Here is a 72089-nt window from a genome sequence, read left to right as displayed (position 1 = left end):
GTGAGGGAGGCAATTTCTACCCTAATAAACAAAACAAGTTTTTTTAAATAAGTAATAAATGGAAGAAACAAAATGTAAGAATTTGGCCCTTCTTGTTCTTCAGCATGAGGTTCCCATGAGGTTCCAGCATGAGGCATCTCACCCCTTCAGGTGAGGTTCCCCTGTGGCCTATTCCACTGGATCTATTCCAAACAGGAGGTAGAGCTCCAATAATGGGAGGCAGGCCCCTCCCAGGCAGGTGGGTCCCAGCAGGCTCCACACTCAGACTGTGACATATTAAGGGCCCATCCCACAGCTTCCTTCTGATCTGCTTACTGCTCCACCATTCCGGGTGAGTCTTGCCACTGGCTGATATCACGGGGCCTATTCTGAATGAGAGTCAGAGTTCCAAAGAGAGACCGAGCCCCTCCCTACCAGGGGATCCCAGAGCCTCCACACAGACCTGCTTCATATTCAAGGCCCACAGTACACCAAGCCACAGAGCTGCTCAACAAATTCCATGTTGCTCATAGTTATTTCTTCCTATCAGTCTATGAGGATGGGCAGAGAAGATGGAGAGCAATCTCCAGCGTAATCCACCAGCATCTTCAGGGAACGGGTGATATGATAAAGGTAGACTCACCCCCAGCAAAGCAAGAACAATAGAAAACCAATTCAGAAAACATGTAGAAGCCCACCAAGCTCAATGAACAAAAGCAATATCACCAGAGACGTAAATAATACCAATAAATCTTCAGAAGATGTCTGTAGTGACACTCTAATGAAAGTGTTCAATGAATCCAAAGAAATGATAATGAAGGTAGTCAGCAAAGCACAAAAAAGTATGAGAGTCAAAAGAAAAAAACAAGACCTTACTATGGTCAGAAATGACAGAAATAAAGAACATGGTAGGTTATATAAAAATGTTAGAGAAGAATAGAAGAATCTGAGAAAAAGATTGAGGAGCTTAAAGAAGAGAAGCAAACAGTTGGAAATACCAGAAGGTGGAAAAGTTTCTGTAAGGAAATGAACAGCATATAAGAGAAGTATGGAATGAATTCAAGAGGAATAATATAAGAATCATTGGAGTAGCTGAAAACAGAAATGCATATATAATCAAGAAACAACTGTAGCACTGTACTGCTCTGTTGTCCCATTGTTCATTAATTTGCTCGGGTGGGCACCAGTAACGTCTCCATTGTGAGACTTGCTGTTACTGGTTTTGGCATATTGAATACGCCACGGGTAGCTTGCCAGGCTTTGACATGTGAGCAGGATACTCTCAGTAGCTTGCCGGGCTCTCTGAGAGGGATGGAGGAATCGAACCCAGGTCGACCACGTGCAAGGCAAATGCCCTACCCACTGTGCTATCACTCCAGCCCATCATGAACAACAGTTAAATAAATTATTAATAAAAATTTTCAGAGTCAAGCATTACAGGCACTGAGATCTAAGACTCAAAGGCCTCATATAAACTCAATTAGAAAAACTCCAAGAAACATCATACTCAAAATGACAAAATACAAAGATAGAGAAAGATATTGAAAGCAACAAGATCTAAAATAAAGCTTACATACAGAAGAAAGTCCACAAGTTGTACAGCAGATCTATCAAATGAGTTTCTATGAATCTGAAGAATATAGAAAGATATAGAACAAAACTGAACAAAATTAATATCTCAACAAGTATATTTTACCCAGCTAGATTATTACTCAGATTCAAAGAAACTCTACAGAGCATCATGGACAGACAACAACATAGGTAATTCATAACCTTGAGGCCAGTTTTGCAAGAAATGTTAAAAGAGTTTCTTTCTTTATTTTTATTGAATAACTGTGGGATACAGTTACAAAACTTTCATGATTGAGTTTGTCATAAAATGATTAAACACCCATTGCACAACCAGTGTACATTTTCTACCACCAATGTCCCCAGTATCTCTCCCACCACCCCTCCCTGACTTCAACCGAGCCTCGATGGCAGACAATTTTCTTCTTACTCTCTTACAAGAGCTCCTTTAAAGGACAAGAGAAACTCCCCATCACGTGGCATTGAGTGTGGCACTCAATGATAGTGCATATGATTGTCCTCTATGAAATTAAGTAGGTTAAAAATAGCAATTCATCATCACAAGTTAATTTTTATTGATTTATTTTCTGATAATTCGATTTGCCATTACTTTAAGCTTTATTAGACCAAATAATATGAAACAAATTTGTTATATGCCTGTCATGGAGGAAGGTTGTGGGTTTGAGGGAACCTGGGGACATTGGTAGAGGGAAGGGGACATTGATGGTGGGATTAGTGTTGGAACATTGTATGCTAAAAACAAAATTATATCTCTGAAGTCAGGGTATCTTGTAGGAGCTACTTTTTGCAGAGTGGGTTGATAGATGTTTGTTGAGATCCTAGAGATTAGATAAGCCCTTAGTCATGAGAAGCAACAAGCCATTACAAAAACCCAGAGAGTATCTTTCTAGACAGACGAGCTGCAGGTAGTTTCATATTTTCGAAACAGATGGTGCTTTGAGTGAGCAGGTTGAAAGGAAGCGAGTTCACTAGGACATAGGGTGTTGGGGAGGAGAATTTAGAATTTATCTAGAAGCTGTACTTGCTGAGAAACACATTCTCTATCATTATGTTTTAGTTTGATTTTGTGTTTTTGCTTGGAAGTGTCTTGGGGAGGGTTTGCAGAGATTTTTACAAAGATATTAGAGCTGGGGCTGGAGCAATAGCACAGCGGGTAGGGCGTTTGCCTTGCACGCGACCGACCCGGGTTCGATTCCCAGCATCCCATATGGTCCCCTGAGCACCGCCAGGGGTGATTCCTGAGTGTAGAGCCAGGAGGAACCCCTGTGCATCGCCTGGTGTGACCCAAAAAAGGCAAAAAAAAAAGAGCTCCCTTGCATATGGCATGTGCATGACTTATGTTTGTAAGGGCCATGGCTTACATCTAATACAGAGTAGAATCTGGGAGAGTCCACATGTGCTAGTTGTAGGTAATATCTAAAAGGTTGACTCTTTTCTATTATGCACAATCCCCCACCCAACAAAACACATACACACACTCTGAAATAAATGATATACATAATGATGAGTATTCATTTTAAGTTTGATTTGCTTTTTACATAAGCTAGTAGAATTATTAATTTCACATAATTCCCAGCATACTTCACAAATGGAAGGTAGCCAAGACACTCTTTATTTTGCCACAATAACTATCTCTTTTGAGATAGATATTGCAGTGACATTAAAAACGTTTTGACATCTTGATATACCCTTAGTGTCCGTAGAGGAAAGTGACTTCTTTTAATTCTCCAAGTCTATGCATTTGAATAAGGGCAATGGTTTCACTAGTTGAATTCAAACTAGTGTTTGAATCTGAGTGACTTTAAGCATAAGTCACAATTTTTAGGAGACTAGTATTTGAGTTAGGGTCTTTTAAGAACTCCTAAAACTGTCCCAAGAAATCTTTTCCATCAATTCAGTTTGTTTAATTCTAATGTTTTAGATCTTGCCCCTTCTCCCTTCTTTTTTGCAGTTTTCATAATCTTAAACCAATAGTGTGACTTTCTAGAAATTCCTAAGATTCAAAAAATAACTAAAATTTCAGCTAACACGATTTTTGTCCTACTTGAAGGACAAAAATTCTCTTCTCTGAAGTATTTTGAGGAATTTCTCACTCATGTGACATCAAAGCACTCTTCTGCATAACAACACTAAAAACATTACACTAAAATAATGCCTAATGCATGCAGTGTTTTCTGAGTGTCACAATTCTCTGTTCTGAGCACTTTATCTAATGACTCATTTAATCTTGGCAACAACCCTGTATAGAGGGGACTATTGCCCATGTCCACTTTATAAATTAAACAGAGGTGGTAACTATGTTCTATTCACATACTTATAAATGTGCAGATAATTAGGGAACTCTGTTTATTTTTTTATAAAGATCACTTTTTATTTTTTAAATTTTATTTTCAAAGAGTTATTCACAGTAATTGAATACATTCAATATTTCAACACCAATCCCATCACCATTACACCTTCCCACCACCATTTTCTTAGAGTTTTTCCACCACCACCCAAGCCTACCCCAAAGGCAGATGCTAAATAATTTATTTTGTATTGCTTGTTATGAATAATTGACAAAAAATGATCCAAAAAGTATTCCTTTAGAGGAAAGTGTGAAAATTGTTGTATTTCATCTTTTTTGAAGTAAACAGATTTTATTTAGAGGTTTCTGAGGGAAGGAGGAAGGGATAAGTGGGAGAGAGAATAGTAGGAATAATGTGCTCAAGAGAAAACTCGGGCTTCTCCAAGGGTGGAGTGAGCTCTACACACATCCTAGCACTGGACACAAAAGCATGAAAGTACACATCTCAAGGGGGGAGATGCAGGTGACACATGTGCTCGGGCACTGCATGTGCTCGGCCACATGGGCACAAGCAGCACATGGGCTCAGGCAGCATATGCGCCTGTTATATTTCATCTTAAAGCCATTAGGCTCCAATATTAGTATTAGAGATCAAAAACATATTGTTAGAGTTTAAGTCTTGTGTGCTTATATATATATATATACACATATATATGCTTATGTATATACACACATGTGTACACATGTGTGTATATGTATATATGTGATTATATATATATATATAAAATCAAGAATACCACCTTACATCCCCAGCAAATGCAGTGTGGTACTCTGGGTATGTCAGTCGCTTAATTGTATAAGGTGTCGAAAAGCTACAAAAGTGTTCACATGCTCCTGGAATTCTAAAATTTTTTCATAGGGTGCCAGAACTGGGGTCAAAATATTTTTTAGCTGGATGATGATTTTGGGATCTGGAGGTATCTCTGCAGTGTACCAGAGATCTCTCTTCCAGATTTACTTGTGCATTAATTAGGAAACTGAATATGTAACATCACCTCAACAGAACTTCAACCAGGGAGTTAATCCAGACGATATGGTTGCTTAGTTATTAAGTATATTTCTGCATACTATACCAACATCTTCCATTGTGGGGCAGAGGGTGCCTTAGAAGGAAAATGTATTCTTGTTAGTGCTATGAAACTACAGAAAGGTTTTCAACTTTTAATTAATAAAAAGGGAAAGAGAATTTCAGATAAATTTCTCCGATGTCATTTATATTGTAATGTTTCATAATGCTTTAAGAACAATACCAGAAAAGAGACCTCTAAGTGAGTTTTATAGAATTAATGATTTGTTTTCTCAACTCCAAAGACAAATGCTCACTGTCTTCATTTTAAGATGAACTGTGACCAACTCAGGGATCAAAAAAGTTTTCACTGAAACAAAGAAAGATCAGAAGCAAAAGGCCTAACTAGGAAGTGTTTCATTTCTAATGTAAATTTTCTAGTTAACACATTCTGTGTCTTCCTTTCCCTTTTAGCTATATCTGCCTTTTTGTTAGGACCATGATCAGAATTCATTTCCCAGAGTCCACCAAAATCATTTCATCACTCTAATCTCAATATCTTAAAGACTTTTGGCCCTTGCAAATTTAATTCAGAAACATTCCAGGTTGTTTTTATTTTTCTAGTTGAGATACTATAACTTTTTTCTCTCTTTAAAAAAAAAGTCGTCCAAAACAACAGTTGCTCACAAATAAAATGAAAGCAACTGCCCATCTGTCATCACTGGTCTTTTAAAACTGTTACTTGTATTTCTAATTCTCTTCAACTTTTGACATATAATTCAAAACACCTTTTCACAGACAGGTTATGTGGATATTTCAAATATATCGAAAAACTCTATAAAGAGATTTGATTAAATTGGAAGCACAGATGACTGATATTTTTAAAATAATTGCTGCCTTAGTGATTCAACATGTGAGCCCTGCCATTTATTACACTTTTAAGTGAACTAATCTAAATTAAAATCTCCTAAGATCAATAGCTCATTTTTTTGAAACCTCAGAGCATTCTTAAAGCATTACCAGATCAGATAAGTCATATTTTCAGAACTTGAAAGTCTGAAGCAGCCCAAAACGAATGTAGATTTGAGGTAATATTTAACAGCATTCCCCTCTTTTTTTCTCTGACAAATATAATAAAAATGATCAGCCATCCCAAGGGTAAATGTCCCTAAGCATATTTAGTTCCTTTAAATACCTCCTCACTTGAAAGATACTTTCTCTGATGTGTGAAACTTTTAATCAACCTGATCTTTTATTACCTGAACAATTTGAGGCATTCATGTTTGCATTGCTCCCATATGATGGTCAAATATCAGTGAATTTGTAGAAAGAAAATCTAAACATACAGTTAAAGTTGAAATGTACTCAAGGACATGGTACTTGCTAATCAAAGGCTTCTGAGCCACTGAGAGGTCAAGCATTTATGAAGAATAAGAATTGGTAGAAACTGACCACTGGAAATACACTATGAGAATTTTTATGCCAAAGACAACTAAAAATGCCTCTTTTGGTTATCTTTATCAGTAAAACAACCTGCATATTTTAGGAAAGTAGAGGTGGGTTTTACTTATAGATCAAAGCAAACTTAGATGGGGTGTTGATAAACTGTGAGCTTAGCAGTTGGCCAGTTGGGGGTATTTTTTAGACAATAAATTAGAGATCCTCTCTGTTCACATAGTATTTCACAGTTTTGCTGTTGTTGCTAACACCCTCAGTTCATCCACGTTCTGTTAGGGAAACATTGGAGACAAATTTTGGGCTAGAATTCTTTAGGAGTCAGTGCATGCTATCTCTTTTCCATCTTCATAATTTAGATTGTGTTTGAAAATGAGAAAGAAAAGGAGATTTGTGGCCAACACCATATCTCTGGGTATTGAGATATTCTGCTCCACTTACCATGTTCACTTAAGTCAAAGAGAAATTAAGGAAAATGGGAGGACAAGACATTAAAAATCATTCTATTCTTTGGTGGGGTGGAGGCTACACTCAGCAATACTCAAGGCATACCCCTGACTCTGTATTCAGGGGACAATCTAGGGTGCTAGGGATCAAATTTGGGTTGACTGTGTACAAGGTAAGCACCATACCTGCTGTAACATCTCTCAGGTCCTAAGAATTATTCAACGTCTTATACTATTCAGCAGTTTTATCTTCCTCTCTGCTGTACCCTCTTTTACACATCATCTGCTTACAAGTGTGGTTCATTAAGCCTAAATTAAATTCCATTCTGCATGGCAACTAAAATGTGGCACTCACTTCCCATCCCCAAACCCCAACTTAAGATGCTCTCAGGATGCATAGACTCTTCTATTTTAGGGTCTATAGATTTTAATTGAGATCATAATGTAGGCAAATGAAATGACGAGACTACTTTTTTCAGCTGCAAAGTTTAGACTCTGGTCTAATTTAATGGTAGGTAACATGACCTGAGAGTTTTAGAAAAGTTAGTCATATCCAAAATATTATTCATATATGATCTTGTTTAATAATCACAAAAATCCAATAAATTAAAAATGATTAGATTGACATTTTTATAAAGGGTAACTATGGGGGATCTCAGTGGTTTTCTCTCTGTGGAACTCTCCTTTTTTGAATGGAACTCCTTGAGATAATTTCTCCACAAATCTTTTTTTTTTTTAATTTTTTATTGAATCACCATGTGGAAAGTTTCAAAGTTCTCAGGTTTATGTCTCAGTTATACAATGCTCAAACACCCATCCCTTCACCTGTGCCCATATTCCACCACCAAAGACCCCAGTATACCTCCCACCGCCCGCCCCCCACCCCCATCCCTGCCGGCTTAGTTGATAAATTTCACTTCATTTTCACTTTATCTTGATTACATTCCATATTTCAACACAACATTCACTATTGTTGGAGTTTTCTCCCAAGAAAGACAGCCCTACTGCCCATGCAGCATTTGATAATTAGTTTTCCATTGCTGAAACTGGAGAGATATGAAGTCCCACTGTTTCAAGTACACAGAGTTTTTCCCCCCTCCTTCCCGCGCCATCAAGTTCATGCCTGCTTAATGAATAGTCCTCATATTATGGCTGACACCACGCTGCCCTACGAGAAAAAAGGATATTTCCAGTCCTCTGCTGGTGTGGGGCTATGGCTTAGTTCAGTCTAGAGACATGGTTACAAGTAGTTTCTGGAACCGGAAGTGTCTAATTAGGCTCCGGATTCTGGCTGATCAGCAATGTCTCGGCCACTCAAAAGTGTGGCCACCCGGGTCGAGTCTCGGTGGAGCATGCACTGGTATCGGCCTGAGACTTCCCAAGCGTCCCACTGTTCCAAGTATATAGTTTTTTTTCCCCCTCCATTCCCGCACCTCTAACTTCGTGCCCGCTTAATAGACTTCATAATATGGTGGACACCACACCGCGGCGTTTCTCCCAGAAAAGGGAAAAGACCCGAGAAAGAAGGATATTTCCTCACCTCGGCTGGTGTGGGGTTTTGGCTTAGTTCACAGTCTAAAGAAATAGCTGCTACTTTGATTACCTTCAATATTTCAACAAAAAACTCGGTACTATTATTTGGAGTTTCCCCCCACAGTAAGATCTGCTAAAAAGGAACCTTTTCACGTTGCTGACAATCAAGAGATATTAGCCAAACAGCAGCCGCGCGGTTTGGGATTTTCATATGAAGTCCAGGGAAAATTCTTTTGGTAATTGCATCACTGCAATCTTTTACTTCCCTTTCGTGGTGCTCATATGATGGAGAAGCCTAGAGAGAAGAACCGTGCCCCGCTGGAGGCCCATGGGCCAGTAGCTTCGATCACACAGTTTGGAGGCATTTTTGGGGCGCTGCTCGTGTCCAAAGGAGTTCAGTTGCCTCCGGGGTCGAGCTCGCGTGGCGGCAGAAAAGCTCTCCACAAATCTTAATTAAGCTTGCATGGTTTTGTACATTGTCATAGTTTTTGACATTCTGCTTTAAGTAGTAACATTAGAATTTGCACTCCATAGACAAGCAAACTGAAGGACTGGTCATCATTGCAGTATCAGAATGGAACATATTGTGTGGCATAGCCTAGTCATGTAAACACACCTGTCAAATGAATAAAAGGGAAGTTTATTCATCTCCTGGCTCATGTTACAGGGCATACCTCTGGATGGCCCTGGTCCATCTCATCTACTTTCACTCTTTGCTCTTTGCTACATGAAAATTAATCCCCTTCTACTGCACCTAAGTTTTAATACATGACAGCTAGACAGAATATATTAACATTAAACTTTCCAATTTACTCAGATGACACAAAGTTTAAAGGTCTGTTCCCTTGACCAGATGCTTTCATGTTTTAAAAATGCGAGTCACTTAATTTTATGCAACTCTTTAACAGACATCAGAATGAGACTAATGATGACATTTACATAAATAAGCTATCAATATTAAAATAACACCATGAATACTTTAAATGTAACATTAATTAAAAACATGAATTAATTTTATTGTTAGTCACTAAGACCCTCAGGACAGCATTATACTTCTTGAAATATTTATATAAATTTTATAATTTTTTTTGTGTGCAGAGTGATATGAATGATTTGCAACATAAATAAACCTTGAATTTTTAAACTTTAAGCTTAAAGAAGTACTGTCTTTCATTTTGTCATTACTAGCATATATTTTGAAATATAATTTACCTGCTATAAATTGTAATTTTTAGTAAATTACAGTTGTGTAATATTATTATTTTCTAATTTTGGAATGCAACACGTCATCCTTGATGTACTTTATACACGCAATAACTGCTATTTTTAAGCTCTTAATTCCTTTTCTGAGATAGTGGTATAGAAAAGACATGGGTAACATTAAAAACCATGAAGAAATTAAATTAAAAACCTGCACTGAGTATACAACCGATATTATCAGTATATAGTTGATACAACTATAACTTGCTGTGGAAACCTCCTTCCTCTCACTTTTTTTGTTTGCACTTAAAAAGTGAGTGCCTGAGATATCTGGGGCACTCAGAGGGGGATGGGCCAGCCCAAGGTCCACACAACCAGATCCCTGGCAGCTGCTCGTTTTACACTGCAAAATTGCCATCATGCCTTTGGCCAGAATCCATTGTCTTGGGACTTAGCCTCATCCAGAAATTAACCTGCTGAAAATTCAGGTATGTGGGTATTTGTGACTGAACTCCCCAGGCTTTCTCAGAGTTGGGATGGGCCACCTCACCCTACCTCCCAGTACTTCTGGAAGCCCTGGCATTCATGTCCATACCCCAAAGCTGCTGCCCAGTTAAAAATTAAAAAATATATATTATTGAATCACCATGAGATAGTTACAAAGCTTTCATGATTGAGTTTTAGTTATGCAATGATCAAACACACATCCCTCCACAAGTATAGCTTTCCCACCACCAATGTCCCAGTATCCCTCCCGCCAACCCCAATCCACCCCATCCCCTGTCTCTATGGCAGGCAGTTTCCTTCTTACTCTTTCTCTACTTTGGGGTATTATGGTTTACCAGTTAAAAATTTAACTCCAGCTGTACCACCCAGTTATAAATTCTAAGTTTCCTGGAGCTTGTAGCTACCTTTGTGGCCCCATGACACCACCAAACTCTACAAAACGGATAACTCAGTAGTTACACACCATATTGGTTGGGATGTAATGTAGATGACAATCAATCTCGATTAATCAGACAGTAACACAGAAGCTTAACTTGTAATAACATTTTAGTAATCCCTCAGACAAGGACTTAATGTCTCCATGGTAAGATACAACAATTTACACTAATTTTCTTCTAAGGAAATATTTGTTTGATCATTCTGTAGCAATTTATTTCTAACAATCAATATAAAATAAATTATTGTGGGCTTGCTATGGGGGCAGGTTTGAGGGGGTGACTAGAAAAATTGGAGACAATGGTGGAGGGAAGGTGATAGTGATGGTGGAATTGTGTTGGAATATTGAATGCCTGTAACAAATTATCATTAACAGCTTCACAAACCACAGTATTCACATAAAGTATAGGGGGTAAAATGTACATAAGTAGGCCTTATCTATTTCATTTAAACTCCAAATTATATTAGCACAGAATTTCTTTTAAAGTTTTATTAAAGACAGGCAAGTCATGATTATTACCATAATGAGATCCAAATATAAAATAAAATTTAATGCAATATACTTTAGATCCCATATTTGAGAATATGCTTATGTAATGAGGATAAACACTTTATTATATTGTATTAAAGAGTTTTATTTTCCTATTTACATAGGTTAAATCTAATAGGTTACATCTAATAGCCTAGTTCTCCCTCTTGGAGAACCTGACAAGCTACTGAGAGTCTATTGCCCACTTGGGAGAGCCTGGCAAGCCCACCATGGTGTATTCATATCCAAAATACAGTAACAGTTATATACATACCTCTTGGAGAGTCCAGCAAGCTACCGAGAGTATCCCGTCCGCATGGCAGAGCCTGGAAAGCTACCTATAGTGTATTCGATATGCCAAAAACAGTAACAATGGGTCTCATTTCCCTGACCCTGAAAGAGCCTCCAATCATTGGGAAAGATAAGTAAGGAGAGGCTGCTAAAATCTCAGGACTGAGTGGAATAGAGACATTATGGGTGCCCACTCGAATAAATCGATGAACAATGGGATGACAGTGATACAGTTATACATAGGTTAAAATCATATAGCAATCACAAAACAGCTTTTACTGATTTATTTCTGGATCATTCTATTTTCCATTTTTTAAAGTTTTGTTTGGACAAGTAATGTAAATTTATTATGTTCCTAAGGGAGCAGGTTGGGAATGGGAGGGAAAATAGTGACATTGGTGGAGGGAAGATCTCACTGGTGATGTTGGAACACTAAATGCCTGAAATGACTGTATAGTAAACAACTTTGTAAATCATGCTATTTTTTTTAATAAAAGTTAATTTTTTTAAAACCTGAGTATCTGGATACTTTTAACTTGCTAGGATCTTGTTAGGCAACGTAGAGAGCAGAGGGAAAGCTGAAGTTGTGACTAAGACAAAGGACCAAACAATCTCAGTGGGGCAAATTTCCCCATGTTAGTGTCTTCTAATGAAAAGAGGCTAGGTTATGCTATAAAAACAAATAATCCATGAATTTTATGTGTCTTGACCCTTTACATACTAGAAATTAGCGATATTGAATTCCAAGAGAGCAGAGAAGTTTCCAGCACCACCCCAATCACACTGCAAATCAATGAATGGCAATGAAGATTGTCATTGTTTAATGAAATGACGTAAGGGAAGACTGAGATACCAAAATTTTAGCATGAAATTCCTTCTGGGGGATGAATTCTTGTTTGGGTAAAATACCCTGATAAGCATGTTAGTATGAGAGCTGAGAGCTAACCAACCCCCAGAAAATCATCTCTGAATTACTACGAATGTGATAATTTAAAAAAAGAAGTTTCCATTATTCCAAGAAGTGGAAAGAAAAAAGAGCAAAGGAAGATTGAAGAGATAGAAGTGGGCAAGATGGGAAGACTGAGGCAAGGTTCTTGAAAATCCTGTGATAACCCTTAATTGATTAGTATAATGACTAACGTGTTTTTGCAAAGCAATGATGCCTATGTTTCCACTTTAAACTTCTCACATGGAGACAATTTAGCTACCTCTTTCATCTGTGCTCTTAAATTTCAGTAAATTGATTATGCTCATCAATGCACCATGTCCATAGATCTGTTCTCTGGGTAGATGGACTTAGTTTTATGGGATAATGCCTTGCTAAATGAAAAAGACTTAACATAGAAGGAACTCAACAGTAGGTAGTCACCTATTGACTCCTGGTACCTTTTTGTTCCCAAGAAAATGCCAAAATATAGGGAATATTTCAGATTTCCATAAGCCACAGTTTGTGGTTAAGGTCAAATATCTAAATGATATTTGAGATATCTCAAAGGAGACATCCCACCTTGAGTTGATTATAATAGCATAAAGTTTTTTTTGCTATATTTATTGTGATTCTTGAATACAGTCCTCAAATTTGTAATTGTAAATATGTCTTAGGAGTTTTTGGTTCTTTTCGATTTTTCCATTTTCTTATAATTTTAACCATCATAGATACCAACCTAACTTTGCATAACTCTGATGTGGCCCATAGGTAAACTACAAGTTTATACCACTAAATTTCATTTCTGGTTCTGTATAACAAATACATTTTAGGAACATCATTTCAGCTGAAGAAGTGAGGGGATTCTCTAGGTTTTTGTGAGTGGATAAGTGTCTGAAAAATTGGTGCCACCAAAGGGGTGGCATTGTGGAGTGGAAGGGACTTTTATTGGCAATAGCTCTAGATGCGTGGACAATCACTGGGACCAGGAAACTTGAATATGCAAAGCTTCCTGCTCCATATATTGCCAGTGGGTTACTCCCTCTTCTAATTTCAGTTGTAATTATAAGAAAGATAAAATGGAAAAAGAAATATTTGTGCAATGATTGGGAAAAGTCAATTAGTTTTGCACCAGTGAGAAATAATGCAGAACTCTTCTTGGCTTATTATAAACATGCTCTCCACATATATTTTTAAATATGTACTTACTGTCTATGTGTACTTTTAATAAATAGAATAAATATATCCTACAAGTTTTAGTAGAAAAAATGGACAGGAAGTTTTTTTATTTTAAGAATAAAAAATTAAGGGCTGGAGCAATAGCACAGTGGGTAGGGCGTTTGCTTTGTACGCGGCCGACCCAGGTTCGATTCCCAGCATCCCATATGGTCCCCTGAGCACCACCAGGGGTAATTCCTGAGTGCAGAGCCAGGAGTAACCCCTGTGCATCGCCAGGTGTGACCCAAAAAGCAAAAAAAAAAAAAAAGAATAAAAAATGAAAATGAAGCCTAGGTGTGCAATAATTAAGCAATTATATGTCAAAATTGTCTTCTTTACTTCCATAAGGCATCAGCCTGCCTGCTCTCTTCCTTTCTCTCTCTAGCTGTCTTCAAGAAAGCATAGATATAGCTAAGACATGCAAGCTTAATAGCCCAGCCAACTCCAAATGTTTTCTAAGGCAAAACATTTCTAATTTTGGGGAGTCTATTACAGTTTTTTACCCACATGTTAGTTGATTTGACATATAGATTTGAAAGTACTCTGTAATTTTACAAAGTGATTTTTAACAGGCAGAAATGCTTGACAGCGGGATAGCTTCATAATAAAGTACTAACATGGACATGCTTTGTACTTATTAAGATATAACTATTGCCTTTAAATATGAAATGCACATTAACTATTGCACTTAATCTTTGTAATGGTACTAAGAGAAAATTAGTTATCCCATATCATATGTGAGAACAGCTTTTGTTACGTGTCAGTGAGGTGGATTCAAGTCTATATACCTATAAAGGGGTTTGTTCTTGACCTCTGCTTGCTGCTCTGCCATTCCAGCTGAGGTCTGCCTGGCGCTGGCATCACTGAACCTGCTCTGACATGGGAAGCAGAGCCCCTCCTTTCTGGCTAGGTCTCAGCAGCCTCCACACCTGACCTGTGCCATATTAATGGTTCCCACCACAGCACCTGGAGCACGCGGCCATGTGAGACAGGTCTACTCAACAAATTACACATTGTCGCAGTTATGCTTCCTGTCATCTGGTGACGATGGGCAGAGAAGAAAGCAGTCTTCGGCCTAATCCCTTAGCATCTTCCTCTAACTAAGACCTAGCAAAGCAAGGTCACTAGAAAACTGATGGGGAAACCATGTAGAGTCCCACCACAATGACTGAAACCCGACTGTGAACAGCTTTGTAACTTTGTTTCTCACAGTGATTCTAAAAATATATATTTCCTAGAACTATAGTAAACATTTCTAATTAAAAAATAAGATATAAACAATACCAACAAGCTCACTAAATCTTCCGGCAATATCTTTGGCGACATCATGATGAGGATGTTCAATGTAGTCAAAGAAATGATGGCATAGGTAGTTGGTGAAGCACAGGATAGTGTAAGAGTCAAAATAAAAAAAAATTATAATCAGAAATAAACAGTGTGGTAGCCGATATAAAAATCTCAGTCAAGGTTCTGAGTAGCAGAGCAACAGCAGCTGAGTGAAGGATTAAGGAGCTTCAAGATGAGGACAAAATGGCTACGAAATAGCAGAAGGTAGAAAAGAGTCTGAAAAAAAAATGAACAGGATACTCTGAGAATGGGGGGTGCGATAGCAAAAGTCCTACCTGCCAAGAGTTTATACCCTTGGAGGTGTAGAAAAGAAACAAGAGTGAAGAGGGTAATATGGGTAGACATAAGGGCTCTGAAAAGAATGAAGTGTGCAGTTGGACAGAACAAAACGATGAAGCTGACGGCACACTGCTTTCCTTGGAGAGATCGGAGAGCACTTTGAGAAGTTGGTGTCTGAACTGAGACCCTCAGGAGGAAAAGCTGGTTTCAAAAGTCTCGTATCCATCTACAAGTCTCCCATGTCACACAAAGAAGGAAAAAAGACAATCAAAAAAAGAACATAGTATTGGCGAAGACCATTTTCCAGTAATGAAGTTTACTCTTTTGGAAAGGATTTTTCAGTGCAATCTATCTATTGTCAATTATATACCATGCAGCTCTCTAGAAGAGGCATGACTGGATTTTTTACAACAAACACTCTGGATTTTTGTTGTTGTTTGTTTTATGTTAATTACATTAAGAGAATATTGTTACATCCTCAGTAGTTTGTTTTAGATAAAGAACTCCAAAGTGTAGGGGCCGGAGCAATAGCAAAGCAGGTAGGGCAGTTACCTTGCACACGGTCAACCCAGGTTCAATCCAGGACATCCCATACGGTCCCCCAAGCACCGCCAGGAGTAATTACTGAGTGCAGAGCCAGGAGTAACCCCTGAGCATTGGTGGGTGTGACCCAAAAAGCAACAAATAAATAAATAAACAAATATTTTTTTAAAAAAACCTCTTAAGTGTATTTATTATAATGTATCACATTTATTTTTGAAACCAGGAGAAAGATGCTTATGAAGGTTCTTAGGGAAAATGATGGGCATGTCACACTCCCATTAGTCTTTTCACATCTCTTAATATCTTAGTTCAATTATAATTTTTGGTAACCTTCCCAGTTCCTCTCATTTTCATCTCTCATCTTCTGAATAATAACTTGCTATGTGTTTGTAAACATTTATCTGAAGAATAATAACTGAAACCCTTTGTAAAAAATGCTTTGTAATGTAGAGTGACAAGGATAATTTTGGCCTAAGGGTATTGGAAGAGATATTATTTCTTGTGCACTATCATTACTTCCACAATTAGACTAAGCCAGAAAAGATTCACCTCCTTATGACATGTCCTTGAAAGACAGAAAAATATTTGGATTCATATGACAAATCTTTCATTTTAAGTTGTCTAACTTTTTAGAACAAAGTTATAATTTTCTGTGCCAGTAATTTCTAGTTCCGGAGCATGATATTTACATTTTATATCCACTAGACACTCTGATATAGTGTGTAATGTGTGAGTTTTTAAATTGACAGAGTCAGACTTAATAGTTCCAGGGGCTAAGATAGGAGTTTCTAATTTCTTGAGTTGACATTGAAGTTAACTGGACCAGTGACATTCAGTTTTCTCATACTCCTTGTTCAGGTTTTGTTAATGATTTGACATAAATATTAGACAATGCTGTGATATATTTGCTAGTTATTTAAAAAATTATTAAGACACTGTAATTTACAAAGTTGTTTATAATTGAGTTGTTTCAGGTATAGTTCCAACACACATGCTTGCTAGCTTGTAATAACTATAGTATGTCACTCAAACCAAAAGGATGACTTTTTGAAGTCAATTATCTGAGATTAAAAATTCTCAGGGAGTGGAACTTATGTCTAATTACTAGAGTTTAGCTTGAGCTTAGAGTTCAGACGTTAACAGAACAAATTTCATCAAGGCTAGGAATGAAGATGAAGAGGGAATAATGTGTCTATTGATGGGTTGAACAATGAGCTGAATTGTCTCCTATGTTTTTTTAGTTTTCTTCTTTACCTTTTCTCCTAGTGAAAAGCAGCTTCTGTGATCTTTATCATGTTTAGCTTAATAGTAGGCAAGATATTGGAATTGTATTTGTTGACTTTTGGAGGAGTTAAGTTAACTACAGCCAAACCATTAAACCTGCTTGGTCCTACAAGTAGCCAACAAGCTGGGAATTTCTCAGAAATTACCAACAACAAACAAAATAGCTTATTATTGATGTTTAGGATTCATCATATCTCAATCTTGTTAAAATCAATCAAATGGCATTAAGGAAATGCACTTGAAAGGATTTTTAGGGGAGTGAAATATCATCATGTTGCATATTTTGGCATGATACTATGATGGTAGACATGTATCTTTATACAAATCCATTCCATGTACAACACTAAGGTGAACCTTAATGTAAATTATGAATTGTGAGCATAATAATGCATCAGTTTTAGTCAATGTATCATTCTAACGTAGGATTTTGAGAATAGCAAAATTGTGCATATATGAGGTAGGTAACTTATAGGCAAGCTCTGTATCTTTACCTGTATTTCTCTGTGGGTTAAAGGCCTTATTGTTCATTGTTCAACTTTAAAAATTTAAACATATTTTGCTGTGGATATATCACTTGTATCACTTGTATTACTTGTCATCCCGTTATTCATCAATTTGCTCGAGCTGGTGCCAGTAACATCTTCATTCGTCCCTGTCGAGTGCTAGGGTAGCCCAATGGCATCTGCTCACTCCAGGAACACGAAGAGCCTCAAATTGTTCATTCAGGGTTTTGGCGAAGAAGTCTGACCATCTCGTAGGTCTGTGGCCAGGCGTTCTTTTGACATCCAGTGGAATCCAGTCGGTAACAGCTCTAGTCCAGCGGTCATCTCTAAATTGCATTACATGTCTGGCCCATCTGATTTTCGATGCCTTGGCAAATGAGACAGCGTCCCTGATTCTTGATGGATTGTCAACGGAGGTCGGGACTCCGGATTCCTTCTCTCACTTGAGTGAAACGTGATACTCCAAGCATAGCTCTTTCGATTCCTCTTTGGGATACCCAAGTAGCATTCTTATCCTGTTTTCGTAGGGCCCAGGTCTCTGGATATATGATACTTTACAAATTTAAACCTATGTTAGCATTTTCATTATGCAGAATTTACACAAACTAAAGCTTATTAAATATGTCCATAAATTATTTCTCAATTTTTAATGTGAGTAACAATATGAAATACCTGGGAAGTGCTTTGTTACCTCTGAAGGAATAAGAGGGTGACTTTTTACTCACAAGAATCTTCTCAAAGTGGTTAAGCACTGTACTAATATCATTGTGGCTATGATATTAGGACAGAATAAAGCAAATTTATTCATTGGTATTATATAAAAAATAAAACAGCCCAAAGTAAAGAATTTGAACTCAGAGATCCAAAATTTACCAACTGAGCATGTTTAGCATGAGAACATGGTTTTTTTTGGCTGAATTATCTACTGCTCGCCCCCCCTCCCCCCAACTTGATTTCAACACTGTGACTTACAAAGTTGCTTACCATACAGTTGTTTTGGGCATTCAATGTTTTGACACCAATTTTACCACTAGTGAACCTTCTCCCCACAGTTATACCCAGTTTCCCAGCCACCCCCTAAGTCTGCTTCCTTGGCAAGCACAAAATAATTTATTTTATACTGCTTGTTACAACACAGCGGGTAGGGCGTTTGCCTTGCATGCGGCCAACCCAGGTTTGATTCCTCAGTCCCTCTCAGAGAGCCCAGCAAGCTACCAAGAGTAACCCGCTCTCATGGCAGAGCCTGGAAAGCACCCTGTTGCATATTGGATATGCCAAAAACAGTAACAATAAGTCTCACAATGGACTTACTGGTGCTCGCTCGAGCAAAATGATAAACAATGGGATGATAGTGCTACAGTGCTTGTTACAACAAAATGGTTAATGGAATTTTGATATGTCTAATAGGTCAGATTCACAGAACACTAATAGACACATGAGAAAATGTTAACCATCATTGATTATCACTGTCACTGTCATCCTGTTGCTCATCAATTTGCTTGAGCGGGCACCAGTAACGTCTCCATTGTGAGACTTGTTTGTTACTGTTTTTGGTATGTTGAATATGCCAAGGGTAGCTTGCCAGGCTCTGATGTGCAGGTGAGATACTCTTAGTAGCTTGCAAGAGAGGCAGAGGAATTGAACCTGGGTCGGCTGTGTGCAAGGCAAATGCCCTACCGTTGTGCTATTGCTCTAGCTCCATTGATTATCAGGGAAATGAAAATCAAAATCACAATGAGATATCATCTCATATTAGTGCAAATGAACAAAGATTAGGAACAAGTGTTGGCAGATATGGGGAGAAAAAGGAACTCTGCTACACTGTTGGTGGGATTGAAAATTGGATAAGATTCACTGGAAAAAGAATGACAATTTCTCAAAATATTGAAAATAAATATATCACATAATCAAGCAAGTCCGCTCCTAAATACCTACCTAAAGAACACAAAAACACCATTTCTAAAAGGCAGGTGCACACCTTTGTTCATTGCAGCTCTGTTTGCAATAGCCAAGATCTGGAAACAACTCAAGTGCCCAACAACAGATGAGCTGATTAAGCTACTAGAAAAAAAGAAATCTTGTGTTTCTTTTTTGAATTAGTAGCTGGTGACTATATGGATCAGAGTGGAATGTTTAAAGGCCTATAATCTTCTCAATCAATAGTAGAGAGGTTTTATTAGAGCAGACAATGAGTTCATTGTTTTTAAATCTAGGAATAAACAATATATGGTGATTCACCTACTGTATATCAAAAGGTTAAGAAGAATATAGTATAAATTGCATTAAGAAGAACCATTTCTTATTCACTAATATCAGTGTCTATAATAAAGATTATCAGAAGTGACAGAAAATTAATAGTGAGTGGGACATTGCATCCATCACAAAATTGATTTCTACTTCTATTTCCTTCTATAGATCATGGCAGAGGGACACCTGAGTTTATCATTTACTAGCTTTCTTAGGAACTACTTGTTATGCCAAATCCTATAAACTTTATCAAAACCTGTTCATCCTGTTTTGTCATAGGATTTTGTTGCATACTTAAAATAATTAAAATATGAGAACACTGCTATGGTCTATAAAATACTATTTTTTTGTAGCAGCTTAATATGGACACTATGATGCTTGGAACAAAACTTTTCTGTGAGTAAGTATTCTGATGAAAATTCAGAAGAAAATCTTACTTTGAGATTCTGAAGGATAAAGGGGAACATTATCTGAGGCACGTGAGTCTTTTAAACATTTGTTGCTGAATCTAATGTCCTAAATAATGTATGTTTCTTTTAATTTTTTAATTTTTTATTATTTCACCGTGGGTATCTATTTTGTTTGTTTGTTTGTTTGTTTTTGTGATGAAATGAACATTTGTGTTCTCTTTCCATGTTAGCTGATATGGAAGGAAATAAAAGTTGTCATTATTTGCTTTCTGACCAGTAGCTGGGTGATTGAGTGAAGAGTTTAAAGCTACATGAGGTAACCTCAAGTCTCCCTTTCTTGTAGGATGCAAATTCAAACCCTGAGCTAGGGATGGTGGTGGTAGGATTTGCTACCATTGAATCAGCAGCACATTAAAATGTGGACTCAGTGGAAGCAAATATAAATACAAAAGTAGAGAGGAATTGGTTGCAGTACTGTGTGACTGTGCTGCCATGCAGAAAACCCAGCTGCCTCCCCTTGATGCTTGATGTGAAAAGCAATGGCTCAGACTTACAGGGGAAAGCTTTGAGGCAGCTTTGGTCCTGTCTCGTGCACAGCCTCCTGAGAGCCAGGCTTGTCAGCCTTGAGTCAAATAAATCCAGGCTTCAAGATTCAGAGGAAAAGATGAACTATGTCTCCGTGCTCTTGGCATTCATCCGGGGACTTGCTGTGAAAATCCTTCTTCTAAGATGAGTTATGGGTCCCTGAGGCCTTTGACTAAAGTAAAGTAAACTCTATGTAAAAACTAAATGGTGGCATTACAGATGATGACAAGAAGACACTGAATTTTTAAGTTCATGAATTCAGTGCTTAATTTTTAGTGGAATTGTGCAGTAATAGACCAACTGTGAAACTATTAAATAGTTCTTTGTCTAAGTTTCTTTCTTTAATGTCTTTAGATAATGCCTTTGGACCTTGAAATCCTCCCTGACTTGTCAGCGTGAATATAATAGAAGAGAGACATATATAGGTGTGAGAATATGAAACTAATAAAAAAAAAAACTACTTTAGAGTTTGTCAGTTAACTCAATATCCAACGCAGAGGATTCTTTAAGGGTCAATTAGTAGCAGGAACTTGGAAAAGGAAGTTGTGAGAATGGAGCCTAATCTGTAAAATATGCATTTCCTAATAATTAGACACTTAGCTCCAATATCTCCCTCCTCCATGCCCCAAAATACTGGTTTATTCTTTATTATATATTTGCATCTATTAGATTTATTGAAATACTTCATTTGTTGTGTTTGTATCAATATTTTATCAAGTCCTTTTTCAAGGAATTGCATTTGCATTGAAACATTTCTACAGCCAAGTTTTTTTTAAAGTGGCAAAAAAGGAAAGAGCAATACAGTCCCAATTTATCAAGAAAATAAAAATTCATATGGCTTTCAGTCTGTTTTTTAAAAAGTATAAAATATCTGGAAATGGTTTGTGTTTTACACTCATTTACTTTAGATTAAAATAAAAATTTTATAGCACTTTGAAATACAATCCAATTAAATTTCCACTGTCTTTGTTTTCATGTTTCTAGATAGAACTTTGCAAAAAAAATCACAGTCAAGGAATAACCATAAAACCACCTTGCTAAGGAAATGCTAACCTAACTTAGAAATAATAATTTTATAGTCTAGAATCCTTACTAGGTGATAATACTGATTGAGTATGCATTTCTTCTTTATTAGGGACACATTCTGAATGGCTCTCTACTGTTAGGTATGTAATTTTAGGGAAGTATAAACTTATTAGTTGAAAAAGTTGAAACCAGAGAGTTTCAGGGGTCTGCTGAAGTCAGACATCTAATCAGGTTCAAGTTTCTGGACGTTCTTTCTCAAAATATTTTATCTTTGATGGATTCTTATTTTTGTAGATAATACTTGACCTTCTGTTAAGTTTGGGTCTAGTGTCTCAGGAATAGTCAAGCATTTTATTTAAATATAACCAAAGGTATAGCAACTCACATTTATATAAAACTGGTAATATACCAGAAAGACCCTGTGAGTATCTTCATCTTACATATAAAAAAATAGAAAGCCACAGAAATCAGGTAACTTGTTCAAGGTCAGATATAAAGAAAAGGTCAAATCAGAAACCAAAGTGACCTATCTGTTTTAAAACCAAGGCATTAAACCACTTTACTATTGCTTCATACAAATAAGAAACAGCCAAACTAGATGAATAGCTGCGTTTCATATTTTAAAATAAGCAGTATCATAATCCTTAAAACAGCAAACAACAGCAATATTAAGTATGTCTGAATTTGGAAGATGTAAATCATGAGAACTTGGTCTTTTTAATCCATCTGGATTGATCATGATGGTTTGAATAAACATATACATTTTTTGCAAGCGAAATGCCAGACCATGTATAAACTGCTCATGTAAATTATTTTTGCATCAGTATTAGCTACTGTTTGTAAAATCTTATTAAGAATTTTTTTGCTGATACCAGCTAGCACTAGGGAGCTGAACGAGTTCTTCAGTTGTGTCGATGATGTTCCTGTGGTTGACAGAGTATTCCCAGAGGTAACTTTCATAAACTGAATCTTGCCCCTTCAGTTGCTACAAGTTTGTGATGAAGAGTCGGCAGAGAGGACAACCTGTAATTCAGGATGGTTTGGACATTGGTTGCCTGGGAAACTGGGATGAACAGCATAAAGCCCACCAGAACTGTCTGTCAACAAGGAGGGGATTTTCTCTTTTGATTTGTGTTGCTTTCCAAAAGCATATTTTGTGACTTTTGTGGAGCCTGACTAAGGCCATCATCCCTGCTGGCCATTGCCTGCCAAAGTGGGTCAAAGGTCTGTAAGGGAGGATGGGAAATTTTTCTAAATACTGTGAAAAATACTGGGAGCAAGGGAGGATGCATGGGAGCAGTTAAAAAGAGTTCATAAGAGGACAAGATGAATATTTTACATAAGACAACCGGCAGATAATTTTATCACTACCAATCAAAATCAAAATTGATGGAGGCAAAACTGTTTTCAATATCAAAATTATTTGGTGTATTCCATTCTTTGCTGCTCTTCTACTTATACCTGAAGTTTTTGTTTTTAATCAAGAAATTATCTTCAAGGGTTGACTTAGAAATTCACAAACCTTTGAAAAAGTAGTACCGAATTTCCCAATATTTAAAAAACAAACACACTTCATTTTAAATCCAAAAACATATCATAAATGAACTTATAAACATTTTGTGGATATGCATATGTGTGCATATACTTAAGACAAATGAGGTGAATTTGCTGATTGTGGATCATATTGAACTTCTAAGTGAAAGGGAAGCCTCAGTTTTGCCTTGCCAGCTGCTTATGAGCAGTCCCATTTTTGGCTGCCCCATTTACATTTTTAACATTCCTGTGGTCCCACGGGTCTTTTAATGAATAAGAAGATAACAGTTCCCGAAGATCATTGATTCTGCCCCAGTCCTTATGCTCATCAAGACTACGTAACAATAAACAGTAACTTACGGTCAAACAGATAACCCAAATGACCTAAACAACCAGACAATTCTGTAAGGTCCCTGCATTCTTTTTGACATTTTTGTCACCTAATAAGAAATACAAAGACTCAGTTCCCCCCTAAAAAATGGGTCATACTTACTCCTATTCTTAGTTCCTCCTCTGTTGGGGAATTTCTTTTCCTTTTTCCTTTTCCTTTCCAATAAGTCTTTCTGTTTCCAAGGGAATTTCTTTTCCTTTCTCTTCTACTTTCCAATAAACTTTTCTATTTCCAACTCTAAGACTGAGCACCCTTATTATTCAATATTTTCATTTTTTGAAAATATGGAAGAATTTGGGATCCATGGACCAATACAGATAACTATTGTCATCATCTTTATAAATAAAATTATAAAGGATAAGATATCATCGAACCTATTTTGTTGTTGTTGTTGTTTTTTGGGTCATACTCAGTGATGCTCAGGGGTTACTCCTGGCTCTGCATCTCAGAAATTACTCCTGGTGGTGCTCAGGGGACTATATGGGATGCTGGGAATCGAACCCGGGTTGGCTGCATGCAAGGCAAATGCCCTACCCGCTGTGCTATTGCTCCAGCCCAGAACCTATTTTTTTTTTGACCGGGCTATGGGCTCATTGTTGCTGCTAGCTGCTAAAAGAGTCGACTGTTTCAGGAGTCACACTCAGCTGTGCTCAGGACTTTATCCTGGTTCTGTGCTCAGCTACCACTCCTGGTGGGGCTTGGGGAAACCTGTGTGAAGAACCTATTTCTTTATTGTCTTTTTTTTGTTTGAATTTCTCTTTCCTCTGTCCCAGTCTTCACCTTCATCTTGTGTCAGACTACACTTTTCACAGTTCCTCAATCCATCCTTATCTCACAGGCAATTTACATAAAAAATAATTAGCATGATTATTCATGCTTATTTCCTCTGCCCCTCTCGGAGAGCCCAGCAAGAGCCCGGCAAGCTACCGAGAGTATATCGCCTGCACGGCAGAGCCTAGCAAGCTACCCATGGTGTATTCGATATGCCAAAAACAGTAACAATTCTCACAATGGAGATGTTACTGCTGCCTTCTAGAGCAAATCGATGAACAACGGGATGATAGTGATACAGTAATACAGTGATTCATGCTTATCAATAAACAGTTTGCTTATGTAGATGAGCTAGCACAAAACTCATATGAAACCTCACATTTCCAAACTGTTTCTTTCCTGTTGGTATCTAAAGCTACATTCTTCCCCCCACCCCACCCAATTGGACTGTTGACTGTCTTTTCTCCTTTGTACTTGTCATTAATGAATTTAGTGGAACTTGAAGCAGTTTCCCTTATTTCTGGTATTCTTTAACTTGCATTCTATTTCTCTTTGACATGCTGAAAATACACAGGAAATGACCCATACTTTATAATGTGGTAACACGTTGACTCGATGAATTAATAATTTATTTTCTTGTTTTTTACTTTTGCCTCAATAGAATAACCAATAATTTTGCAAATTTAAGATAAAGGATAAACGAGAGAAAGAAAAGTTTTGGTTTATTCTACTAAAACTAAACCCAGAACTTTTCCTGAGAGGAAAATGACCTCTCTACACCTTTTCTACGCCTTTGCTACACCTTCCCGAGCAGAGGTAACAGTAAGTGAGGCAATGTGGTCATATGAAAGAACCATCACTTTTATATTATGGATGAGGGTGTGTGAACCCTTAAACAAAAGGTAGAGCTTTCCCTAGATTGATAGCAGATCTAGCATCCTCAATCCTGGACAAAGATGACTTCTCTTGCCTCCCTCAAGCTGCCCTTGACACTGTTATGATATGCCGTTCTTCTAGGAGACGATATTTATTTGGTTAGTGCCCATCCTGTGAGGTTCCTGCTCAGTAATCTGGGCAAAAATCTTAAGAGCCTTGGCCACTGGGCTAATCTAGGACTAAGTTATTTTGCTGGTTCTCAGTAGGAAGTTAGTACTGATGGAAAAATGAAGGACTGAGGACCAGTGGCTGGGGTTCATGTCGTTATCCATTCCAGCATGCTTCTGAAAAGTTACTTTTTGACCTATACCAAATGCATATATTGTTTAACTAGCAGTTGCAGAGGAAGGTACTCTGTAATGAAACCAAAGTCAAATCCTAGCAGTCTTGGAATTAAAGGACTCGGGAGGAAATCAGAAGACTGTTCCTAAGAGTTGTGAAGGGTTTCCTTAGATGAGATATTTATCTTCAGCATATAAGACCCTGACCAGGGGTAGCATAGATCCTTTGGTTCTGGTATGACTGAGGCTGTTTTTATTTAGAAGCTGAACCTGTTCTTCCTTCTCCTGCCTGTCAAAGGGGTTTCAAAGCTGCTGCACCAGGAACTGTTTCAGATTACAGACTTCAGAGTAACTAATGACCCATGTCCTCCCGTCAGTGGAGATATCCCAAAATGGTCCAGGGAGAGAAAAACTAAACCTTGACAGCTGCCTAGAGATCAGTTTAGAACTCAATCTCAGGCGAAATGTTTCTAGGTTGAGAGACACCCCCACAATCCCATGCCTTCCCAATGACAACAAAGAACAAGAAAAAAAAAAAGGTCTGGGCATATAGAAGGGGCACTGTTTTACATTTCACTCAGGTGTGCCCTGAAGATTAAATCTTTCCATCAGCAATTAGAACAAAACTCTTCAGCTCCTCCACCCGCTTAGAAAACATGATGAAATCAGATAGCACGGGAAATATGTATACACACACACACACACACACACACACACACACACACACACACACACATACACACATGCTTCAAAGGATTGGTTTTACCTGCCAGTCTTTCAGGAAAGAGTTTCTGTAGGTGAGCGAATGAAGCCAGGTGATTCTTTGGAGAAACCATCACTTTAGCAGAATGAGCAAGAACATTAATGTAAGTGGCTTGTTATTTTAAAGGCTTGGAAATCTTTTTATTTTTCCTTTTGAAAGTGGATGAACAATCATAGAGCTGCTTCGCTTCCTAAACTGGACAGTGAGTGAAACAGCAGCAGCGACAACAACTGTAGCAGTCAGAGCAGCAGACGTTAATTTGGGTCACTATGGAGTTTCTTGAAAGAACTTACCTTGTGAATAACAAAACCACCAAGATGTATGCCTTCACACTAGACAGGTAATAGACATCTACTCTTGCTTCACATCTTTCTGACTCTCAAATATGCATTCGATTCCTAGATCCTACTGCTTCAAAATTGGAGACTTTTGCCATGCAACCTGGGGAGATTGTATAAAATTTTATAAATTTTTGACTGATTTGTAGAATTCTTATCTGGAAAAGTGCAATATTGATAAAATTGATTTGATTCCTTAAATATTCTAAATGAATTCTGGACATATTTATATTAATGTGTTTTTTTAATCAGTAGTTTCTCAGAAAATAGTCAAGTGTAATCTAGAATATTTACCTCAATTGTTTCAACTCTAGATATAGATATTAATTTATCTAATAAATTGTACTTAGAATAATCTAATCAAAACTATTCTAAGAACAATTTAAAGTATATTATATTTATTTATAATTTTGACTAAATGCAATTATACTTAAAAAGTGTAATTTTTATTTTACTTTTGATTCAACTATACCTGAATATACTTTTCAATAATGTGACAAAATCATGGTTATAGTAATATTAAAGTTACTACCTTTTTTTTAAATCACAAGCCATGTTTGTCAGGTATATGCATCTTTAATAAACAGAAGTTTTTAATTTTCTATAACTGTAGTTACTTTTAATATCTCCCACAGTGAAATTTCCCCCTTATTTAGCAAATAATCTCTGAACACAGCTGGAAATATAACGCAGAAGGAAGCATTCCTAATTCCAGATCTCAGGCCTCCTGAAATTTTGAGTTTCATGTAGCATACATATAAAAAAATAAGCAATTACAAAATGGCATCTAAGCATTCTAGAAGTCTCAGGGAGAATATATCAAGAGAGCCTAGATCTTAGCTGGTCTTTCTATGTCACAGAAAGATTTTCAGAATTGTTAAACTGACATCTATAAAAGATCTACAAAAGAAAAAGGAATTAGAGTTAGGGTAGGGCAATCTTAAATAGAATATAGGGAATATTTTTCAGACTGAGATGGTTGACAGATGAATAGTTCAGAGACATATGAGAACAAGAGTTTGAAGTGTATAGGGAATTCAGTCCTGCAGAAGAATAAAGAGAACACAATACAAACTGATGAATGAAGTAAAATCTGAGGTGAATTCATGTTAGAAGTAGATTTTTAAGATCCTTATACTTTAATAATGTATGTGATGTTTTGGATTTTTTATAGAATCAAATCAGTATTCTAATGAAAAATGACATTTTTACATGTAGTTTGAGCAACTACAAAAGGAATTTTTCTTAGGATATCTATAATTTTGTTAAAAATATATGATACAGAATTTAACATGATGGGTTATAAGTCAAAAGTAAAGCATCTATATCATCTTGTAGGAATAATTTTTCTTTGAAATATTAGATCTGGTTTATTGAGGTTATAAAAATAAAAACCTTGTGTTTGGTCAGGCAGAAATTTTGAATAGAAAATTGTTAATACCACGCACGTTATTCATAGAGCCTGTGTACATTATTAAAATAACATTTCCCTATTTCCCTCCTCACTAAACTATACCATAGGCACTCTATTATGCAAAAAATGCCAAACATTTATAGCTAGAGTCATATCTACCTCACAAATGAGTATAGTTTTTAGTCTGTGGTTATAATAGAACTGTCAAGCACATTTTAATTTTATTTTCAAATTAAAAAATTAACTTAGAAGAGATGTTTTGAAGAAAATTTCGAGCCCTCACTTTGTCAGGAAGAAAACCAGATCCCAAAGAAAATAAATGCCATTTTTCGTTTGCTTTTGGCCACATCTGGCTGTGTTCAGGGTTTACTTTTGGCTCTGTGCTCAGGGATGACGCTGGTACCTAAGACCATTTACAATGACAGGGATCAAACTTGCAAAATAAAAATAAATAGATAAATAAAAAAGTTGCTTTTCTTTTTTTTAAGAAAATGTTTCTAAATTATTTCTAAATTATATTTCTAATTTTCTAATTTTATTTATACTTCATAAAATTTATATATTTTTATATTAGCACAGAGGGTAGGGCATTTGCCTTGCATGCGCTGACCCAGTTTGATTCCTCCACCCCTCTCGGAGAGCCCAGAAAGCTGCCAAGAGTATCCCGCCTGCACAGCAGAGCCTGACAAACTATTCATGGAGTATTTGATATGCCAAAAACAGTAACAACAAGTCTCACAATGGCGACGTTACTGGTGCCCACTTGAGCAAATCGATGAACAATGGGAGGACAGTGCTATTATAATCTATAAAAATGTAATATTTATTTATAAATTTGTAAAACTATAAATTTATAAAAATTTTATACTTCAAAGTTTATAAAATTATAATTAATAAAATTTAATTTATAAAATTAATTTTCTAATTTTCTAAATATACAATATTTCTAAATTAGAAAATATTTCACTCCATTAGGCAGGGATGTGACTAAGAAGGAATATACGCATGTACAATGTTGGTAATGTAAGCTGATACAGACTCCAGAAAAACTGTCTGAAGCCTTTTCAAAGAAATTTAAAACAAACAATCAAGTGATCCAGTAATTCCACTCCTAAGAATCTATCTATAGAACAAAACACTCCCACTAATCAGAAAATATATACACACTTCTCTGTTTATTACAGCTCTATTTATAACAACGATAACTCAAGAATTCGAGTGCCCAATGAGAAATGAGCGAACTTGTGCTAGACAAAAACAATAGAATACTACTCAGCTATGACAAAAGATAAAATTTTTCCTTTGCTGCAGCAAGGATGGGACTTAAGGGAATCAGGCTAATCAAAATAAGTCATAAAGAGAAGGATAAAAATTGGATATGGTCTTACTCATTTGTGGTCAATGGACCGTGTCCAATGAAGACAAACTCTAAGACTCTGACCAGAGAACTGAAGTTACAGAGAGGATGGGAAATAGGTTGAAGGAGTTCAGTGACTGTGGTGGAGGAACACTGGCACTTTGGTGGTGGGAGTGTGTGGGGTGGGGGAGGAAGGGTGGGTAACGTTGTGCCTCCAAACATATAAACATCAACACTTTTGTAAAGCAAGGTTACCCAATAAAAGCAAATTTAAATATCTTTGGTTTTAAAAGCAATACTGTGGAGAAAATGAAAGGACAAGTCATGGAAAAGGAGAAAAATACTGGCAAACTATACATCTCATAAGAGATGTATATATATATATATATATCAGGCAGTTATAACTTAATAACAGAAGTACAAATTTTCTCATTTATAAATGGTGAGGGATTTGTACAAACAGTTCTCTTAGAAAATATACAAATATGCACATGAAAAATGCTCCAATTCATTAGCTATTAAGGAAATGCAAATAGAAATTACAAAATGATACCACTTTATACTAACAAGGACAGTGCTAGTTAAAAGTTATTGGCTTGGATATAGAGGAATGAGAACTCTCCTACATTGCATATTGGGATGTAAAACGGCACCACCCTTCGGAAAAAGGGCTGAAGAGATTATAGGGGTGAAGGTTTATGTTTTGCATGCAGTCAATCCTGGTTTGATCCCTGCACCTTATGGTCCCGTGAGCATTGCTCTGGAGGCCCCCAAGCATGCCACAGTGCAAGGTGGTCCCCAGCACCAGAGGGCTGGAGCATTTCTGCATCCTCAGGTCCTCACATTAAGCAGCCTACCAGGTTGATTGAATATCTTTGTGAGGGGACTCTCTCTGGTCCACCTGAGCACTGCCTGTGAGATACCCCCTAGTCTTTCCTAAAAACAAAGGAAAACAGTCCAGTAGTTTCACATAACCAAGCATTTAGGTATCTACTTAATTGAAATGAAAACATAAAACCTTGTATAATTTTTTTTCAAAACAGCATTATTCATAATATTCACTATTCATAACAGCTAATCGCCTGCTACAATCTAAAAGTCCATCAACGGATTAACATAAAAGGTTGTACATCCATATAATGGAGTATTTTTTGGAAATCAAATGCAATAAAATGCTGATGTACTGGTATTTGCTAAAACATACTTGAACCTTGAAAACATTATGTTGAGTGAAAGAAGTCATTCACAAAAACCATATCTTATGTGATTTCATATTTATGAAATGTCCTAAATAGGCAAATTTAGAGATGGAAAGTAGATTAGTGGTTTGCCTGGGGTAAAGTTGCTTGTAAGAAGATTGAGAACTTATTGCTAATGGGTATAGGGTTTCTTCTGAGGGTGATGGAATGCTGTAAATTAGATTATGGTGATGGTTGCACAACTCTGAAAATATGCTAAACCCCATTAAATTTTATATTAGGTGGGTCATTTTTCTAGTCTTAGAATTAAATCTTGATTAAAAAAAATTTTTTTTAAAAAGGTGGTGGGGAATTGGATACCAGGTCTGGGACAAGAGTTTTATCTGATTTGGTAAACATTTCTGTTCTCCACTCCCTGTAATTTTCCTCAAATGTTTTTTTCACATCACCCCTTTAACCCATAAACATATTAATCAAATGTAATCTTAACCATTATGTACTGAATATCTACTATGTTCCAAGATAGACAGAGGAGAGTGGTAGGTTGGGAAAACAGAGTCCAGGAAATGCCAGGGGATAATTACAATGTTATTGCTTTTTGATATTGATTCTCTCCTAGAAAGGTATATCAATTCCCACGATCAGTCCACACAGAACTGATAATTTTTAAGTCCTGTCATCATTAAATGAATTTGAGAACAAGGAATGTAGACAAAGGGCAAAGATTAAAATAGCTATGACTGGCACCCAGTCATGAACAAGTTTGTAACCGTGTGGCTCATGGTGATTCAATAAAAAATTTTTTAAAAACTCAACTATAAAAAAAACATAATATAAAGAATTTTCAGAAGTTTTAAAATTGATAGAAATTTGGAGAACTATATTATGTAATGAACCAATAATCCTGAAGCTTCCCTAGAGAACTAAAAACAAATTAAAAGATATGTGAACAGTCAGGCATAAAGAATCATTGTATTCTTTGTTAAATAATGCCACAGAACCTTCTCGAGGGTTTTCTCATTCCTCCCATATTACTTAGAAGGTTGAGAGCTAGAAAGCTTTCTTAAAGTGCCCTAGTTGTTGGAACTAACATGTAAATGGAATTAGAAAATGTTGCAGTTCATTTATAATGTAATGAGGTAAATGGATAGATATTTAAAGATATCACTTGTATCACTTATAATCCCATTGCTTATTGATTTGCTCAAGTGTCATCCCATTGCTCATTGATTTGCTCGGGTGGGCACCAGTAACGTCTCCATTCATCCCTGTCATGTGTTAGTGTAGTCCAATGGTGTCTGCTCACTCCAGGAACATGAAGAGCCTCAAATTGTTTGTTCAGGGCCCTGAGGAAGAAGTCTGACCATCTCGTAGGTGGGTGGCCAGGCGTTCTTTTGACATCCCACGGAATCCAGTTGGTAATGGCTGTAGTCCAGTGGTCATCTCCAAATCACGTTATGTGTCCGGCCCATCTGATTTTTGATGCTTTGGCAAATGAGACAGTGACCCTGATTTTTGATCGTCGAAGGAGGTAGGAACTCCAATTCCTTCTCTCACTTGAGTGAAACGTGATACTCCATGCATAGCTCTTTCCATTCCTTTTTGGGAGACCTGAATAGTGTTCTCATTCTGTTTTCGTAGGGCCTAGGTATCTGAGGCATATGTTAGTGCAGGAAGAATGGTGGAGTCGAAAAGATGTGCTTGGAGTTGGAGATTCTTTGTCCTCTTAATAACTTCTTCTTTTTTTTAAAAAATTTTTTATTAGTGAATCACCGTGGGGGTACAGTTACAGATTTATACATTTTTGTGCTCATGTTTCCTCCATACAAAGTTCGAGAACCCCTCCCTTCATCAGTGCCCATTCTCCACCACCAGTAAACCCAGTATCCCTCCCACCCTCCCCAGTCCCATCACCCCCCACCCCACACTGCCACTATGGCAGGGTATTCCCTTTTGTTCTCTCTCTCTGATTAGGTGTTGTGGTTTGCAATAAAGGTGTTGAGTGGTCATTATGTTCAGTCTCTAGTCTACATTCGGCACACGTCACCCTTCCTCTGCATGACCTCCGACCACATTTTACTTGGTGTTCCCTTCTCTGAGTTACTCAGAATGAGAGACCAGCCTCCAAGCCATGGAGACAGCCTCCTGGTACTTATTTCTACTATTCTTGGGTGTTAGACTCCTATTCTATTATTCTATATTCCACAGATGAGCGCAATCTTTCTATGTCTGTCTCTCTCTTTCTGACTCATTTCACTTAGCATGATACTTTCCATGCTGATCCACTTATATGCAAACTTCATGACCTCATTTTTTCTAACAGCTGCATAGTATTCCATTGTATGTATGTACCAAAGTTTCTTCAGCCAGTCATCTGTTCTAGGGCACTCAGGTTTTTTCCAGATTCTGGCTATTGTAAACAGTGCTGTGATGAACATATTAGTGCAGATGTCATTTCGACTATACTTTTTTGCTTCTCTGGGATATATTCCCAGCAGTGGTATTGCTGGATCAAATGGAAGCTCAACCTCTAGTTTTTTGAGAATCATCCATATTGTTTTCCAAAAGGGCTGAACCAGTCGGCATTCCCACCAGAGGTGTAGAAGGGTCCCTTTCTCCCCACATCCTCTCCAACAGTGGTTGCTTTTGTTCTTTTGGATGTGTGCCAGTCTCTGTGGTGTGAGGTGGTATCTCATGGTTGTTTTGATCTGCATCTTTCTGATAAGTAGTGATGTAGAGCACTTTTTCATGTGCCTTTTGGCCATTCATATCTCTTCCTTGGGAAAGCTTCTGTTCAACGCTCTTGAAGAAGAGCTGCTCTCTTCCTCCTGCACAGTTCTGGCACCAAGTTGCTCGTCATGTTCAGTTCTTGACCCAGGTGCACATAATTCTGCATTTGAAGATGTTCGTTTTGTTGAGAGCAAATGGAATGTCAGGAACTAGTTCATTTCTCATGAACATTGTCTTTGTGAGATTCATCTGCAGTCTGACCTATCCACACTCACAGTTGAAGTTGGCCAGCATTCGTGCTGCTTGGCTAATGTTTGGTGTTGTTAGTGAAGTGGAGGTGGTGTAGTTGCTAATCGTCTATCTTCACTCCTAGTCCTTCCCATTCTAGTTGTCGCATTCTCAGGGTGGCACTGAAGAGTTTTGTGAAATGATATTGCCCTGCCAAACCCTTCTCTTTACGTCAATGTAAATCCTGGTGGTGAATCCATAATACAGCTCAGAAAGGATCCTGATGTCCTGAGTTTGAATGGCCTGTTTGGCTAGATTTTCGATGACCGCTTCAGTCTCAACAGAATCAAAGGCCTTCTTTAAATCAATGAACATTAGACAGAAGGGGCTCTTGAACTCTTGCAAAACCTCTATGAGCTTGGTCAACGTGTGGATATTGTTGATCGTGCTAAATCCTTTTCAGAACCTGGCTTGCTCACCTGGTTGTTCTTTGTCTAGTGTTCTGCCAATCCTATTCAGATGACTCGAGTGAATATCTTGTAGACAACAGACAGCAGGCAGATTGGGCGATAGTTGCTGAGGTCATGGATGTCTCCCTTCTTGTATAATAGGATGGTCCTGCTGGTTTTCCACTGGGACAGAACCTTGCATTCAGACAGGTAGCATGTGAAGAGCCGAGTCAGTGTATTGATGAGTATCTGTATCACTGTATCACTGTCATCCCATTGTTCATCAATTTGCTCAAGGGGCACCAGTAACATCTCCATTGTGAGACTTGTTGTTACTGTTTTTGGCATATCAAATATGCCACGGGTAGCTTGCCAGAGTCTGCCATGTGGGCGAGATATTCTCAGTAGTTTGCTGGGCTCTCAGAGAGGGGTAGAGGAATCATACCCAGGTCAGCCGCGTGCAAGGCAAACGCCAACCTGCTGTGCTACTGGCGACAAATTCTTCGGGTGTTCAGGTCTGGCCTTGTCTGGACCGGATGCTGTATATTTCTCTACCGATGAAATGGCGTTTCAGATTTTGGAAGGGAGAATGCTGGGAACAACATATCCATCCTGTGGAATGTGGTATGTGGGCAGGTTGATGTGGCTATTGAAGAGATCTGAGTAGAAGTTGTGGATAACCTTTTCCATTGAACTTCTGGAAGATGTGATAGATCCATCAGAATATCGAAGGGCAGTCATCTTGGTCTTACAGTTGTCGAAGGACAGGTGGGCATTGCAAATACTTTTCCTGGCTTCTGCTGCATTGGCCAACACTGCTGCTCTTCTCTCTTTGAGGTCTTCCTTTATCGCATCTCTGCACAGCTTTGTGAGCTTGGACGTTAGCTTGTGGTTGCCTGAGGCTTGTGCCAGACCACGTTAGTGAATGAACTCTAGAGTTTCTGAAGACAAGCGTTCTTTTTGTGGCTTTCTCTCTCTCAGCATTCCTCACACAATCATGGAGGTGCTGAACCAGTCAATAGTATTCCTCATCAATGTTGTCAATGATGGTAACTTCCCATATTGCCAAAATAGTGCCAAAGGGCTCCCAGGTAGTGGTCATTCTGGGAGTTCTCTTCTTAAACTTTGCAGTCCTTTCTTCCCGCTCTGTGAAGTAGAATTTTGCACGAAGGAGACAATGGTCCGATCTCGTTTGGAATTTTGGAACAGTGACATCAGTTAGACAACTGATGAATATGATTGAATATGGTCAATTTTGTTGTGGAACTGTCCACCAGGAGACTCCCATGTCCAGTGCTTAGATTTGGCCTTCTCGAACTGCGAATTACCATGGATGGTCTTGATCAACATGACCAAGTTCATTTAAAGATATATCTATGTTTATATCTATGTTTATATAGATATAGATATACACATTTTAATATAGGTATATTAAAAATATAGCTGGCTTTTAAATTAAGATCTGTTATAAAATGTGTAAACCAAACGTTATTTCAGAGCATTGCCTACTCAACTTTTTTCTAAAGAAAAACGGCAATAAGGAAATGTTTGTAGAAATGCTCAGCTAACTTAAACATTACATTTTTGTGACATTTTATGTGAACTAGTTAAAAATCTTATAACACCACTTCTTGACAGAAATGCTATAATTTTTCCTGTCTTATAGAAAAGGAAACTGAGGCCCAGAAAGATTAAGTAATGTTCTCTAATTTATACTATTCATGAGGTCAGTGGTAAGACTTGGAGTAGAATGTCAATCAGTGAAAATTAAAATTTTATTAAGTTAATTTATTAAGTTAAAATTCTTAATATGCAATCCAATACCATGTCACAAAATTGACCCTTCTAGTTGCCCTGAGCAACTAGAATCATCCTTAAATCCCATCTTTCTTTATTCTTTGTCAACTAATGCTGTGCTTAAGTCCTATTGATTCTATTTCATAAACATTCTTCAATTGTATCTTTAAATTTTATTTTCACCACACCAGTCCAAATCTCTACTTTAGTCACCTCTTAAATGGTCATCATGTTTGCCTTTCTGCACTCTGTGTAAGCATAACCCAGTGATCATTTTAGAAATGGAAGACACAAAATTACTCCCTGGATTAAAAATTTGCACGTTTTATATAGTTTTCTTTTCATTTTATTTTTTTTAGTGAAGCAAAGACAGTTTTATTGAAGCATATTTGGGAAGAAGGGGACAGAAAGAGATGCATGTGATCGAGAGAGAACTCAGATTTCTCCAGAGTGGAAATAAGCAAGCAGAGAAACAGAGAAAAGCAAGCTAGATGCTTGTTCAAGGGGGACATGAGTTTGAAGAGCAAGCCTTGATGGCTTTTGGATATTTGCTTGTTTTCTATATTGTTGATTTCCACTCTAATATTTATTATCTGCTGTCATCTGTTTGTCTTGAGATTCATTTGGTTTTGTTTTTCTAAAATCACAGAATTTCAATAATTATTTTTAAAAAGAATTAACTTCCTTTAATTTTTCTTTGTTTTGGAGTCAGACCTGGCTGTTATTAAGGCGCACTCCTGGCTTTATGCACCAGGATCACTCCTGGTAGTGTTTAAGGGTCTGTATGGGGTATAGGCATGGGACCCTGGTGTACCACGTGTGAGGCAGGTGCCTTTTCTGCTGCACTGTTTCTCAAGCCATCCTAGATTTTTTAATTTTACGTTTTTCTTTTTAAAAAAAAATTTTAAATTGAGGTTTCCATTGACCTATGAAGATTTTGTTCACATTATTCAGTAATAAGGAAAGATAGTTCTGTTACCATTATTCAGAGGTTAATGATGGTCTAATTCCATTCTCAGATGACTTTATGAGACTTCATAGATGAAAAGTTACCAAGAGAAACTTTTGCAGGGCACTACCTTGGACTATCTGATTACCACTAATGGGTACATCTTGTTCTCCCAGCAGACCATCTTCAAGGGGGTAGAACCATATGCCTTTGAAAAACATGCCCCTGCAGCATATCTGGCCAATTGTTCCTCCTTTGAGACCTGGCCACACTTGCAGCAGTGCTCTAACAAATCTTCATCTTTTGACTTCCCACATAGGCAAATTCTTCTACAAGCCCATGCAGTACCACCAACAGTTTACAAGAGTATAAATATACGTTTTGGAGATACAGTACTTTGTTCCTTGATAGAGCACATATGAGTGAGATTATCCTATATTTATCTTTCTTTATTTACTCACCTTCCATTGATCACTAGCTTGTTCCCAGATGTTGGCTACAAAGAGTGAACATAGGTATGCATACTTCAATGAACTTAAGCATGCGTGTATCTTTTTGAATTTATAATTTTTTGTTCTTTGGATAAATACACAGGATGGAATTGTTGGATAACATGATGTATATATTTTTAATATTTTGAGAAATCTTAATTTGTTCAGACCCCATAGATTCTGAACCTGTTTATATTTCCACCACGAGTATATATGGTTTCTATTTCCTTCAAAGTCTTGCCAACATTTGTTGTTTCTGATCTTTTTTTATATGGGCCATTCTCAGAAATATGAGGTAATATTTTAAGTGTATTTCACTGATAATTAATGATGCATATTGTAGGTGCCTGCTGATTATCTATATGTCTTCATTGGTAAAGTCTGTTCAATTCTTCTCCCATTTTTTGGACAGGTGTTTTTTAGTTGTATGAATTCTTTATATAACTTGAACATTAGCACTTGAGGAATGCTATAACTTGTAAATATTTTATCTTATTCATTAGGATTATTTTTGTTTTGGTGAGAGTTTCTGTTGTTTTGCTAAAGTTTTTTAGTTTAATGCAATCCCATTTATTTTTGATTTTGTTTTCCTTGGCCTTTAGAGTTGAGTTCCCAAGGACATCACTGAAATTATTATTATGGAGTATTTTCTCTGTTTTCTTTTGCATATTTGATGCCTTTTGGTGTAACATCCAAGTCTTTTATCTGTTTGAGTTAACTTTTGTACATATGTGAGACTATAATAAATATTTTTCTTTTGCCTGTAGTCATCTAGCTTTCCCCAATGCTGTTAATTGAAGAGAAATTCTTTTCACCATGCTTAGATTTTTCTAAGTTGAATGAAACTGATTATTCATACTTCTACGTTATATTAAATTACATATCATTATAAAAATAAAAGCTTTATATACTTATTATATACAATTTTGCCAAATGGTTATAATTTCAATAAAGACTATTTGAAATGGATCAAAATAAAATGCTGGTAATTCCACAATATAACCATTATAGAGTTAGTTGGGTAATAGATGTCAAAATTCTGAAAATAATAGGTGCTCTTTAACCACGTAATTCCAACTTAGTATTATCTTTAAATTAGATAATATAACACAAAATTAACTATGACAGCATGAATCACAGTAGTGTTTTTGTGAGCAAATTATAAGAAAAATATTAAATTGTTCAATAATAAATTTGTTATGACATCTACATTGAACATAACATTTTCTATATGCTAAAATAGTAATGTAGAAAGTGCAGTCAACTGAGAAAAATGTTGACAATGTCTAAAGTTAAGTGTCAGGTTCCAAAGATATATCTTTGGTAGGATCATATTGTGATGGATCCTAATCCTTCCGAGCCCTTCCTCCACTCACCTCCCCCTATTCCTTGTCTCATGATATGGGTAGCAACTGCATCATTCTCAGCTCTATGAGTGAGTCTAGTTAAATTTAGGCTAACTTTGGATTGTAACAAGGTCTAAACTTATTGCTTATAAATGACTGTGTAAGTTCATTCATATACCTCTGGCTATAGATGTTGACTCTTGATTTGGCTAACTCAGCATACAACTCTGAAGTCTTGCTTAAGAGTATGAAACCAGGACTTATCCTTGTATAGGAAACAGCAAGTACATAGCACCAATAGCATTGAACAGCTATTTTACTCTCACGAGCAGGATCAGTCTTAGTCAGATGGGGAGTATTTAGAACTGGAAGTTTAATATTTGAAGTTCTGATAAAATATCAGTCTGAGGTCTTATACTTCTATTAGATGTTCTCAGTTATAGGACCAATAGTTGTAAAAATAGCTAATTAGATTATGAATATATTAACTGTTTATCTATGCTTGCAATAAAGAATCACATTCTATGAGCTATAATTGCATAAAAAAGCATGTGCTTATATACTACAGTGTTAAGCAACAAAATATTATTTAGACTTGTCTCTTAAAGGTAGGCTTAGCAGTGTTTTTTCTCTTCTGTGCTTTTCTGTAATATAAGATTTTCTATGATGAATGTCATTTTACTGAAAAATTATAATTAAAATCATCATAATAATTTCCATCTAAGCCAAAACCAGCAGGCTTTTAATTCCAATTGGAATAAGACAAATGAAATAACTCCAAGTGGAGACTAATTTATTTTTGTTTATACCTTCCAAAGTCATGAATGAAAAGTTTTAAATGATAAGAATCTAATTAATTCTTCCTAATAAGTTAATGAGAAAAACTAAAGATATGCTTAGTTTCTAACCCAGGCACATTGACATTTGCAAAGCTAGATCTTAGAATACTGACTGATGTGCAGTTAAAGAGGCAATGTATAGCATACTAGAAAAACAGGAGGCTGTGAACTCCAACTCTATTGTTCTCTCTGATCTCAGGCAATTACTTAACCTCTCACAGTCTTATTATTTCAGCTAAGAAACTAGGGGTTTTGCTAAATATCATATGCACTCATTCAATCTGTGAAATGCTTTAATTCTATAAGTGACTAAGTAATTGTATTTGAACAGAAGGACTTACAGTGCCTGCTTTAGGAAGCACTGTAAAAATAAATTTCAATTTCTTTGAGAGCTTCCATGATAACTCTGATTTATAGAAATTATCTACAAAGTTGAGCTAAGAAAGTTCCTGAGGGTCCATTTGGGTTCACTCAGAAAAAGTGCTCTCATCCCTTGACGGTATTGCTGTGGAGAGTGGTACCCCAGAAAAATTGTTTCTGTGAACACTACTTCATAGAAACACACCCAGCACTCCATGTCCCTTTCTGTTAATTTCTAGCAATGTCTAAAAATCTTTTCCAAATAAAGTAACTGGGAAGAAATCACATCCACATGTACCTATTTCTTTTCTCTTTTGATATCTCTTAAATGACTCTTAAATGACTTATTTGATATCTCTTAAATGACTTATTTGATAGCTCAGACTGAAAGAGAGTTTGACCTGAAAGTATAACTTTTAGTCACTGAGAATTCAGAAGGGAATGTCTTGCTTGTTGCTTATACTGATATTTCTTTGTCAGGACTGGTAAAAATAGCCTCTTGGTCATTTAGCGAATGTCCTACTTGAGGTTCTCACAACGAAGTGAGGTGTTTGTTTCTAACATGGTCACTTCTCTCTTCTGCCCAACTCATCCATAGTGTGGAACTCCAGTCCAAGCATTTGAATAAAGATCAATGTCCTGGAGAGAAGCCAGAGGAGCTGGAGTCTGGAGCCATCCATCACTGCCACAGCAACTCCAAGGCTGTGGAGGAAAGGGAGAAGGAACAAGTCTATGCCAAGTGGAAACTCTGTGTTGCTTTGACCATATGCTTCATATTCATGATTGCAGAGGTTGTGGGTGAGTATTTCTTAGAAACACTGATTCAACAAGCAAACAGAACCTCACATTATCACAGGAGGGTTATCACAGTTCTTCTTTTAAAGTAAGTTGTTAATGTTTTCTGCAAAGTAATATTAAGTTCATTATGAATGTGTTGGAAAATGGAAGTAAGCAATAAAATTCATCAGTACCCAAACATTTAAATGATAACCTCTAATAACATGATGGAGCACTTTATTACGATATATTTTCTACTCATCAGTTGCAGTGATTTTTAAAAAATATGATACAGCATATTGAATGCTTTTGACCATGCCTTCAAATACTGTTCCAAGCCACTTTTATGCCTGAACAATATGCAATAATATGTTCCTCTGTGATTTAGATAGCCATCTTTCTGTGTACAGAATTGTTTTTCTGCTCTGGGCAATACTGCAATGAAATCTTAAATAAAACACTTATCTTTCTGACTAATCCCTTAAAGGATATTCTTAAAAGTCAAAATGACTGGCTGAAGTACATGAATATTTTCATCAATTCTTCAAGCACATTGCCAAATGGAGATGCAGAAAGACGGAAAACATTTCTTTGTCATCACTACTTGAGAATGTTTCTCCACATCTACCGGATTTGCCAGAATCTATTAAATAATAAAAATTATTTGTTAATGTAGATAAAATATAGCCACATATGCTTCTTTTTTTATTGAATCACCATGAGCTACAGTTACAAAGCTTTCATGTTTGAGTTTCAGTCATACAATAATCGATCATTGCTTAATTTTAATGTTCATTTCTTTCCTTGTTGATCATTAGCATATTTTTGCATTCTTCTTGATCATTGGTACTTCTGCTAATGCATTTCCTGCTTGCTGCTTCCTGTCTGCTGTTTGTCTGTTTTAGATGATTTGGAATTGTATTGATCTCCAGAGCTCTTTTCATAGTTGGGATAGTAAATTTCTGTTCCATTTGTTAGTACATTTCAGTTTATTGTTTGCTTTTAAAGTTTGATTCAATACTCTGCTTGAATCAGAGAAGTTTTAAATTTTAAAAATTTCATCAAAATATTTTTTGAGAATTTTTTATCACTCTTTCACACTTTTAGTCCTTAAGATGATAGATATCATCTTTTTGCTATTAAGTATCTTTGCACTTAATTTTAAATCAATGTGAATTTAAAGATTTTCAGCATCATCCATGAAGTAATTAAATATTTATTTCCTCTATTGATTCTTGCTACTTCTTTGATCATTTATCAAAGTTTTATAAATTATAGGGTTTGCTTCTAAGGTGTTTCATTGATCTGTGTTGCTGCTCTCTGTCAGTGATAACATTTTTAATTAATGTAGATTTATATGTTATAATGCCTGCTGTTCTTTCTCATTATTTCTTGCTTGACAAGAAAAAGATAAAGGCTATTTATTCATTTCTATTTATTATTGTAATTAAACATGAGAATCATTTGTTTGGTTTCTTTGAAAATCCAATTATGATTTTATTAAACTACTAACCTGGGAACACAAATTCCTAAAATGGTCAGTTCCTTCTCTCCCTTCCAGGAATTGGATACTTTTCTCAATTTATCAAATTCTCTATATGTCCTAACAAGATCTTGTTTCAGTCTGTTTTCTTGTCTTTTTTATACAGGGATAGCTTATTTCTTGCTAGATATTTATTTGTTAATTTTATTCCTTCATAAGGTGAGTGAGATGTCCGTTTCCTCATGTCCTATTTTCCAGTTGGTTAGGTTTTTATAAAATAGACTTAGATTACAAATGGATTCTTGAAAGTTCGAATTTTACTTATTTGATATGCAATGCGCTATCCACTGTGCCTCCACCCCTCTCGGAGAGCCCGGCAAGCTACTGACAATCATCCCACCCATATGGCAGAGCCTGGCAAGCTCCCCATGGTGTATCCGATATGCCAAAAACAGTAACAAGTCTCACAATGGAGACGTTATTTGTACCCACTTGAGCAAATCGATGAGCAACAGGGTGACAGTGACAGTAACAGTGACAGTGATATGCAATAGTGTATTATTGTTATTCTATTTTTTTGTTTGTTTGTTTTTTGGGTCACACCTGGCGATGCACAGGGGTCATTCCTGGCTCTGCACTCAGGAATTACCCCTGGCAGTGCTCAAGGGACCATATGGGATGCTGGGAATCGAACCCGTGTCCGCTGAGTGCAAAGCAAACACCCTACCCGCTGTGCTATCACTCCAGCCCTTATTATTGTTATTCTAAATGGAGCTAACTTCATTTTCCTTCATTCTCTTTATCCTTTTGCCCATCCTCAAAGATAATCCTCTCTTTTGGTGAAAGGCAAACCCAGTGATGCTCAGGGATTACTTCTGGGTTTGTGCTCAGGAATCACTCCTGGCAGACTTAGGGGCTGTTGGAGGTGTCAGGGATCTGCCATGTGCAAGGCAAGTACCCTAGTTACTATACTCTCCAGCTCTAAGGTACTCCCTCTTTTTGTAAAAATACTTATTTACCTATTTATCACCATTTTAATATTTATCTCTTCAAAATGTTTTATATTTTTCTTGTATAAATAATATCATATGCTAAGTCACATCTTATGTTCAGCTTATTTGTTGAATGCAAAAACTTTCTGAGAGTTTATGCAATTTTCTTTTGTCTAACGGAGAATCTCCTTGTCCTAGCTTTTTATTGATTAACAAATAATTAAGCATGTGTGGACTTCTATAAAATATGGTTTTGAACTAGCTCTTTTTATAGACTTCTTGACACATGTTGATGTATATTGTATTAAGAAATTTCCTAATATGATACAATCTTTGTATTCAAAGCATTGTGATGTTATATTTATTTGATACTTAATATGTGCCATAAACTGTAATGAGTATCTTCTGTGGATTACTTGGTACTGATGAAATTCCAAAGGGTTGATACTATTATCAGATTGACTGTATAGATTAGAAACCCCAAAGCACAAATAGTCAAGTCTCTATGTGAATATTACCTATAAGTGGGTAGGCAGTCTGAATTTCAGAACTCATATTCTTATTATTTCACTATATTATCCCTCAAATTGACCATGATGTACCATTCTTTCAAGACATTGCTCATTTTGACTCAAAAAAATTCTCATTTGGATATTTTTACTATTATTGATACTTGAAATTTAATTAGTTTTCATCATTAGGCTTACTTTTTCAAATTTCAAAATCAGAAATATGTTTTGTTATTTTGTTTTGTTTTTTGGAGGGGCCACACCCAACAGTGTTCAGTGCACCTGTGCTCAGGGATTATCTTTGGCATTGCTCAGGGGACTATACATGCTGCTAGGGATTGAACCAAGGCTGGCTGCATGCAGGGCAAGTTACCAACCTGTTGTACCATAGTACAAGGTACTATGCACTATGTTTTGATTTTGAGGGGGATTAGGCCGCCTTTGGCAATGCTCAGGGGCTATTTATGGCTCCATATTCAAGAATGGTCTCTGACAGTGTTCAGGAGAAAATATGTGCTATAAGGGATTTAACTGGGATTGGCTGAATGCAAGGCTCAGAATGACACATTTTAAAATAATAATTTTAGTTATATAATTTCCCCTTTAAAATAAAACTAAGATAATTCTATGACTTTGTAATGATCTCAATGTTTTAAGAAAGTTCCCCAAAATTGTGTGCTTGGGAATCGTTCATGAAAAAATATTTCTAATACATTTTAAAGAATTTTTTACATTTATTGACATTTCTGCTTCTTTAATAAATATCATTTATATTTTCCCAGTAATTCATCTCATTGAAGTTTTAAATGGTTTATACAGTGAAATATGAAAGCTTCATATTGGTATTTTAATTTATTCTAGCTTTTTAAATTTTAATATTGTTTATTTATTTTATGTCCTTGACTTAAGTTGGTAGATATTTATCTATCAATTGATCTATTATTTGTATATGATTTCTTGAATATATAACTACATATTTTTTTGACTTTTAAGAATTTTTGTAAATTTCCCTCTTCAGGGTCTTACTATTATTGCAGAATTTAATATAATGTGTTAAATGCTTATTTAATTATTTTGTTATTTAATTTTGTTAATAAATTCTGTGTAATTTTAAACTTTTTTAATCCAAAAGTATATATATGCAGTGTTAGTGATTTTTTTTCCAAAAATTTTATAAAGGACATGATAAGCTAGTAGAATATAGAATTACAAGTAACTGATACTCCATTGGCATAGTCATTTCACTATGTTATTTAAATTCAGTTTCATTTTTCCTCTGTATCAAAAAAAAGGGAAGAATTCAAAATAATATAGACCAGAAAAATACAGTGTACTCAGCTGCTTTAATTTTTATTTTCTTGCTGGTGAGCAATCAGAATTGTGTCGAGTCTTCTCTCCAATACACTCAGTCTTAGTTTTATGAAAGGAAAAAAAATTTTGAAACATTGATTCCAAGATAGGTCCAGGCTAGAAAGTAACCTTCTAGTCAAAGTTTTAAAAAATAATTTCATCATACAATTTCTTGAACCAGGATAAGTGATTTGAAGAAAACTCAATAGCTTAAGGATGTTGCAAAGAAGTTAATTTTGACAGCTCTATTTTGGAAAATCCCATTTGGAAATCTACTGATGTATACTCCACAGGGATCCTGTTAGTATTGCTGGAATTCATAGATTGCAGACAGTACTGAAGCACTCATGATTGACATAATGGAAGTTCTAAATGCCAGAAACCATTCAAAAGATGATTTCAAAAGGAGATTTCTGGAAACTAGTAGCTTTCCAAATTAATTTCTGGCAGCCTCCCATAAAAACACAGCTCAGAAGGAAGTATAGATGTGTTTCCTACCTTTACTACTTTCTTCCTCTACTTTTCTCTAAACCCATGTGGATGCTGACATAGATGACTTTTTTCTTCAGCTGATGTTTAATTAACATTCTAAATGGAGAAAAGCTCTCTCTCTTTTTTTTTTTTTGCTTTTTGGGTCACACCGGTGATGTTCAGGGGTTACTCCTGGCTCTGCACTCAGGAATTACTCCTGGCAGTGCTCGGGGGACCAAATGGGATGCTGGGAACCAAACCCGGGTCATCTGCATGCAAGGCAAACGCCCTACCAGCTATGCTATTGCTCCAGCCCAGCCCAAAAAGCTTTCATTTATAAAACTTACTTTTTCCTTGTGCTTTTTGAAATATGACCTATTATTTTGCTGTAAATGACATATTTTTAGGGAAAATTGGGAAGCTTGGGCTAAGCAACTAAGTCTTTTCTTTTTTAATAGTTATCATCTATAAATTCTAATTTAACTTTAACTAGAGTCAGGAGGTATTGCCAGTAAAGACACTAAACGGCTACTGGCAATCATTTGGAATTTGAACTCTATTGACATTATACTTGATTTTCCTAAAACATTGTTCTTATCGCATCAATTCTGTCATCAGAATTCTTCAATGGCTCCCTCTTCTGTCGTTCTTTGCTCCTCCATCTTTTCCCCATCCAGGAAAGCATATGCATTTAACCATGGGCTAGGATAGATTGATAAGAAAGAGAGTTGTTCAGAGACTACTTCTGTGCTGGGTCCCTTTGGCTGCCCCCAAAAGAGAAAATATCAATGCCTCAGAAAATTCTGGCTTATTAGATAAAATTGAAATTCTTACTATGGCTCTCAAGTCATTTGGACACTTGACTGCCAAGTGACTATCAATTTCTTTCCTTTACAACTTTCCTTTATGATTCTTCTGCTCCAGCAATCTCCACATGTGAGGCAAAGTAACCCACAAGCTCTGATGCTTCTGCATACACATTTTTCCCTGAAAAAATAAAAACAACAAAACTTTTCACAATCCCCACACTCATCAGAACTCTGGCCACCAAACAAGCACCCCAACTCACAAGTTACTTTCTCCCTGACCATGGCAGGCAGCAATTATTATTCTCACATTGATTTTGGGTATCTGGGATGTCTGGGAGTAAAATAAGAGAGTGAGCAAGGTCCTGAATGTTGACTAGGAGTTGAGTGGTGATGAAGAGGGAGGAGGGAGTGGCTTTCAGAGGCAGGGACCTGAAGGATCAGTGCCTGGCTAGTGCTATGGTCTAGGACATTGCAAACAGTCTTACGTGGACAGCTTTTGAGTGGGTAGTTCTACAAAAAGACAGGAAATTGGTGCTTTTTCAAAGAAATCCAAATGATTCTTGTGAAATGCCACATATGTGTGTGGATTGGGACTGCCTGTTCAATAAATCTTCTCCCACCATCCCTGCTGATTGCTGTTTAGGTCATGGCTCCAAGATATCTTGCTCATGTGCAAGGCTGTGTGTGAAATGGGATGCTGAATTAATTAGAACCTCTAGCTTTTTCTGAAAAGTTGAAGGAGAAAACGCCTTTTCCACTAAAATACTTGACTTAAATGATTCAAATTTGGAGTTTCCAGGTCCCACCTTTTTTTTAATTGAAGGAGAAGAAGTCCGTCTTCAGTAGAGAAATAAATAATCATAGGAGACAGAGCAGAGTCCTAAAGCACTTTTCTACTTTTTTGTTTTGTATTGTTTCATTTGGGGGCCACACCCAGCGGTGCTCAGGTCTTACTCCTGACTCTGTGCTCAGGGATCACTCCCAAAAAGCTCTCAGGGGATCATATGAAGTGCTGGGAAATGAACCCAGACTGGCTGTGTGCCAGGCCAATGACCTCCCCACTATCCTATTGGTTGGCTCCACATTCTTCTACTTTAAGATCAGACTGAACCCAATCCAGTTCATCCAGATTTGTTCTCAGTTGTTTGAGGCAATAAATTATTATCTGGGTACATCGTGTAAGCCAGAGTCCTGAGTTTGTGAGTTACAACTGGAAGAGCTTGTCTTAGGTAGTAACATATGGTAAAGCTTGGTTAGTGGAGAATGAAAGGAGAATCTCAGTTGGGAGCTGCAGCAGGGCCTTGAGGTCTGGCCAGGGAATCTGGATTCAGCGTGTAAGTCTTGGAGGAGAGGGCAGTGTGTCATTGACATTTACAACAAGGAAGAGCCAAGTCATAAATCTGCGTTTAGAGAGAAAACTGATCACAGAGTGTAGAGCAGAACGGAGGAAGGAATAAAAAGGCTACTAGCACCAATGTGTCCACTGTTAATGGGTCTTTGAACCTATTAGAGGGTGACTCCTTCTGAAGGCTAATGTTACCCTAATTATAGAGATGTCATAAAGTTTAGTAACATTTCAGATGTATACCTGTATTCAGTTAAAAAGTTAGACTTGTTCTACAAGCTCCTGTTTCCCTTGAACACATGTCTTCCTTTTTAGGCTTTGTATTTCTTTGCTTACTTATTTCTACCCCGGAGAAGCCATTGTTCTCTCTTGAACCCACATTTTCCACTTTTTCTCCATTCACATATTTCTAAATAAGTTTCAATTAAAGCTACCTTGTTTAATCAAAAAAAAAAAAGAAAAGAAGAAAGAATAAAACAAAAGAGAGAAAGAAAAGAGAAAGAAAAAATAAAGATAGGACACTGTAAACTGAGAACAAAAGCAAACCCAAACAAAAACAAATAAATACTAAAAAGTTAGAAAAATAAGCCCAAGTGTTACTCCTGGAAAAAGCAGAATAGACAGGACATGGTGTTTTGGGTTGCAGGATAGAAATTCAGAGCTAGAAGCAGGACAGGAAAGGTGGCATCTCAAAGTGAAAAACTCCACTTAGCAACAGATAATGCTAGATGATGTGATAATCACCAACTTTGCAGATAAGCTTACTAACATTGCACTAGAGCCAGGAACTCTCGGCAACTAAGGCCACTTACATATGTGCTTATATATTTTTAGGTCACACTTGGTAGTACTTGGATAATGTGGTGCTGACATCTAACTCAAAATTCCTACATGCAGAGCATACACTAGGCTATCTTAGGCTATCTTTAGGTAGCCTAAGATAGACTGTCTTTCTGGTTCCCACTCACATTTGATATGGTTCTTGTACTGAAAATTCAAGAAATATTCAAGCATAGCAATCCAAATTGTGGTGCATTTTACATATGCTAAATAACAAATTCATGAGATTTCAATCTAACATGTTGTATAGTATTTCTATTTGTAAAATAATTTTTGTATGGGGGCTACACCTATTTGTGCTCAGAAGCTGATTCTGTGCAAAGGAAAGACCCATATTTGTCTCAGAAGACCATCTATGATGCCAGAAAATATGAATCCGGATGGGTAAGATGTAAGGCAAGCACTTTAACCTCTGTACTTCCTAAGTGACCCTTATATAGTATTTTTATAATATATTGATAATAATAACACATTCATGCTAATGCCTTACTAGCACAGATTTATTATCAATATAGCATCGGAATAGTATCCATGGGAAAAATAATTTAAAAATTTTAATGTATAACACAGTAGTTGGATGACTAATGGGAAACAGGTATAAAGTTGTTAGGTTCAAATTTTTCAACCTTGCTGAGATGTTTTTATATTCAAGGAAAAATGTACTATGTCCTTAATACCAATTCTCTAAATTGGGGTGAATGAAACCAGGCCCAATGCCATTCCTTTCCCTCTGTCATCCTTAACCCACAGACTCTAAATAGACTGTTTTCCCAAGTTGGGTCTTTTCTGCAATTTTTCTATTTTATCAAAAATATCCTTAATTCAAAAAAATATATCCTTAATTCTACATTCACTAAGTAATCCAGAAACATAATTGTTACTGTTTTACTTCATGCCTATATTGTAATTTCCTTTGTAAGTGCCTCAAAGTCATAAGTAGATCCCCTTAGCCCAGAGGATAGCAATGAAATTATTTAGCATGACATAGAATGTCCCACACAAGGGTTGCAACCCACTGCCATTTCCTGTTATGATGTTAACATTCCCCGCTTCCTGCTTTCCAAAGAAAACATACTCTGTTCTTCATTTCTCTCCATTATCCCCCAACCCTACCTTAACTCCTCCTAAAATCTGTATAATTACTATCCCTTTCTCTATGAAGCTAATCCATGAGCCCACTGAGTGTGACTTTCTGATTCTCTGGCCCATTTTCCATGTCTTTAGTACAATGAGGAGTAGGCAATATGACCACTGGAGAGAAGGGCTCTGGTTTTACTTAATTTACCTATGTTTGCCCTATCCTTTTACTGTGCGAGTAAGGGCTCGATAAATACTGGCTAGATGAATGAGTTAACCATCAATCAGATCACATGCTTTCAGAAACAAATGCAAGGTTAGGCACAAACTGCCTCTTACAATTTGCTTTTTAGGGTTTAGCATGCTTGAGGATATATATATATATATTTTGAATTGATTTTATACGGTGCCCTGTTACAAAATAGATCTTGTTTCCTTAGCCTTCCTTATAATATGCATCTTGCAAAGCAAACCTGTTACATTTCTCAATTGCTCCTGATTCTGCTGAGCCCATGGAAGACACCCTATAAGATTTGATTTCCTTGACTGAAGCTACAATTTTAGGCCAGCATATAGAATCATCACCATCCTTCATTTCTGAGGTTGCAGCATGCTGCTTATCTGCATGTAGTCATTCTCCAGGCAAGGAAGAATGCATTATTAACGCAGCTTTATTATCAGGCCCAAATTTGGCAGTTAGAGCAGCATTAGAGGATAATTGGAAGGACAGCTTATTTGTTAGCAAAATGTTGCTTTTTGGTTAATGAATCATTCCGATATTTTGCACTGACAGCTCAGTAACAAGCTTGAAGACTACTTTGCTTCAGACCATTAAACTTTGACAAACCAGTTATTAACTACAGCTAGAGCCAGCGGTCTGTGGGGATTATTGCAATTATAAGCCATATATGTAATTTTTAAAAATCATTAGTGGAGACAAGGTGAGTCTGATGATGGAGGTGCTGATGACTGACAGTCTGTGTTGCCGGAGAGTACACAAAGCAATAAAAAAAAAAAAAAACCGAGGAGAGAACCAATCTGTCAGCACAAGCTCTTTGTCGGAAAGGCATAGTTAGAGCAATAAAGGTTATTGCTCCCAAACAGCAAGCCTTATGCGAGGAGGCAAAGACAAGGTTTTCCTTTGACTTCCATTTGAGAGGCTGGAGGTCTTTTCTCAATGGAGAACTCGAGGGAAGTAGAGCAGAGCACACCAAATGGAAAGAAAGGCAAGCAGGGGCTCCCACAGCTGGGTTCGCTTCCTATAATTTATTGTATTGTTGCAGGCAAGAATGCCATTTGGAAAGAACCTTTCCTTCCCTCACTGCTCCCCACTCTTCATCTCACAGCTCCTGATAATCAGTAGATAACCTAAATTAACAGAACACAAGGAAAAGGTAAAGATAATGTTAAAACATCAGGGCAGGTGAAAACTCATCAATGGATGATTACCAAACCTGAATTGCAGACAAAAGACTAGGTCCTCAGCCTGTGATGTGAGACCCTGGGACTCTCCTAATCTATTTGGTTTTACCTTTTGGAGTCCCTGCTCCCTGGTTTAACCACATGTTCTCTAAATGTCCCCCTTACCTCCCCGTTTTCAATCTCTATTCTTTCACTTTCCCAGGAATGGCTTCTCCCTTGAAATTCATTTCTACATGTTTAAATCCGATCCACCATCTGAGTCTTTGGAAGAAGAGGTTGATTAAATCAACACCGAGATGCTTTCCCTTCCCAAATTTCGAGTCTGCAGTATCTTCAGCATCTGTGGCTGGCAGGCCTGTGAATTTCGTTGTACTCTGGGCACTAACCCTGTGTAATTTTCTGCACACCCTAGGCGGGCACATTGCTGGGAGCCTTGCTGTCATCACGGATGCTGCCCACCTCTTAATTGACTTGACCAGCTTCCTGCTCAGTCTCCTTTCTCTGTGGTTGTCATCGAAGCCCCCTTCCAAGAGACTGACCTTTGGATGGCATCGAGCAGGTACAGCTCAACTGACTGGGCATTAATGGTGGAGTAACGCTGCAAAGGCTAACCAAGAGTAAAAACGGAAGGGGCGGAGCAAAGTCTTGTTGCAAAAAACCCTTCGAGAACTAACTCTGGTACACAGGATAAAATAGACAAGTACGTGAGAATGTGTTTCCCAATGTTAATTCAGCTAACAGCCAGATTAGTGGTGCTTGTTTTGTTCCTACGAGAAGACGAGAACATTTTAGCAGCCAGTACCGTCAAAGTCTCCTGTGTATTGTGATATCCATGATATTATTATTGTTACTCTGTGGCTGGGGAAGGGAATGGGTTAGAGTTTCTGCCATTTTGCAGAGAGGCCAGGAGAATTTTAGGAACTCAATCATTCTGAGAAGATGAATTGAGAATAGAATATGTATGTTCCTGCTCAAATTAGTGTTTAACCATTCAGTGACTGGCTCAGCTGAATACCTAGTTCAATCTATCATCACATAAACAAGAAAAGGAGGAGGACAAAGTGAAAGAGGGAATAAAATTTTCCTTTTTTTTCCTTAGAAAAGTTCCTTCAAATTTTTCAAAAATGTATTTATTTTGAAGGCACTGTGATTTACAAAATTATTTCTGATTGAGTTTCAGGCATACAAAGTTTTAACACCAAGCCCCTTTAGCAGTGTCGTCTTCCACCAATGGTCCTAATTCCCCGCTCAACAGCACTCCAGCAAATACTGCTTTGAACCACCTGTCTCTATGACAGATATTTTCTTTTTTTCTATTTTTAGAATCTTTTAAAAAATTAAATAACTGTGAGACAAACAGTTGCAAAGCTGCCCATGATTGGGTTTCAGTTATACAATGCTCCAACACCCTTTACCAGTATACATTTCCCACCACCAATGTCCCCAGTTTCCCTCCTTAACCCCCCACCCACCCCCAGTCAGCTTCTAGAGAAGACACTCTCTCCCCCACCCCTTGCTCTTTTCTTTTGGTCATTATGGTTTGCAATACAGGTACTATAAGGTTAGACAGACACTTTATTAAAATATTTTTATGCACTATGGTTCACAATACCGTTACTGATAGGGTTTCATGCCTGACACATTCTAGCTGCTGTCTCAGTGTCCCCTTTATCACCCTATTTTCCCCTTTCCTCCCCTATGGTCTATAGCCTATTGAAGGGTAGTTTTCAGTTTTTTCTTGCTTTTGCTTTTATTCTTCTACTATGCTTTGGTAATATCCTGCATGTGAGAGAAATCATTCTCTGTAGGTCCTTCTCCTTCTGACTAACTTCACTGATACTCTTCAGGTCCATGAATATGGCAGTAAATCTCATGATTTCATCCTTTCTTGCAGCCAAGTAGTAAACCATTGCATATGTGTATATGTACCATAGTTTCTTTCTCCGTCATCTGTTCTTAAGACACTCGGATTCTTTCCAGATTTGGCCATTGTGAAGAGAGCTGTAGATATTACAAATATCTTTTATGAACAATGTTTTGGTCCCTTGGGAAAGATGCCAAAGAAGACAATTACTGGGTCATGTGAAAATTTAATTCATAATATTTTGAGAAATGTCCATGTTGTTTTCCGAAAAGACTGGACGAGAGACCACAGCTTCTTCCTGACCTCCGCTGCTCCAGCTGAGGTTGGCCTCCAGCTGGCATTACTGAGCGGACTCTGGGATGAGAGGCAGAGCCCCTCCCTTTCTGGCAAGGTCCTAGCAGCCTCCACATCTGACCTACACCATATTAAGGGCTCAGACCACTGCTCCTGAGGCATGTGACCACGTAAGAAACCATCTAACTGATCTACTCAACAAATTACATGCTAATCACAGCTATGCTTCCTGTCATTCAGTGAGGACAGGTAGAGAACAAAGAGAGCAACCTCCAGCCTAATCCCTCAGTATCTTCAGAGGCTCTGACTATAAACACTCACCCCCCAGCACAGCAAGAACACTAGAAAACCAATGGTGAAAACTTGTACAAGCTACCAAGTTCAATGAGCAAAAAAGCAATATAGAAAAGCAGTCATAAACCGCACCACACAGGTCAATAATCCTCAAACAATGTCTTTGATGACACCAGTATGAGGATGTTCAATGAACTTAAAGAAACAATGGCATAAGCACAAGAAAATATGAGTCTAAATTAAAAGCTACCCTCAGAAATAGCAGAAATAAAGAGTATGGTAGATGATACAAAAAACTTAATGTTAGCAACAGCAGCTGATCAAAAGATCAGAGTCAAGATAAAGAAGAAGAAACTGTTAGGAAATAGCAGAAAATAAAAAGAAAAGTCTGAAAAGAAATGAGGAGTTTACCAGAAAACTGGAATGAGTTCAAGGGAAACAATATAAGAATCATCAGTCTCGAAGAACAGGAGGGCACATGTGATGAAGAAAATACAATAGTTAAAGAAATCATCCGTAAGAATTTCCCAGAGATGAGGATTATAGGCACTAAATCCCAAGAATCCCGGAGGTTCCCAGTGAAAATAGACTTGACAGGAAAATCACAAGATACATCATACTCAAAATTATAATATGCAAAGATAGAGACAGGATAATGAAGCAGCAGGACCAAAAGAAGAACTTACAGAAGAAATCCCATAAAAACTACAGGAGATCTATCAAATGAGACTCTTTTAGCCAGGAGAGAATTGAATAACATAGTACAAAACCTCAACAAAATAAACACTTCACCAAAAATACTCTATTTAGCTAGATTATCGTTCAAATGTGAAAGAATGATACAGAGCTTTATATGGATAGACAACAGCTGAGGGAATTTATAGCCTTGAAACCAGTTTTGCAAGAAGCGGAAATAGCTCTTTTTAAGGACAGAAGAAAATTCCCAATGTGTGGTACTGACTATTGCACTCACTAGTAGTACATGTGGTTGTCCTCTACTAGTTCAAGAAAGGTTAGAACATATAACAAACAATTATCACAGATTGACTATTATTGATTTATTTTCTGATAACTCCTTTTGCCATTCCTTTACTTTTTTTTTTAGAGCAAGTAATATGAAATAAATTTGGTATATGCTGACCACGGGCGTGCTGTTGGGTGGGAGGGAACATTGGTGGAGGGAAGGGATCATTAGTGGTGGGACTGGTATCGGAACACCTATGTCTGAAACAACTCTACGTTGAACAACTGTGTTACAACTTTGTGCCTAAATAAAATTAAAAAAATTAAATAACAACAACAAAATAAACCCCAAAAAAGGCTGAACCCGTCTATATTCCCAGCAGTGAATAAAGACCCCCTTTCCCCCGCATCACTGCCAGCACTGGATGGTTATGTTATTTTTAATGTGGGCTAGGGTCTTTGCTATGTGGTGATATCTCATTGTTGATTTGATTTGCATTTCCTTGACTAGTGATTCAGAACATTTCTAATTTACATTCTGGCCATTTGCTTGTCTTCCTTGGGGAGTTTTCTGTTTATTTGTCATCCCATTTTTTGATGAGTTTGGTTGTTCTTTTTGTTTGTTTGTTTGTTTGTTTTGTAAAGTACTACCAGTCCTTTAAGTAGCACTGTAGCACTGTCATCCCGTTGTTCATTGATTTGCTCGAGTGGGCACCAGTAATGTCTCCATTGTGAGACTTGTTGTTACTGTTTTTGGTATATTGAATATGCCATGGGTAGCTTGCCAGGCTCTGCCATGTGGGCGACATACTCTCGGTAGCTTGCCGGGCTCTCTGAGAGGGACAGAAGAATTGAACCCGGGTTGGCCGTGTGCAGGGCAAACACCCTACTCACTGCGCTATCACTCCAGTATCTTTTATATTAACCCATTATCAAAAGAGTGGTGGCAAAATATTTTGTAACAGTCTTTGGGGTGTCTTTTTATTCTGGTAATTATTCTCTTTGGAGTGCAGAAGTTTCTTAATTCAACATCTCATTTGCTTCTCTTTGCTTAGCCAATAGCATTGAATCTTTAAGTATACTCTTAGATTTAGTGTCAGGAAATGTTCCACTTATGTTTTTCTGCAATCTTAGGCATTTCTTTCTATATAGATATCACTTCCATCTTTGCTCTATTAATGTGTATGTTCAAGTTTTGCCTTTGAAAGGATGTAGGCCATCTTGGTTTATGGGTCTCTCCTATGCAATCCTGATCTCATTTTTACTTAACTAACTATATTTGCAACAACTCTAATTTTAAATAAGGTCACAATCTGAGGTATTAGGTTTTTAGCTCTTCAATTTGTGAGTTTTGAAGGCGTCCTAACATATGCCAACTAGTTAGGCATTAAATAACTGAAACCCAATCATGAACAACCTTGTAACTGTGTATCTCACTGTGATTCAATAAAAAAAGTTTAAAAATTAAATCAAATTTTCAAAAATGCTATTATTTTAGCTACTTTATAATTAAGAAATTTAGGTTTAGATAGGTTAGGTTACTTGGCTAATATCACATAGCCAGAAACCAGCAGACAATTTATGTCTGAAAATTGAACTCATACTCTAAACACTTACAAAAATATTTCTTATAGTCAGATGACATTGTGTCACACAGAGAAGAGTAACATATCCATTTTATATGAGAAAATCAACTATATATTAAGCCTCTCACTTTATGGATAACTTTATTTAGGAAGAAGCCAAGTCTAAAAGTGAATGAATGTAAAGGCAATATTAAGTGGCTAATAAAAGAGATGCATGTAGTTATGTGCAAAATCATAAAGGTTGTATGCAAATGAGTTAAGTCTAGGAAACAAACAACAGCTCCCCACTGAGAAGAGCTGTAGCACATTGTTCTGCCCTAAAACGGAGGGTATATTATAAATTGTGCCTGACTAGTGACTCATAGAATGTTTATTGACTCTTGGTGGCTTTTAGCACCTGTCTACAGGGTTGGATTGAAGATCGGGGTAGTTGTGTTAACTGTTAACTGAGCAAATGTACTTGACTCATCTGGCAGACTAAATGCCATCTTATCTTCAAATATTAACGTTAATGTCTTCATTCTGATATTCTTTCCTTACTGTTGTTTTAAAATGCAGTTAAAGAGTTGATATATCTCTGAAGCTAACCTGTGTGTTTGTAATTTGTTGGGTTGGCAAATGAGACTCATTTTCATCAAGTGCCCTCTGAAGCCTTTCCTTTTTACTATTTTATTCCACCGAAGGTACTGGTCCCGGCAAGTTGTAAATGTTTTATGGCAAAATTAAGAGTTTCTAAACACACTTTACTCTTCATGTCTCATTATTTCATCTTATAATAAGTTTCAATCATTCTAGCACCTGGGTAAATGAAAATCCCTGAGGAAAACAGTGAGGGCAGGCAGCAATTAATAAGCTTTAAAATTTTGCTAGAAATTAGTTTGTAATGTTGAGCATAATGAACTCAGCCGCTGGTATTTTATTCATGCAACAGTAAAGTGCCTCATCTTAGTGCTAAAATCCAGTCACACTTTTGCTTTGTAAGTCACTGAGTGAAATAGTTTGAAGCCTCTATTTTTTTTTCCTCCAGGGGAAGGGAACATTAATGTCTCAGGATTCTTGGTGGGTCAAGGTGATTAATGAGTTCCTTGTGTACAATGTTGTCTCTGCTTGAGTCCATAGAGATCCTTGGTGCCCTGATGTCAATCCTATGTGTCTGGCTGATGACTGGAGTGTTGGTGTACCTGGCCTGTGAGCGCCTGCTGCACCCCAACTACCAGATTGAGTCAAGAGTGATGATAATCGTGTCGGGTTGCGCAGTAGTGGCCAATATTATGTAAGTCACCTTATATACATACTGCCCAAGAGTGCTTGCCTACAATCCTGTCTGAATCTGTGGAAATCTGTGTTTGCTTTTCAATTCTTCCATGTGCAAGGATGGAAGAAACCTGAGAGAGTGTTCCTATGGCTTCTAAGACTGAACATAACATTGATTGTCCTCATTTAAGCAAGAGTGATTTATTTCATAGTGACTTCTAATATTTTCAATGTTTCCTATGAGCCAAAGACTATGCTAAGAACTTTTTTTTGCTTTTTGGGTCACACCCGGCAATGCACAGGGGTCGCTCCTGGCTCTTCACTCAGGAATTACCCCTGGCAGTGCTCAGGGGACCATATGGAATGCTGGGGATAAAACCCGGGTTGGCCATGTGCAAGGCAAATGCCCTACCCACTGTGCTATTGCTCCAGACCCATATGCTAAGAACTTTTGGCATATATTATCATATATCAGTATTCACAATACCCTAATCTTACATCTTAGGAAATTGAAGCTCAAGGAAGTTAAATAAATGGCCAGTTCATTCACTAGGGAAAAGCAAAGATTTACATCTAGACCCACTAGGCTCGGAATTGAGCTCCCAGCCATTCTTCTGTCATGCATATTGATGGTTCAAATAGAATGTGATTTTCTTTTATCCCGGTTTTGTTTTGTAAACAGATTATGTGTTCACAGAAAACTGGGTTGGAAGAGAAGACTATATAGCTTAGATTCCTTCCTGTTTTTTATTTTTTTTGCAGCATTCACATCAGAAGGTCACTGGTATTAAATATTTTAACAGAACTAATAGCAGGTAATTTTTTTCCTTCAAAAGCTGTCTCTGTTATCTTTGCATCATTGTGACTGCATGAAAATCCTCCCGTAGGCTATGTTAGCCAAATTCATTCTTTATTTCCTACCAGTTGATCAATTATTCTATCCATGTATAAAGGTTTAACGTCATGACCTTAACTAACGACATGTAATTATTGCAGTTTTGGTCACCTCCCCAAATGAGCATATTTGACTCTTTATGAGAATGTGGTTTGATTTTTTTTCCTTCTAATTTGATACTCTGTTCTGAGAAATCTGGCTTAAAACTTTATTTTTATCTATCTATTTATCTTATCTATCTATCTGTCTATCTGTCTATCTATCTATCAATAATCTTCTATGGTAGACAGAAAAGTGACCCCCTCAAAGATTTCCACATTCTAATCCTTGAAAGTTCTGAATTTGGTAACTTTTATGGTAAAATGAATATTGCAAATGTAACTAAGTAAAAGAGCAATCTTGGACTGGTGAGATAATACAAGAATAAGACACTGGCCTTTCATGCTGTCAACCCCAGTTCAACTGCCCGTGCTTCACATGGTTCCTGAGTACTGCCAGGAGTGTCCTTCCCTTAAGCACAGATCTAGGAGTAACCCCTGAGCAGGCTGGATGTTGGCCTATCCCAATCAAATAAATTAAAGATGAATGTGGAGATGTAGAGATTATCTTAAACTATCCAGATGATCTAAATATAACCACAAGAGTCTTTTTAAAGGAGAGGTAAGAAGTCAGATAACAGATGATGTTGCAGTGCTGGTTTTAATGATGAAGGAAGGGGTTTAGAGTCAAGGAATGTCACTACTATTAGTAACAGGAAAAGTTAAGAAAATTAATTTTCCCCTGTGTCTCCAGAAGGAATGTAGTTCTGTAGATCCATTATATATTTCTTACCTCCAGAACCATGGAATTATACATTTATGTATAATATTTCAACCACAGAGTTTCTATTTTTATCAACAATAAAAATGTATACACTGTCTTTTACATAGCAATATATTGTGACACATGCAATGAGATGGATTATGCATTCAAAGGAAGGAGACAGAGCTAAAGAATGGCATTCTAAACAGTGGTTTTTGAAAGAGGGCACAGTGAAATCTCTGGAATTACAGGAAAATCCCCACATACATACATGGAGAAAGCTCTCTAGGTCTCTTTGTGCCTGCCTTTGCTCCCCATTTCTCAGTTTGTAAACTTTTGCTCAAAATCTTTGAGCTTAACGACAGTAAGAGTAGTATTTGATTTGCTGTCATGGACTAGATTCTTATTTCCAACAGTTAACTTGAAAATGTGTTTTGCATTGGCATTGTAAGAAAAAGTGGGAGAAGATCAATGCAAATCTATCACCACAAGGAGACAAATAGGCCAGAGCACATGTCCTACTGACTGGAGGTCAATAACATCATCTTTGCATAAGAAGAAAAACATGCTCACAGGCAGCCAGGAAAATAAAAACATTAATAATTGTTCTGGAGTCATATGTCACATAGGTTTTTGTCAATGCTACATGCAGATAAAGAATACTTTTAGCTAATTACCCCATAAATCTGGGATCTTGAGAATCAAGTTTGACTTTTTTTAAAGAGTGACCATCCAACTTTTCTTTGTATTGCAATTTCTTTTGAACTTTGGACTTAAATTGCAGCTGTTTATAATACTTGGCAAAACATGTAAACTAAAAAAAGTTTACTTTTTTTTCTGCACAATTAGATAACTCTTGATAGTTAAAGATTTCAAATGAATATCATTCCTCCCAGAAACGTGATGATAGGTTTCAAGTGCTGTTAATGCTATGTTTCCTGGACACAGAAGTAAGAAAACCGTATAACGGGGATGAATCAATTAACTGGGGATCCAAATTTGGTCTGAAAGTTCCACTGGAAATTTCAAAGGGATTCTAGGCTTAATATATATAATTATCATCAAGATTATTATTATTATTATTATTAGCCCCTTCCCCCTGTTCTGTGATTGTTGTGTGCCAAGACAGGGATCACACACATGCTTGGTTATGGTGCTCCTACATTTAGTTGTGGTCTTCACTGGGTGTTGCTCTCCTTCAGCTTTGGCACATGCAAATGTGTTCACCAGAGGTCACACTCATTTAGTTGAGTCCTCATGCACATTCTGGTTATAGTGATTGCCAGAGTGTTCCACTCACACATGTGCTCCTTGGTGCTCCTGGGATGGTGCTTGCATATTTTGTCGTTACAATGTTCCCGGGAGGTTGCCACTTTTAGTTGTAGTGTCCCCACACACCTGACTGCAGTAGGGCTAGAAATTGCTTATGGGGCCAAGGATTGCAAACAAGAGTGGTGCCAGTCACCACAAGCAGAGTTGCTAGGAGAGTGGTCAATGCACATGGTGACACTTGGGATCAAATTCATGACCTCATTCCTATGAGGCCAGAGCCTTAGCCATCGAGCCATCTCCCTGCCCCTAGGATGACAATAATTGACAAAGTCTGAGGCTATGCAAAATTCTGTGTGTCTGAAACATTCCCTCTCTCCTAATTTATTTAAGATAAAGATTGCTTTATTTCTCTAAAGAAATAAACTCCTCATTCTGTCCCATAGCTAGTTGTTAGAAGATATAATCAGAATTTTCTATTTTTGTATGATTTAAAAAATTTTTTTTGTTTAACCTTTTTTTATTGAATCACTGTGAGATAGACCATTAGAAAGCTGTTTAAGATTAGAAATCCATCATACAGTATTCTAACACCCATCCCTCTACCAGTGTATATTTCCTAGCACCAGTGTGCCAGGTTTCCTCCCATCACCCAGACCCCAACCCCTGCCTGCCTCTACGGCAGGCACTTTTCTTCTTCTCTCTTCTCTCTCTCTCTCTCTGTATGATTTTAAATCTCTGTAATCTCCATCACAAACCTTTGTGCCCCCAAGCATTTAACAGTGCCTGGCATATAGGAGTCCCTAAGCAAGTTTTAATTTTTTAATAATATGATTTGGAGAATGAGTGAAAAGATAATGAGCTTACATGGCAGATCTAGAAAGAGAGTCTATTAATGTCTGGATGTATCAAGCTGTCTAAAGAACTTTAAGCGGTGACTTCTAAAAGAAGGTTAATTTATGCCCAACTGCTGACATCTAAGTACTATACATACTGAAATGATCAGATCTTGGTGAGTAGCTGTCATTCCACTTGGCACTTGTGGCCTGGGGTTTAATACTTAACTGGCTACCAAGCTGGGACATGTGATATTAAACATCTCCCCACCCCTGCAACACCCACCTTGTTCCAGAATATTCAGTTTTCTGGCAAAATGCTCCACTTAAGATATTCTTATTTTACCTCTTCTCTAAATACCTCTTAAATTTATAAATAGAATCAGATATGTAATTTGAACTACTATTTGACTTGGATTGTCAAGGTTAAATTTTCCAGTATGCTACACATTATATACATATATTTGTGTATATGCATATGTATACACATATATGCATATATATTCATTCTTATTTACAATGCACTAATATATTTGAGCCTCTTGATAGTTTGTGTAAGCATATTACTGTCATTCAAATTTCAAATTGCCATGGAAATGAACAAACTTGGTAAAATAAAAGATTTCAAAATGCAACCTTGATGAAATTCACTTTTCTTATTCAGTTTGCTTTCTTTTTTGCTGCCTTTTTGCATTTGCAGCTGGTACTTTCAATTAAGCCCTGACAAAACTCAGCTCTAAGCCAGGTTTAGTATATGACCTTCAGTCGATTCTCAATAATATTTTCACTCCTCCTTGCAAGTTCTTTATTTTCACCTAAGAAGCCATGTTTTCTATCTTTAATTTGAAGCAGAGGAGCATTCGGAATAGATGGGAAAAACCAACGTAAATCATTGCCTGTCTGTTCTTGTGTAAACATTTTTGAAAATTCCTGTCTACATCTGTGTTCTGAATTCATTCAAAAGAATACACTTTAAAACTTTCTACTTAAGTATCCACCACTTTGGATAATAAAAAACTGACTTTTCTGACAGTAAAAGAATTAATTTTTAGTTTTTTTCCCCCTGACAACAAAAGGCTGTGCTTTTCATGTTTAATGTCATGTGTGCCGAGTGCATGGTTCTCTCTTTCAGACTGAGTATGATCTTGCACCAGGGCTCAGGCCACAATCACAAGACGGTGCAAGTTAATGCCAGTGTCAGAGCAGCCTTTGCGCATGCGCTGGGGGATCTATTTCAGAGCATCAGTGTGCTCGTCAGCGCACTTATCATCTTCTTTAAGGTGAGTTTCCTGAGTGTCATGGTCATTCAATATATTAGGTTGCACAGAGAGTAAAACGAGTACTAAAGACACATCATGGGTGCTGCCAAAGTTGTGGAGAAATTTGAACTTTCATGCACTATAAATCAGAATGTAAAACAACTTTGGGAAATAATCTAGCATTTCTCAAAACGCTAAACACAGAGTTAGCATAGGATACAGTGGGCCTTGTTCACATAAAAACTTGTACATGAACATTATTAAGGATGTTAATAATTGTGAAAAAAAATAAGAGTTGATAAACTATTGAATAGCAAAATAATAAATGGTATATGCAGACAATAATATATTCATCAGTTAAAGATTGAAGTACTAGAGTATACTATACATGGTTATGCCTGGAAAGTTTTATGCTAATATAAGTGATAAAAGTCCCCAATTCCAAACACATGTTGTATGATTCCATTTAAATAAAGTATCCATAGTAGGACAATCTAGAGAGCTAAAAAGAAAAAAGTGCCTTTCTGGAGTTTATGGGGGAAATGGAGAATTGAAAATTGACTGCTTAAAAGCATGTAATGCTTCATTTTGAGATGATAAGATGTAATATGGTGATATTGCATGCTTTTGTAACTATACTAAATACCACTGAATTGTCCAAATTTCATGAGGGTATTGCATGGGGAGGTGACTTCTCCCCTGACAAAGTCAGACTGATAGTAGATTGCAGCAAAGATCTGGGGAGGGTCTCTGACTTAAAACAAATATTCACTCCAGATCTCTGTAATACCAAGAACTAGTAGGTGTGGGTGAAATGAAAGTGGAGGTAGAGAGTTAATAGACTTTTGACATTCAACTTTGTTCACATTATAATTGTCCAACTGGCACACACTCTATTCTTGGGTCACCAAAATATGAAAATGTTTTAAAAAAACATCTGAATTCAGTTGAGCAACAAGCTCACTAAAACCTGTGAGATCAAATATTTCAAAACTCTAGAACTTTGTGGAGTTTGACAGTATCTGACAAAGGTTAGATTCAGGTCAAGTTTCTTAGAGGTTAGGAGGCATGTACTTCCTTGGGACACAAAGCTTCAAGGGCAGAATCAAAGGTGTTGAATTCAGAGGTTAAGGACCCGCTGTAATATTTCTGCTCCTCCCTGTATATGAGTGAGGAGTGGAAATATTACTGAGAATCGACTGAAGGTCATGCACTAAGTGGGGCTTAGGGCTGAGCTTTCTCAGGGTTTAATTCAAAGTACCAGCTTCAAATGCAAAAATGAGGCCTCCATCTCTATTTTCAGGACTGAATCAAAGATGAGTGTCTAGTCTGACATACTTAGGAGAAGAAAAAATTTACACCAAATCTACTCAAATCTTAGTCCAGTTGTACCTCTGAATATAGAAACAACCTCAGAGTAGATAATAGCCTTTCTTTACATTGTGATGAAAGTTTTAAAAAAAAAGTCATTGAATACTGTGCAAATTTATGCCTCCTTTCATCAAAAACTGTATTTATATTTGTTTGAAATAAGCTAAATGAAGCCGCTTCAGAGAGTACTAAAAATACATTCCCTTTACCTCCTAAATCTTATTCCCTTCTTTAAACACGTATAGTTTAAGCTAAAAAAGAAGTTAAATACAGAAAATCTAAACACAAAGGGTGAGAGGATGATAGAGAAGAAAGTAAACAGGGATGTTTAGTTATTTTATTAATCAAACTTTCTGCTTGCATGATACAAATGCCGCTAACCCAAATTCCTGCATTTTCTAGCCAGAATACAAAATGGCCGATCCAATCTGCACATTTATATTTTCCATCCTGGTTTTGGGCAGCACCATCACTATTTTAAAGGATTTTTGCACCTTACTCATGGAAGGTAGGAGTGATTTTTATTAATTTTGACATCACTGCTTTCTCATTCCTATAATCACAAAAATGAATGACCTCAAGACATGCTCACCATTAATTTGCATCACAGGAAACAGGAAATTTACAAGGAGGATTTTTTTTTTGTGAAAACAAATGTTTTTGTGTTGAAACAAATAAAAAGAAAAAATTTCTATTCTTCCTCCAGAAATTGTTAGATGATATGGCACAGTATAAAAATAATATGTACAAACATTAAAGACATTGGAAGAGATTGCAAGAAATATAAATTTATTTTAGTTATGTGGAAATGATCCAAGAAAAATTAAAGAAATGTATTTCTCTGGCAGCATTGCAACAACTCTGAAGGATTGCGTTGTTAGACTAGACCAGAAGCTCTCCACTTTGGTTGCATTAGAATCATTCGGAGGGTGCTGCTAAAACACAGAGTGACCCATTCATTACTCCCTGGATCAGTAGATCTGAGAGGCTGAGAATCTGTGCTGGTAACAGGATAATGATGTTGCTGATCTGAGAACCACATTTTGAGAAATGTTAAACTAGTTTTTTTTACAGTTAAGTGATTCCTGCATAAGGGCTCTGTTAATATAATTTAGAACATTCAGGGGGAATCAGAGGTTAGCCTACATCCAGCATTCAGATGACTCAGGGCATTCAGAAAGGTGAAACTTTTTTTTTTATCAATACCTTTTGACATAAGAAAACACAATCTCAAAGGGTACTTCCTTTTGTGACAGTTCACATTTCCTAAGCATTCACAGCTGAGTGCATACTTAAGGATTCTGAGCTTGTGGCCACTGTAGTTGCTGGTAGATGATAGTTTTGTTAAAGTGAAAAAAAAAATCAGAGTTAAACATCACTGGGGAACTCATAACTTTCTCACTCCCAGGTGATGACATTTGGTTTCCCAAGTCACTGAGGCATCTACTCTATCCTGAGGGCCTCATCTTGATGATTTGAGCTACTGTTGTTGCTGTTTGAGAAGTAATTACTTAAAGAGGGAACAGAAGACAAATGGATGCACAATTTTATAGGACTATATTCTCTTTTTTCTGCGTCTTATTATAGTTCTCCTCTAATGATGGTATTTTCCTATTTTATACAAGGAAAATTAGAGATACTTATTGGTACTGACAATAATTAAGTGATTTCTCCCTGGAATGTGCTAAATTTTTAAACATAGTCTTAAATTTGGCTGGAATCAAAGAATATTTGTACTTTCTACAAGTTTATAATTTTGGTTCCCAGTACCACATGGTTCCCAAAGTGCTGTCAGGGGCCATTCCTGAATACAGAGCCAGGATTGTCCCTGAATACCTTGGGAAGTGGATTTTAAAAAACCCAAATAAATCATTAAATAGTTAAGAAAAGTATACTTTTTTTCTTTTTTCTCTTTGGGTCATACCCGGCGATGCACAGGAGTCACTCCTGGCTCTGCACTCAGGAATTACCCCTGGTGATGCTCGGGGGACCATATGGGATGCTGGGACTCGAACCCAGGTCGGCCTTATGCAAGGCAAATGCCCTACTCACTGTGCTATCACACCAGCCCCAATAAAAGTATAAATTAATGAGGAAAGTCTCCACATTTCCTCACATTTAAATTCTCAGTCCTGTTAATCAGGAGTAATGCCTACAAATAAGTTGACACCTATCTTTCAAAAGCTATGTATTTATTAGTATAAATATGTACTATAAATATGTGGCTATTTTACTGTGTATGCATATATAGGTATACATTTTTTATTATTTATATTATCAAAAGATCTGTGAATTGATATGTACCTCAAATACATGGTATTTATCATTTTTTTATATATAAACAGAATTATGCTTTGAGGTAGATTTTGTCCTGAACCTTTTTTTTCTACCTGGATTTTCCCATATTGATCATACACAGATACATTCCATTATTATTTGTTTCTAGGCCATACCCAGCTATGCTCAGGGCTTACTCCTGGCTCTGCACTCAGGGAATTACTCTGAGTAGGGTCATGGGACCATATGGGATGCTGGGGATTAAACCCACTTCAGGTGTGTGCAAAGCAAGAGCCAAACTCACTGTACTAAAGTATAGCTCTAGCCCCACACTTCATTATTTTTCATCACTCAAAAGTAATCCCCATTAACATATTCCTCCCTGTGAAATGTCGTAACAAAGAATGTTGCTGTCATTATTCTCATAATTCTCTCTCCAGCTGCCGATTTGTGAAATAATCTCTAGAAATTAGTTAAGTGAATTCTAATATCTAATAGATATTGCTATTTTATCTAAAGATGATTTGTCAATTTCTTTCCACAAGAAGCATAAGAGAGTATTTATTTCCTCATAGCCTCATCATTGGCCATCATGAATTGATTACTCATTTTTAACCTGGTTGGTAAGATATGAAATCTTACTGATGTCACAATTATAATTCTTTGAGTATTATACTTTAATGATTGTATTTATTGTTTGGGATGGCTTTTTTAACACCAATTCTGATATTTTCCTGGATGCCAAATATTTTTGCAGTCTCTTTTTTTTTTTAGAGAAAAGAAATCAAGATTGCAATAGATGGAGAGCTTTAGGAGTCCTCTTTCTTGTTTCTCTTGCTTATTCAATATTTTGTGATGTAATACAGAAAATGATAGATATTGTTCTCTATGCCAATACATAGAAAAATTAGGTAAGAGAGGTAAAGGGTAATGGATTTATGGATTTGTAACTTCATTTCAAGAACCTTAGATGAAGACCTTAGTTACTTTTTGCCCCTCCAAACACATGACATATATTCTCTTCCTTCCTTCCTTCCTTCCTTCCTTCCTTCCTTCCTTCCTTCCTTCCTTCCTTCCTTCCTTCCTTCCTTCCTTCCTTCCTTCCTTCGACCCTTCCTTCCTTCGACCCTTCCTTCCTTCCTTCCTTCTTTCTTTCTTTGAAAAATAGTTTTGTTCACAGATATACACTTAAAGAAGTGTGAGGGTAGAGAATGAGATAGAGGTACATGTTCAAGAGAGAACAAGGGCTTCTCCGGAGGAGATAGGGGAAAAGCAGAGAATGATTTTTAGGAGGTTATATGCAATATCTCCAAATGTCTTGACCTTGAATATTCTGCATACACATTCTACATACTTTTATTCTTATCATGATCCATAAATTCTTCTACAGCTTCTCCTATTCTGAGCATATCTACCCTTCTCTGAGAGATGCCTCGGTTTCTGCATATGGGTAGTGTTGCAATTTTTGCATCTCCAAAGAGCTCAGTATTTGCATCTCAAAGGGAATTGTTCCTCTAGCCTTTGGGCTACTTCAGGGCTAGATTATTTTCTTCTTAAATTTTTATAATTGCCCACAAACTCAGGCTCTCCTATCTATCTGTTGGCAACAGCCCCCTCTCTGCCACCCTCCCCTAGAGATTTCCACCCCTTAAATCTTTAAGATCTCTTATATCCTAGTCCAGTGATGTGCCTAAAGCAGCACGCATGTGTTTGGTTTTAACATACTTGCTTGTATTCTCAGATACACATTCTCCGCCCCTCTCAGAGAGCCCAGCAAGCTACCCAGGGTATCCTGCCCACATGGAAGAGCCTGGCAAGCTCCCCGTGGCATATTTGATATGCCCAATACACTAACAATAACAGGCCTCATTTTCTTTGATGTCGGTGGGCCCCACGGGTGACTTATGTGAAGCGGGGAGGAGAAAGATGGTCACTTTCTCCCCAGCCGCCTCTACCACCTTGGACCCAGAGTTACTGGGTTCTTGTCTGCTCTCAGAAAAGACTTTCAGGAGTAGACAAGCAGTGAAGTAAATAGATTTTATTCAGAGGTCTCTGAGGGAGGGAGGAAGGGATAAGTGGGAGAGAGAATAGTAAGAATAATGCGCTCAAGGGATAATGCGGGCTTCTCCAAGGGTGGAGGAAGCCCTTACACATAACCGAGCTTTAGACACAAAAGTATGAAAGCATGAAAGTACACATCTCAAGAGGGGAGATGCAGGCGACACATGTGCTCAGGTGACACATGTGCTCGGCCAAGCGGGCACAAACAGCATATGTGGCCTTTCCTTTGTGTCTTTTATAGGGTTTCTTCAACCTGCCCCCACGTGGGGCTTCTTTCCAGGTAAAAGTTAGTTGCTAAGGTTACCAGGGAGGTTGGGAGTGGTGATGGCCTTCTTTGGGGAACCTCCTGGGGAGGGGTCTATTATCTTCAGGGTCCACTGTTGGTTTCCTCCAGGGTCTTTTGTTTTCTTGAATCTGCAAGTCTTAAGAGTAGAGTCTCCTTCCCAGAGACTCTGTTAAATCTCAATTTTCAATGCCAAGGGCCTTTCCCTATCTACCTGCCTACATCATCTAGACCCTGAAAAAGCCTCCAATCCTTGGAAAGACCAGTAAGGAAAGGCTGCTAAAATCTCAGGGCTGGGATGAATGGAGATGTTACTGGTGCCTGCATGAGCAGGGGATGACAGTGATACAGTGATACAGTGAAATCTTTAAGGGCTACATGGATGAAGTTCCATCTTCAAGCAGTATCTTTTATAAATTTAAATAATTATTCCTTTGGGTTCTTTCTCTGCAGCTAGACCAAGGAAGCACCCTTACTTATACTTTCAATCTTTTCATCCTCTAAATGACAATCCTTGCATTGTTGAGAAAAATATCATCCTACTGCCTCAACTTCTTCCTCTCTGATCTATAGACACTCTCCTTTCCTCTGCCTCAGTGTATAACTGATTGGATTCCCAGGTCTTCACTTCCTGTGTGGCGCATACTGTTCATTTAGAAATAGGGATGGTAGTCAAATCTTATATTCTGTGATCTGAATACTGAATTCTGACTAATGTAATAAAATAATAGAGTTTGTGAAACAAATAATAATATGGTATTACAATGCTAGGATCTTTGTTAAAATAGTTCACTCAATGACTAGCATTTGTATAATATTACAAATTATAAAAGGCATATATTTTCTGATTTATTCATCAGAAAACTCCTTGAACTGTGTCTTTTTTCTTACTACTCTCCTACAAGCATGCTGACATTAGAATATTTCTGAGACAAATAAATTTATATTAGTTGTCAGAATGTTAATGGTATGGTATGAACCCCAAAGATATGAATCCTATATTGTATCATTTTGCGTCCCAGAATGTGTTTGAAGATAACTGAATAATTCACCGATTGGTATAATAATATACCCTGAATTAAAAGGTTGACTGCTGTTGTTGGCCATTACATAGAAGCTTCAACAAATAATTTTGACATTTCATTGATGGTTAGGTCTCTAAAATAGCCAGGTGGCTTTGGCCCTTTAGTGGTGGCGAGATAATCATATACATCAAAACCATAAATGTCTACACTATTATAAACATAAAATTTTTTATAGTAGTAGAGGGTGGGCACTTTGTTTCATATGTTAGATGGTGGTGCACAATTGTTTCATATGTTAGAACTGAAATCAATAATAGTAACTATTGCCAAAATGATAATAAAAAATTTTTAATTCAAAATTTAAAAAAGCACTGTAGCACTGTTGTCTCATTTGCTCAAACGGGCACCAGTAACGTCTCCATTGTGAGACTTGTTACTGCTTTTGGCATATCCAATAAGACATGGGGAGCTTGCCAGGCTCTGTTGTGTGGGCGGGATACTCTCAGTAGCTTGCTGGGCTCTCCGAGAGGGACAGAGGAATCAAACCCGGTTCAGCTGCATGCAAGGCAAATGCCCTCCCTGCTGTGGTAATGAGTTTTAAACAAATGAAGTTAGAAATAAGAAAAGGATGGGAAATTTGATTTGATATTTTGGTGAGGGCTTTGTATCCCTGTTTACCGATCTTACTGAGCTGGGTTTAGTTGAATAACAGTAGCATCCCTCTCTTCCCTCTTGTCAGGTGTTCCAAAGAACTTGAGTTACAGTGACGTGAAAAAGCTCATCCTGGCAGTGGACGGGGTGGTGTCTCTGCACAGCTTGCACATCTGGTGTCTAACAGTGAACCAAATGATTATTTCAGCTCATGTGGCTGCAGGTCAGTGAATTCTACATGAAATTCTGGGTTAAATTCAGCCCTAATCCCACCATATCAGGAATTTTCCTCCTCTGGTAGATCTGCTCTTAATGTCTGTTGCCTGTTAAAACAACTCTAATGTGTTTGTATTGCCAAGAATCCTTGAAACCTCATCTAGATGTTGTCATAACAACCGTGATAATAATGCTGTCCTTTGAATCCAATTGCAGAGGGTAAAAGATAGAACAAAGGACTATAATACCACCAATGTTTCAAGGCTTTAGACTCTGAAAATTAGGCTTCCCTGCTTGAACTTGTTGCTCTATCAACTAAATGATAGAAACCAACTAAACAATAAATCTTAATTAAATATCACTTGTACAGAACATACTTTGTCAAGCAAGGGAGATTAAAAGATGAAGGAGGCAAGGGTTCCATTCTTAAGGTTCAAAAAACTAAAAGATATGCTTATTGGAATAAGTGGTAGTTTCTGTATGGTATGGTTAGAAATTCTGTAACCATGAGAGAGAATTCTTAAAATGTTGGGTTTACAAATATTTAATGGACCGTAGAGCTAGTTCTCAGTAAGCACAATGTATGGCTATTGGTAAAAATGAAACCATGCACATCACTTTTATGACTATTTTCCTTGAATATAGGACTCATAGAAAATGAAATTAATTTTTAAAAAGCTTGCTAAAGTAAAAAAAAAAAAAGAAGAATGTTGATAATACTCTACAAATTACTTTCTCATGGTGGAGGTGATACTGTCCATGACACATCATTGGTCTTAGAACACAGGCAGTGGAAATTTTCTGAGACCTCAGGAGACAGCTCAGGTCAACAGTGATATGCTAGCCTCCTTCATAAAACTCAAAACGTTTCTTACAGGCAGGAAACAAGGACACCAAGTGACAGTTATCTGGGTCTGTGCTTTCTCAGATATCCACATCTTTGCTGAGAGGCTCAAATCTGGCTCCAGGGAATTTATAGCGTCAAGAACACTAAGATTTTACTATACTTGGAATAATGGAGTGAACTACTAGGTTACTCTGAAGGGAACTTCGAGACTTCCTGGTATCTTATGAGGAAAGATCACAGTGAGGACTAATGCTCCCAGAAAAACTTATGGGACGTTCTAAGTACTTCTAGCTCCTATCATGACCCCTGATATAAATTCTGGTTAGAAAGAAGGTCTGTGACCCAACAAATTCCCAAGGCCTAGTGACCAATGCTAAGAACGTCTGTCTCGGCTTTTCTAGAATGTATGCTTCCATACTCAGAACCTAGGAGAGACAGACCCCAGAGAGTTCCCACAGTGACCCGGAACTTGGCTACACTAGAATTTTCCCCTTGCTCTGCCCCTGTGAATGTAGCTGATTGTCAGAGCCCATGTGGTTTCGCTGAGTGCTCCGCTGTGCCCTGCCTCACCAGGTCAAGACAAAGTACTTGAAGCTGAGATTGATCAGTTGCCCAGGTGTGTCAATCAGTGACATTCTCACTCTCTTTTGTCAACAGCAGCCAGCAGGGACAGCCAGTTTGTGCGGAGAGAGATTGCTAAAACCCTGCACAAAAGCTTTACAGTGCATTCACTCACCATTCAAATGGAATCTCCAGCTGACCAGGACCCCAACTGCCTCTTTTGTGAAGACCCCAGGGATTAGCTCAGTCCCATCATCAGATCCCCAAACAGGTCACTACTTGCCACTGCAGTTTCTGAAACATAATAAGGCAAATGTATGAGAAATTCATGATATAATTCCAGGCATGCTCATTTGATGTTATATCTCCATCTAACAAAAAGGAATATATTTTTCCACTCACCGGTCAATTGGGTTCTTCAATACATCAGTAACTGTGTTCTGTTTTAGGAAAGTGTTACATAGATTATTCCTGACTGGAGGTAAAATAACAGCTGTTTGTAACCGTAGGCAATGAAAAGTTCATTTCCTTTCATTAACACATTTTGAGA

The 72089-nt window shown here is 37.2% G+C and overlaps 1 protein-coding gene across 1 annotated transcript; it reads left to right on the top strand.

Annotated features, from left to right (window-relative positions):
• The first annotated feature begins 26629 nt into the window (after window positions 1–26629).
• On the top strand, window positions 26630–71781 carry SLC30A8 (solute carrier family 30 member 8). Its single transcript, XM_004607773.2, has 8 exons — window positions 26630–26700; window positions 40456–40655; window positions 51345–51491; window positions 57053–57206; window positions 62121–62268; window positions 64021–64126; window positions 70004–70138; window positions 71636–71781. Exons 1-8 carry the CDS (start codon window positions 26630–26632, stop codon window positions 71779–71781), a joined length of 1107 nt encoding a protein of 368 aa, XP_004607830.2.
• The last annotated feature ends 308 nt before the right edge of the window (window positions 71782–72089 follow it).

This window comes from Sorex araneus, chromosome 2, assembly GCF_027595985.1.
Source record: "Sorex araneus isolate mSorAra2 chromosome 2, mSorAra2.pri, whole genome shotgun sequence".
Classification (NCBI taxonomy): Eukaryota; Metazoa; Chordata; class Mammalia; order Eulipotyphla; family Soricidae; genus Sorex; species Sorex araneus.
This window is presented reverse-complemented; position numbering and strand designations above follow the sequence as displayed.

Excerpts from the sequence above, each read along its gene's own strand:
- SLC30A8 (XM_004607773.2), top strand. The coding sequence starts at position 26,630 with ATGGAGTTTCTTGAAAGAACTTACCTTGTGAATAACAAAACCACCAAG. Across the intron at positions 26,701-40,455 it reads TATGCCTTCACACTAGACAG|TGTGGAACTCCAGTCCAAGC; the intron begins GTAATAGACATC and ends ACTCATCCATAG. Across the intron at positions 40,656-51,344 it reads CATGATTGCAGAGGTTGTGG|GCGGGCACATTGCTGGGAGC; the intron begins GTGAGTATTTCT and ends TGCACACCCTAG.